This window comes from Magallana gigas, chromosome 2 (genome assembly GCF_963853765.1).
Source record: "Magallana gigas chromosome 2, xbMagGiga1.1, whole genome shotgun sequence".
Taxonomy (NCBI): domain Eukaryota; kingdom Metazoa; phylum Mollusca; class Bivalvia; order Ostreida; family Ostreidae; genus Magallana; species Magallana gigas.
In genome coordinates this window covers 17,359,612-17,431,700 of record NC_088854.1, presented here as the reverse complement: position 1 = coordinate 17,431,700, position 72,089 = coordinate 17,359,612, and the positions used below count along the sequence as shown (strand labels likewise).

At 33.4% G+C, this 72,089-nt stretch overlaps 3 protein-coding genes and 1 long non-coding RNA gene across 5 annotated transcripts in view; 3 read left to right on the top strand and 1 right to left on the bottom strand.

Moving 5' to 3' along the window:
- Window positions 1–2,214, top strand: part of LOC109617858 (uncharacterized) — a 10,897-nt gene extending 8,683 nt beyond the window's left edge. The window contains exon 2 of the long non-coding RNA XR_010710829.1: window positions 276–2,214. This is a non-coding gene — a long non-coding RNA (uncharacterized lncRNA). The remainder of the gene's footprint in view (window positions 1–275) is intronic.
- A 14,512-nt stretch (window positions 2,215–16,726) lies between these two features.
- LOC105321895 (medium-chain specific acyl-CoA dehydrogenase, mitochondrial) lies at window positions 16,727–24,592 on the top strand. The gene is made up of 12 exons (XM_011420381.4): window positions 16,727–16,886; window positions 17,447–17,534; window positions 21,182–21,279; window positions 21,616–21,786; window positions 22,055–22,135; window positions 22,392–22,631; window positions 22,940–23,011; window positions 23,131–23,199; window positions 23,307–23,402; window positions 23,656–23,832; window positions 23,991–24,062; window positions 24,254–24,592. Exons 1-12 carry the CDS (start codon window positions 16,869–16,871, stop codon window positions 24,323–24,325), a joined length of 1,254 nt encoding a protein of 417 aa, XP_011418683.3. The 5' UTR covers window positions 16,727–16,868; the 3' UTR covers window positions 24,326–24,592.
- A 321-nt stretch (window positions 24,593–24,913) lies between these two features.
- Window positions 24,914–45,072, bottom strand: LOC105321893 (contactin-5). 2 transcript variants are annotated; one of them, XM_011420378.4, is made up of 32 exons: window positions 44,755–45,072; window positions 44,506–44,608; window positions 44,107–44,382; window positions 43,141–43,455; window positions 42,732–43,022; window positions 42,101–42,415; window positions 41,701–41,857; window positions 41,324–41,442; window positions 39,037–39,150; window positions 38,527–38,679; window positions 37,934–38,049; window positions 37,232–37,382; window positions 36,389–36,595; window positions 35,819–35,887; window positions 35,380–35,509; window positions 33,729–33,898; window positions 33,455–33,592; window positions 33,203–33,367; window positions 32,713–32,783; window positions 32,084–32,315; window positions 31,667–31,737; window positions 31,336–31,463; window positions 30,951–31,063; window positions 30,338–30,835; window positions 30,066–30,200; window positions 29,518–29,751; window positions 29,282–29,336; window positions 28,943–29,063; window positions 27,922–28,021; window positions 27,365–27,480; window positions 26,875–27,041; window positions 24,914–26,782 (listed from the first exon to the last, which is right to left on the bottom strand). In XM_011420378.4, exons 2-31 carry the CDS (start codon window positions 44,588–44,590, stop codon window positions 26,886–26,888), a joined length of 5,001 nt encoding a protein of 1,666 aa, XP_011418680.3. In that variant the 5' UTR covers window positions 44,591–44,608; window positions 44,755–45,072; the 3' UTR covers window positions 24,914–26,782; window positions 26,875–26,885. The 2 variants fall into 2 exon arrangements, with proteins under 2 accessions (XP_011418680.3, XP_065931371.1); XM_066075299.1 differs by having other exon boundaries at window positions 27,922–28,006.
- A 2,230-nt stretch (window positions 45,073–47,302) lies between these two features.
- Window positions 47,303–62,513, top strand: LOC105321892 (uncharacterized). The gene is made up of 12 exons (XM_066075298.1): window positions 47,303–47,475; window positions 52,615–52,929; window positions 53,610–53,876; window positions 54,328–54,639; window positions 54,989–55,205; window positions 55,523–55,617; window positions 56,059–56,172; window positions 56,766–56,805; window positions 56,909–57,015; window positions 57,561–57,609; window positions 57,739–58,004; window positions 61,242–62,513. Exons 1-12 carry the CDS (start codon window positions 47,412–47,414, stop codon window positions 61,280–61,282), a joined length of 1,887 nt encoding a protein of 628 aa, XP_065931370.1. The 5' UTR covers window positions 47,303–47,411; the 3' UTR covers window positions 61,283–62,513.
- The last annotated feature ends 9,576 nt before the right edge of the window (window positions 62,514–72,089 follow it).

The window sequence follows — 72,089 nt, the reverse complement described above, 5'->3', positions numbered from 1 at the left end:
TTAACGTTTGCATAATTGTATTTTCACGCATAAAGTAATGTGTTTGAATCCTATTGAGTCTCTCGAAGATATATTTGCCAAGAGATTTTAAGGTATTAAAATATATAGCGGCCTGAAAGTGAATATATTAATTTTAATTCTTAAATCTTTAGTGAATGTATGTTAGAAGTATAATTTTTGACGCAGCTATGACATTTTCCGTTTGTGGTTTGATAATGTATTTTGATGTCAGTTATATACTTTTATTTCTTCATTTATCTTTTAATACTTTTCAGGAATTGGACCAAGAAAAGTCAGTCCATATCTGAGTGGTTTCAAAGATTCGGGAATGTGAAAGGAAAATGGATCGCTGCAATACAAACATTGATAATTTATCGTCTGTAATAAACATCAGAGAACTGATTTCGGAGGACATCGTAGCTCACAACGATTTCCTGTTTTTCACTTTTGGAGTAGCATTGTCCATCATAATATGCATTGGGATACCAGGAAATCTCTTTGCGTTAGTCATTCTAATGCACAGGTCTTTACGGAGTTCTCCCGTGAGTATTGTAAAAGCCTTAACCATTCACGGAATTGTAAACATGTGTTTTTCGATATATTTGGAAATCATACCGTCAATTAGGTTACATATGGATACGGAACGTTTTGACAGTGAAACATTTAAATCTTTATTACAATTAAAATGCAAAAGCAATGTTACTTCGTCATCTCCAAGTGTTTTTCAATGTTTAAGGCACATTGACGTCTATGTTAATACAACCAAGTCGCTCTTGGCCCAAATGAAACCAATGTACGACCAATTTATTAATGGGACCTCGCTTGGACATAACTCCGCAATTATCGAAAACTGCATCTTCAATAAAGTGGATGCATTTCAATTCTTTCCTGGTTCGATGCGAAATAAATCGATATCAAATTATGATTCGCAGGTGGAATCCCCATCTAATTCTTTTCTCGGTGCTGACAGATTTTCAGTGGATAAGGATATTAGCAACTTCATTGAGGAAGCCGTGGAGAGATTTGTAGGCTACACCCTTGTTAATTATGGGTTGCTTATCACATTTTGTCTCGCAGTTGAGAGATGTGTGGCAATTTACTTTCCTTTTCAAGCAGTTAGGTGGCTTACAATACGAAAAACTAGAATTGCGTTGATTCTTATACTTTTAAGTTGTGTTTGTATACATCTGCCGCAGATGGTCAAAGAAATCAGGTTTGCACTGTCCTCTCCCTCAGATCTCGACTCACACACTGATGACAGCTTGATGTTCGTGGAACCAATCAGACAAGAGTATGAACAATTCTATGCCGTTATAAGTCTCTTGATTTGCATTGCTACTTTCAGCTTAAATATTTTGGTATTGGTTAAACTCGTCATTTTACACAGACGATTAAAGTATTGTAAACATTTAGTAAACGCAGAACGGACGGAAATCAACATCACTGTAGCAATTGTTGTACTGATATTTTTTCAACTTCCTTTCCATATCATGGCCTCAACTCTTGCGTTCATTCAATCCGGCCCAACAGTAAGCAACGTAGATTTGTTTGTGAAAACAACAGTATTAATACGATTTTTCTTCATTTCTCAGTCTGCCTTAAATTTCATCATCTATTGTATTCTTGCTAGAAACTGTCGAAAAGTCTGCAGAATCTTGTTCAGGAAACTGTCTTTAAGTTTTACGAGGAAGACGACAAGCTTAACGCACCATGATGACAGACTGACTAATGAAAGAATTCGAAGAATTTACTCGAACTCTTTAACAACGGTTAAACCAACAGAGAGAGAAGACGTTCACATGCGAATGAACCCTTTGGATGATATTCAATTAGATACGTTAATAGGGCGTAATAGGCATAGCCATATAAAAGAACATGACTTGATTCATAACCCGTATTCGCTGAAGAATGGAAAGAGTTCTGTCACAAAAACGGATTGTGTTTAGGATTCCCGTATTCTAGGTCATGAACAATATCTATATTATTATGTCAGTTTTGCAATTTCTGTTGCTGTCCATTAACAAAGTGAAGCAATAATTCATTGCAAATGAGTAAGTGATGAGTTTATGTAAATGAAATGTTGTTCATTGTCTGGCAAGCTTTTGATTTTTTCCATTACGCACTGCATTTGCAAATATAAATGTATTGTTATGTCGAATTGGTAATGCACTAATGCAAATTCGAGATATTTGAATTAAATGAACATAATTCTCAGTACATTTATTTAAACAATAAGATGCTATGCTTTCTTTGGTGATTCGTGCGGGATATGAAGGTGGCGACATTGGGAAAAAAGTAAATAACCCCTCAACACGGGTTACGTAAAAAGGGATCGCGCCCTTTCCCATTATTTCCAACACCCGTATTTGGACGGAAAGTATCTATTATTAAATATAAATGCAAGTACCTGTCGCAATACCTAGGTACTGATTTTATAATGATGTATGTACCACTGATTTGTCAACTGCGTGTATAAAGACAGTTGAATTTCTAAACCGTGATAACTTCGAGCAAAATAGCATGACTTTAAGTAATAATAAGAGTACACTGTATAGTGTTATTGAAAAGATCAGTTTATGTTGTGTGTGCTCATACTCAGAATTGAACAAGAGAAGGTTTTTATTTAAAACAAAATTGATGAAATCGATCCGCTGACCGCAAAATCAAGAAGACCTTCGCGTAACCACAAGACCACGCATGTAACACTTTACTTTCATGTCATTTTAATATATGTGGCTACATATATGGTTGCATCAGAAAACTCACTAATTGAAATATTTGTCTAATTTTCAGTACAAAGAGCACGTTAAACCAAACTTTATTCATTGTAACTAACCATAACTTAAATCGGATTTTTGGGGGTTTAAATTCGTTCAAATAGTACAATGTATATATCCCTAACAAAACCCGAAGATTTTAAACAAGTTAGCGTTGTTTAAAGTAGTCAAAGAATCGCACTACGTCATAATACGGATTTTACAATATTGGTTCGACTTTTACAAAGCGTTTTTGATACCCGGTATTGATTTTGCCCTGCTGTTGTAAACAATGGCAATAATAAGCAATTAGAACGGTAATATAATTATGTATTCTAAGAGAGATAGAAATGATTAATGTTGAGAAACTCGATTCTGTTAAAGTAAAATGAAAAACGAAGTTTCTGATTAATCAGGATCTCAGGTATGCTTATATCTTCTTTGTTTTGACCCCCCCCCCGAATTTTTCTTTTTCTTTTCCTAAAACCGGTTAAAATTTAGAGACAGAAGCTATTTCGAATTTAATCAATCGTCAATTAATTAATGTTTAAATGATATCTAACATTGTTGACAGATCTATGCAAAAAACTGTAGCAAAATGTGATTATTACGGATTTTTTCGTCAGGGTCTACTTGGTTTAGAGCTTATAGCGTGAAAAGTAATCCGTCAACATATAATTTATTTTACCAAATTTTTTTTCTAAGATGTCAATCTGTAGAATAAACACCATGAATTTCAGTTTGAGTCCATAAAATAGTAAAAAAATTACCAAACGCGATACTAGCATTGCATTTTTTGTATTCTATTTTGATACATCAGGTCCATAAAGCGTACTTACTTACAAAAATGTGCGCAAAATTATTGATGAGGGGGCTTAGATAAATATTTATACTCTATTTTATATGTTCAGTTCTAATTTTCCCAAAATTGGTAATTATTTTTAGGAAAAACGGACGTCTTGCAAATTTCATAATTGTCAATAATTTTCGCAAGGGGGTACACCCGTTTGAGAGGTAATAGCAAACAAACTAGCATGTAAACATACATATTTTCGTTTGTATATGTATTGCTAGAATGTATATCTATCATTTAAAGCTAAGCTTTTAATGATTGAGCCCATTTAGTGCCGAGTATAGGACTACCTTAAGATAAATAAGACTCTCTTTACATGGTAGTTGTGTGATTTTCGATCCTTTGAATATATCTTGACTAAATATTGTAAAATATTGAAAATGTCTTATGTTTGCAAAAGCGCTATATTGTTGGCGAAATATAATGGGAAAAGGCGTCATACCTCTTGTCTGCAATTATCGCTGCCGTAGTTGTTCATATTTATATTTTTAACACATTAGTAAATTGATTGTAAAAAGTAAAATTAACTAAATTACTGTTAATGTATATAAGTACGTTAGCTAAACGAAACAGCCTAAATCGTCTCCTATGGGAATTTGAGTCTGACATCATGATCATTTCGTGCAGTCCGTGATTTTTCTGAGGTCGATAAAGGTTTCAACCAATCGATAGACTGGGCGTCTAGATTTGAGTCTTATCAGTTTTTATAGAGCTTTATTTACATCTACAAAGTATTATTCCCTCTATTTCTTACGGAAACTTATAGTTAATTCATAGCTCTATAGAAACAGCCAGATTGAAGTCTACACGCCCCGTTTATCGATTGGTCGAAATCTACAGCGGCTGAAAATGACAAGAAAGTGGCAGGACAGATATCGACACGCCCTGTCTCACAGGAGACGATTTGGCTGTTTCTTTTAGCTAACGTACTAACGTACATTAACAGTGATTTAGTGAATTTTACTTACTTTTCATAATCAATTTATCAATTAGCTAAAAGAGAGATGTTAATATAAACAATAGAATGCTTTCTTTGATGATTCATTCGGGTTATGAAGATAGCGATCATGGCAGAAAAAATTTACATAACACGCTAACGAGGGTTATTTACTTTTTTTCCCAATGTCGCTACCTTCATATCCCGAACAAATCACCAAAGAAAGCATTTTATTGTGTAAATGAATTAGATTAGATCTAAATTATCTAGATTTACGTAAGAAATAAAGGGAATTATACTTCGTTGATGTAAATAAATATATATATATACATGTATCAGTGGCGGATCCAGGAATTTGAAAACGGGGGGGGGGGGGGGGGGCGCAGTTAAAGGCAGGGGGTCTGGTGGGGGTCCAGGGGGAGAAGCCCCCGGAAGCTCCTGAAATCTAGATATTTTCAAAGGCAAAATCATGTTGTCTGGAGGGCCAATTTTTACTTATTTTCCCGTCATTTTAGTCACTAGAAATGTTACCAAAATGTTATGATACATTTAATTTTGAAGTAACAAAAGCTGCAGAAAGTTTCAATTGAGCTCTTACATATAAGAAGTATTTATTTCATTGTATCTGGGATAAGATTTTAAATAAATTTTGTTCATTTTGTAGGCTTTTGCAATTTTACTCAATAATATTGTTATTTGTCATAATTGTCCAGGAGAAAATTTGCACCAATGAGTTTGTCGGTCGTAAATAATTAAAATAAATAAAAACAAGAAATACTTCAAAATATCGTACACAATTATAGCTGTTTTATTTAAATGGATTGTTAGACACCATTCTTCTTGGGTTTTTGTTAATGAAGATGTCGACAATTTTCTTGTAGTCTAGGGGAATATCTCTGTGAATTTGGAGAAGAGTAAGGGCGTTTAACCGGTCCTGTCCCATAGTACTTCTCTGGGACAATTTAATACGTTTTATTGCTGAGTTTCCTCGTTCAACAGTAGCACTCGACACAGGAATAAGTAATAGAAAAGTAATTATTCTGTGAATATTTTGTACTACATAAACCGAGTCTTACACAAGAAGTCCACTCGTACACAAGTTGAGCCGTTCCTATTTTTTTTTTAATTACTAAACTATATCGAATGAAATAACACTTCTACATGAATATGTCTACAAATTATAAAACTTTGTAATATTAAAGTAAAGCATGACTTTATATGATCAGAAAAAAATCATCCACAAAAAAAAAAAAAAAAAAAAAAAATCAAACGGGGGGGGGGGGGGGGGGGGGGGCGCGCCCGGCGCGCCGGCGCTGGATCCGCCACTGTGTATATCTGTACCTGGCTGTTCTATTATTCTTTGTAAAAAGATATCCCCCAAACCAATCAAAACAATATATTCAATGTATATAATTGGGTAGATTAAATGCAAATAAATATATAAGCCGCGATGATCAAATAAAAAACATACTCAGAAATGTGCGCGGCCCTTTAATCTTTAGGCTTTCTGGTGTCTATTAATTTCTTCGAGAGAACAAATGAACTTTTCTTCCATGAAATCGTATATAGTCGTCTATGAAAATCGGAACCCATCGATTACTCGATAAACGGAGTCTTGAAATAGAATTTGATGTATTGTACTTTTTATGACTAGGGTTAGATGGAACGTTTTAGTAATATCTATGTATTTTCTTTTTAAATTAAAGCTGTCTTTTTAAGCAGCTACAAAAGCACTTATAGAATTTACACACAATTGGCCCCAATGATGCATTTTGCACGCAGTTGTACTTGATCGGATACATAACATCAAGATTTGCATGTATATATATATATATATATATATATATATATATATATATATATATATATATATATATATATATATATATATATATATATATATATATATATATATATATATATATATATATATATCATGATAGAATATCATTTTAATAAGGACAAATCTCTTTTCAAACGCAGTTTGAAGAATTATTTGTCACTGTTCTTAAAAATTTATTGAACGTTTAAGGTACGTTTGAATCTTTCCTATAAAGGATTGTAACTTAAATATGGTTAGATACATTGAAATAATGGATTGTCAATTGCAAATCTTGGTCAGTGTGTGTGTGTGTGTGTGTGTGTGTGTGTGTGTGTGTGTGTGTGTGTGTGTGTGTGTGTGTGTTATATGCAAAATTTACCATATTCCAACATCATTCAAAGTTTATTTTATAACAAGTTGCAATATTGTTTAACATGCACATACACACTGTAAAATCAAAATGTACAAACATGACGCTTACAATTCGTTTGTTCGACGAAGCGATAATGCTAGAATTGGTCAAAATTAACGAATCTCATCTCTCTAACTGAACGGCATTCTTCACCCTTCCCCCTCCAGATTTGTTGTTCATTAATTTGTTTTAATTTTTATTCATTATGTTTAAACGGCATCCTTAAAAAGACAGCTTCCAATTAATTTTACACTCTGTAGAATGTCTCTGCTTTTAACAGTCTGGGTTGTGTATAATTTCAAACAATTCAACAATGCACAAAGCGTGTGTTTTTTTAGACAGAAGCAATTTCGACTATTTCTGTAGATTAGAATAATGGCATGACTGATCCTATTGAACATGTCAGACCCATGGAATGGTCTTCGTGCGGCCATTGCGTGGTCTTGGCGTGTTAAGACCCCCCCCTCCCCCCCAAAAAAATAAAAATTAAAAAAAACTTGTTTATTTGCCAGTTACTTTGCACCAATAGTTTATTGATTTTTTTACCAATGCCATATTATTTGATTATTTTATCTTTAAACCTTTTATGCCTTACAACTACTATACATGTTGATACCTATTTGATTGCGTTTCATTTAAAGCATAAAAATATAGATAATAGACACTGTCATAAGTACAGTATAAAGATGGCATAGTTGAGTTACTTATAACCCTAGAAAAATTATTTGACGAAGTGCTGGTTTGGTTCCTTTTATAATTTTGGTTAATTATTTTCTCAAATAGTTTACAGAAAATGGCGAATGTTATCAACAATTGCAGCTTCTTTGACATTATGGGAGGCGGAAAGGGTACGAAAGACATTAATGCAAAACGAACAACCCTAATTTATAGATAGGTTTTCTCCAAGTTGCGTTTTCTCCAGGGTACGATTTCTCCTGCGACCTCTTTGCCCGCCATTTAGCGTTAATTCTGTGCATGACTTTTGGTTTAACATCGGCGGTCGTTTGTTTTGCATCGGTGTTTGTTGGTGTTGCAAAAGAGGCCGTTTATTTTGTTTTTAAGCTGGCCTGTCTCGTTTTTTAAATGTTTTTAAAAATAAGCTGTTCGTTTTGCATTAACGCCTTTTTTACCCTTTCCACCGCCCGTAGGACCTTTGAATAAAAAAGGGGAGTAAAAAAACCAAACGAACAAAAAAAAAAATCCCACAATGATTTTCCTAGCCCGTACATGTATATTCTAAACAACAACAACAACAACAAATCAACAACAACAACCATACGTAATTGCTAGAGCACAAATAAAGGCGGTAATATAGAGTCTGATTTATCGATTTAAAGATATCTTTGACACCTCGGGTTACTGAGTAAGGAGTGCAACATCTGTAATTCTTAATTAAACGTGTGTTCTATACTGATACAGTTGAATGTTTAATGGTATTGATTAGTGAAATCCTTAAGGTATACCATATCCAAATGTACAAGTTGCAGGCATTAAACTGGTTATTCCTTCGGAAAAGGAAAGAACCATTGAAAAGGTCCTACCTTTTTTATACCTTACACAGAATGGACAATTTCAGGTCTGTACCCTTCCAATATTAGGGCGTCTTTGATTTGGTCTTATCATTTTTTAAGTATATTGTCTCGGCAAAGAGTAAAGGACAATTATACACCTCTTGCATTGAATCATGGGTATTTTCTTTTTAATAGACACTATTGTTTGCATGAGCAAAGCGTCTTCTGTCAAGGAGAAAGTTTTCTTAATTGGAGACCCAACTGACAAAGGTACAATCGAATCGTATATGAGGTAAAAAATTCTTTTTTTTAAAGAACGTCAACAACAAATTTTTTTCATGCATTCGTTGAGTATTTACTTCAACCATGATACGAACACTTACTACCTTATAAAAATTGTCCAAATTCACCAAATGCTTATGAAATTTGAAGCTGAATAATCGGGGGTTCTACGTGCGTGTGTTCAGTAGTGTCAAAATAATCATATATTTCTGTTTTGTAACTTGATAGCCTTTGATTGTTAATGACTGTGTTAATCGCTTTCCCAGAGCGGTTCAGTAATTTAGTTGTGTCAACAAGTTTAAAACAGAGAGTCCATCACTTTTAATAATGGACAGCTTTATATAAATAGTGCCTGTTTGGGAGGGTAACAGTTGCAATGGTTTTCGAGGGGTGTCGATTTCAACTGTTATCCTCCCAAACAGGCACTATTTATTTTATTATACTGAATGTCAATTTTAAAGAAAACTTAAATGCTTTTCTATAGGAATGACTTGAATTCTACTGCGAACCGTACGCGCATCATTTACGCGCATGTAACAATTCGTTATGTTACCCGTTGCTAAGTGTGTTGCTAACGCTGAGGGTAATGGAACGGATAATCAACTGCGTCTAAACCAATCAGAGTTTAGTATTTAACATGAAAGTATTATAATATAACTTTATTGAATGGATACGGGTCACTTTTCATGCTGCTGACATTTAATATTTTTTGTAGTTTCGTGCTATTAGTAGTGTTTGGAAAACACAAGAGACGACGACATAAAGAAATGTTGGATTTTTTAATGAGATTGTTATTTTTGTGGATAATATACTATAGTACACATTCATTTATTCAAAGGTTGGTTGGCCGTGGCCATTTTTAGACTGTATTGATCTTCTTTAGAAGAAGAGCTCTGCGAAAAGATAAAAGAAAAAACTAAATGTTTAAAACCTAAAATTAATGGAATTTTCTTTACAAAAAATAATTCATTACTAGTTAAAGATATTAATAACTAAAGTTTTAATTTATCAATATTTGATTGTTAATTTACCAACCACCCTGTACCCTTTACGAGGAAAACCAGTGCTGGAATATGCATTTATTCACAAACAGGTGCTATACCAGTGATTGGGCTTTTTGGTATCATTCACATTACATGTATATGCTTAATGTTTCTTTGCACCTTCGAATAAAATTGAAGTCTTTTTTTTTCCTCTCCAAATGCCAACACGACAGAAGTGCCTGATACCTCAGGATAGTTCAGGCGGTTCTGTTTTATAACATTGATCACTGTCTTGTGGCTTAATTGACGGTGGTCATATAGTCCCTCTCCTGTAAAAGCCGCTACAGCCACCTGCGTTTAAGAACATCGTGACAGGGGGCCACTCTCCGCAATGATCATTAGCATCGGGTGCCTTTTGATTGCATACTGTATTTAAGTTCAATAAAAAGACGTGGTGTTATCTTCTACATTAACTCACTAAAGAACTCTGATTTGTTCTGTTTATAGCACAGGCGTCAATAAAAAATCCCTCTGTGACATTTTGTATTAATATGAACTGCTATACAAGCGGCATCTTCGCTAGTCAAGTGTTTCGGTCCACTCTGCTCCCCATTATGCAGTTTAAGGGGAGCAGAGTGGACCGAAACCCTTGGCTAGCGGAGATGTACAAGAGGTGCCTTTTTCGATTAAAATTATTGTATACAAGTAAGATTATTGACACACTGTCAATTTTGAATTTACCGGGTGGCAATGAATAAAAAATTTAGTCGTCATGTCGTAAATTTTGTATTTACTGCCACTCGGTATATCCAAAGTTTACACATGATATTATATTGATAACTATTGAGCTGTGAATGGTCAGATCAGCTGGAAGCACTATATTGGGATTTCATGCGCATACGGTGTCTTAATGAGAGGATGAGTGTATATATATTCAGAGGAAACCGATACCTAACTGCTAGTTTTGATAGGACCCTATAATTTACCTTTTCAATAATGAAAAGTTTGCAAGAAATCTTTGCCAATTTTCTATCAATATGTATTGCCATTTTCAATCCATTTCTAACTTGCTATGAGTATAATGACTTTCACATGTTCGGGGATTTTTTTTATCATTAAAAATTATTTCCATGAGAATTATCAATCGTCGATAAAGCTTAAGTCTTTTGATGAAAAAAAAAACCCCATACATATATATGACATTAATCCCTGCTCTTATACCACGGTATATGCGTAAATAAAACTTAGTTTTTACCCCTTATCTTACAAAAACTTGTATATGTGATATATATATCTATGATTGACTCATGACACAAATTCTAGCTTCGTTTTATGTATTCAAAGACATTTTCTTTGAATTCTAAATAACAGCTAACTGTCATTGTTGACAATTTAACACTAATACAATCCCACTCCCCTCCCCCCAAATGATTTTATGAACTTTTGATGTATGATTTTTGTCTATAGCAATTTATGATGGTTTATTTAAAGAATAAGGAAACATTCTTTGAGTATTCGGGCTTTATGATAGATTTGACCACGCCCCGACCGAAATTATCACCTCGATCAATATTTTCAAAGAATGATTCATTATTACTTATATCTATATTATTTCCAATCTTACATTTTAAAACAAACAGTATTTTAAAATGCACTATTTTTTAACGAGGCACATGCTATGTATTACTACGCAGAGCAGCCAATACCGTTTTTCAGTTATGCTATAAGACACGCTCATTGTGTGTCACTCATCTTCTATACTACTATATTAAAATAATAGACTCGAATTTTTTTGGCTTTAATACCGAGAAATCAGTAAAGTACTGTGTTTTGTTTTATATATTTCAAACATCATTGGTACCTGAAGATTACCAATTTGTTTTTATTTTTTCTCAATCAAGCTTCGCTAATTAATAATCAACGAAAATTCCTAACAAAAATCCGGAAATCATCTGAATTTTTTGGGATTTTACAATGTTGCGCATGCGCATTACATTACGGGTATATGGGAAGCATAGCTTTAACTGTGGTGAAGGCCTGTCCCGAAACACAGATTATTCTAACTAAGCAGAGTGTAGTGAAATTAATAGCATTATTTTAGGCTTAAAGCTTGGTTTTGTAAATGGCAACAGTACGGTGTGTCGATGTATCTATATAGTAAATGTCCGATATCATATTATGTAATGTCAACCCGTGTACGCACGGGTCAGTCTAGTGTTTAATGAAGTTATTGGGTTTTAGGGTTAAAAATTGATTCGTAATGTTATTACAGACAAAGACAGTTGAAAATGTAAATATAGGAACATCAGATGACCAACAGATGTTTCTAATATTAGATTTAGTCAAGACAGGTTAATAAAATAAGATTATCATAAAATTGTCCAATTAAAAGCAAATGAAAAGTTATCAACTTTTCAGTACACTGAAAATCAATTAGATAATCCCGAAGTGTTTTATGGCGTATATACGTTGTGTTATATTCAAACATCTTTGAAACATGCAGACTTAATTGGGTAAACAGGAAATTAAACGTATTGAAGCCAAACAATTTTAATCTAAGTATGGAATTATCAATAAAAATGTGTCCTTTTCCTGCATTAATATTTATCCTAATGAAGATGAAATGAAAGACTAGAAAACTACTACCAATTGATTAAGTGATTTAGTGTACGGAAAATGAGACTGAGTGAGTTATGGGACACAATGCAAATAAAACTTGCTCCCAATGGCGGGCAGATTCTTTACACAAGGTCGTTTCTGCCTATGCTGTAGATAAAATTACCACAAAGTTCTAACTGAGACATTGCTAAGTGGTCTAAGTGACCATAGTCTGACAGTAACGTTATCTATGCTTTCTTTATAAATTAACAATTATCCGGTGGTGCCATTTACTAATCCAGACACCAAAACACTGTACAGCGCAGCTATTAAACAGTCACGTGATGTACTGTGTGACATGATTCTGGGGAATCCGGAGACAAAGATTTCTTGGAATCACGCATCGTCACAAAAACACGAGGAAGGTCACGACTTGTTGAAAAACAAACCAAGGTGTATATATACATGTACGTCTAAAATATAAAATATATTTTTATTTTAAAACCATATATTGTGTAACGTACAGAATGTCTTGTAAGAAATCTGTCCCTACAGTGGAAATGTTTAAATAATATAAATACGTTTGTCTTTATTCCCAGTTCTTGAACTTCACAGTGACATATAAATTTACAACAGAACACCAAATTTATATGGATCGCTTACTTATTCGCGTATGTTTCGAGTTATATCGCAAAAAGTTTACTTTTTTCGAAAATGTATGCCCTTGGGCAGCCTTATTGCAAAAATTAAGTTGTTTCGTCAATAAATATAAAGTCTGGTTTTATACTGGATTTTCTTCATATTCCACAATGATCAAGAAAATGTAAAATATTTTGTTTGTCCACCCAATTAATTTCTTTGACAGCGCAGACGCTAATGAAAGCACTTAGTAATGGCGTCTGGCAAAGAAGCTTAAACACAATCAGCATACTTTCAATACGAATCATTATATAAGAAATTCTATCAAAAATGTGATGTTGTATAATTAGTATTTGTGCACAAAGATCAAAATTTGATACATCTTGTTGCAGAGGTACGCTTACACCAAGTTTTTTGTGTTGTGAATATCAACACCGGCTAAGCAAACTTGATCAATAGCGTTGGTAGGATAAACATTGAAATAAATAAATCACATTTTCTGTCTGCTATATTAAGAGACAACACTATACATTGTACATAAACAGCGAAAAGAATTTATCTCTTCTTTAGCATCCTTATATTTTTCTCAGGTTATATTTTTTATTAAAAACCGAGGAAAATATAAGGATGCTAATGAAAAGATAAATTCTTTTCGAAAGTGACAACATAAACAAACGTTCTCAAAGAGAATTGATCTTTTCATTGCATGACGTAATGACGTCAGGCATATCTAGATTCATCCAAACCATTGGATCGAGATCTCAGCGCTAGCTGTTGCGTGAATGGTAAAGCTGGACTTATCGCCATAATATCATGTGATACGCTAGCGTATTAGAGCGGCTGATAATAAATAACTAAAAATGAGGAATTCAAATTAAATTAAATTAAATTAGGATTTGCTTTCATGATTTTGAGAATACAGCCCCTTTCTTTAATCGCTTGTCAAGATATTTTGGATGAGGCCGCCCCACACTTTTTCAAAAACAATTTAAAGTGCTTGAAAGGTTGAATACCCTTTCCCAATTCCTATGGTTTGAAATAAAAAATGCATTTCAGTTGATTTGCATCTTAACTAACAAATACAATTTATAACATTTGACTGTTTTATCTTCCGCTTTCAAGCTTACGTGCAATTGTTTGTTATATAAGTACATTACTAAAGTATAATTTAAATCAATGAAATTTTTTTTTTTCAAGTGATAGTACAATGTACATGTACAAGCACTAGGTTGAGGAAAAGACTGAAATATCTTCTTAAATCTGCACGTTCCGTTTATTAATTTATGAGTAGTATAGGGAGTAGCATTTCGTGCTGATCCTGAATGATCCTGAGATCCTGAGTCATTTAAAGATCCTGTCAACACCGTTAATTTAAAGGCTGGCGTGGGAAGAGGATTATCTTAATCTGAAATGATCAGCATTCTGGAGCAATAGAAATCCTAAATGAACAGTTGAATTTGAAGCATGCTGATCAGGATCCTGGCTGCGACTTGTTGAAGGTCCGAACAGGTGAGTTAATCTGTCGGGATCGGGTATGTGTAAAAGTCAATTACCAATTATTATGGAGAGATAATATTTGAGTTAGGAATAGAATGAGCAAAAATTATCAAATTATTTAGTTCTTCATGTTTTTTTTTTTCATTTTAGTGTTTGTTTAAGGACAATGGAAAAGCCAAGCAAATTTAAATTTGTCGACCAATGATCCTCTAACAATGAAAAGACTAGGAAGAAAAGGTTTAATGCAAAAGTATGGTTCGGTCAACGTTCACTGTCATTGTCAAGCGGGTCAAGGTAAGACATTAGAACCGTTTTAACAAGAGCTTGGACTTTGAGCAGAGCGTGATAAACTCCGATTTGATGAAGGCGCTACTAATGGTTAACTGTCCAGTCATTGGCTATAGATATGCATACATTGAACGCAATGACACTCGTCCGACTTCATCCAGGAATGTATATTTCGCTGAAACAGCGTCAGATTCACACAGCAGAGCAGCGGTTTTGACAGTCTATGAATGTTGGTGAGGTTCTCTTAGCGAATTATAAGAAATGAGGTCAATGTTTGACAGCTTGTTTTGATGAGCAAACTAGATAAACCATCCCACTGAAAGTCCAAGCTCTTGTTAAAAAGGGTTCTAATACATAAACTATGTAAACCAAACATCTTAAATAAGACTTAGATATAGAGATGTTTTTCAAATATTCTTTTTTTTGGTTCAAGCAAAATCCGCACTTGGAAAAAGCCTTGATATAATCTTTTCTAAAAATACTGTGCTTAGGGAGTTTTGATCCCCTGCATTGCACTTCGCTTAAGCTTCGTATCGTTTGGCATTTGCCTTGTAAGAATTTTTTTTTTTACATTTGCTACAAGAAAATGACACGTTTATCCGGTCATTGAAACGAAGACAACCATACGACAGGACTCGATTGCACAGCAAACTCGTCTCTACAATTAATAGGAAATGCATAACAGATACATAATAGACTTACATGGAACATATTATAAAAAATGAAATAAAATAAAAGTTTATGAGACATCAAAATTCTTACTCTGAGTCTTGCGTCGGAACCGCGCATAACTGCGTTGATCTACACACATACAAAAAAAGATCTGCTTCAAAAATGTGAAACAATACAACAAACTAGTGTACATTTTTCAACAAGTAAGAGATTTTGAAAACGGGAACAGACTTGCCATGGAGATTGCTCTTTTCCTGTGCCGATTTTCATCCTTGTCACCTCATCATCATTATCAGGCAACACTTTAACAGAAAGAAGGGGACAAAATATGAGAGAGAGAGAGAGAGAGAGAGAGAGAGAGAGAGAGAGAGAGAGAGAGAGAGGTTAAATATAAAACACTTACCTAATTTCTACCCTTTCTGCTCTCAACTCTTCTAATTTTTCTTCAACCAGTGGGTGATTCTTCAAACCATATTTCTCGGCCCACTCTTCAACGAACTCGATAGTAGTCAAATCTTTCAGGGACATCTTGATAATTTCTCCCTCTGCGTAGAACAAAAAAGCTGTAGACAAAATTTTGATAGAGTAATCGCACCTTCAAACTGGCTCCCTTTTAATGTTTCTCCCCCCTTAATCGGCAATGACTTGTTGTTACTTAATTACGCCGTTGATATGTCTTAACTAGTTTCAACACATTTACAAATGAAGTCAATTAAAATCATATCAATATGATTACATATGTAATGCATGTGTATTTCTTACTCAAATATTGTCTCCCCATTATCTGATAATAATTGGTAACTGACTTTCACACACCTGTTCGGACCTAGAACAAGTCACAGCCAGGATCCTGATCAGCATGCTTCAAATTCAACTGTTCATTAACCAGTTAACTTCATTTAGAAATTCTATTGCTCCAGAATGCTGATCATTTCAGATTGAAATATTCTTCTTCTCACGCTATAGCCTTTAAAACAACTGTATGGTCAGGACAGAGACATAAATGACAATTGTATGTGTTTTCTTGACTCCGAAGATTCTCCATTATTGAGTCTTCGATTTTGTTGACTTGTTCTATATTTTTTATATAACTGTGTCAACCAGATTTTATTTATGTCTCTGGTCAGGATCTCAGGGTCATTCAGGATCAGCAGGAAATGCTACTCCCTATACTACTCTTATTATCAGTATCGAAAATTAAAATTCATTTCAAATAAGATAGCCTAATTGATACACGGTTGATTCCATCGAATAGCTTTGTCTACAGGCACGTAGCATCGTTTTTGAAAGGGCAGCAAGTATACCTTTAACTTCAATTCTTCAATTTTACTGCTTATTTCCTTATATTTCATTCAATTTTTTTACATGGTCCTATGAAAGTGGAAGGGGGGGGGGGCAACTCCATGTTAATTCTATTTTTTGTATGTAAATCTAAGTGGGGGGTGGGGTGGGGGCAGCCCGTCGTCAATCATTATATTTTTATCGGGCTCGAACTACGTACGCTACCATTTCGTGCACGACAACAAAACGGGGAGAGACCAAGTTGAATAACTGTCATTATAACACTGGAGAAAACCATAATTCGGAAAGTTAAGGATATATTAAAAGAAGTAAAACAATGACAACCTTAAGGCAGGTAATGCATAATGTTAACTTTTAAATTTTCACGTTGCGTCTGTATAAACAAAAATAAGTTCATAAGTTCGAATTGCCTTTACTTTTCGAACTTTGACCCTCTCAGTTTCATACGTTTTTCATATTATTTACCTATGCAACTGCAGTAAGCAAAAATATTTAAGAAATTAATCATATGTTTTTTTTAAACAAAGATTACATCAAATGAAACCATTTGGAAATGGTATAAACACTTTGTTTTATAAACAACTGAAGTTATGTCATCTGCCAGTTATGAAACGCTGTGAGCATAAACAGCAAAAGTGTTTCGCTTTTTCTACAGTCAAGGCCTTTTAATTAATTAACCAATTAATTAATTTTGTAATCGCATGTGCTAGAATTATGCATGATCAATGACAAAAAAGTTTCTAAATTGAAAAAATAAAATAATAAATCATCAATTTTAACTTAAGCATTTGTTTTGTTTTTAATAGGGGATCTAGTTCATTTTGAAAAGAGCTATTCAGTATATGTAAATTAAATTCTAAAACAGAGACTAAAATTGTTTAACTTGCTTTGTAGCTACCAAAGAAGTTTGGCTGTTTATTACGACATGGTTCAAGGAGACAGTTCTCAGTCACAACAAGGGCCTCCGCAGGAGTAAATTTTGGTATAAAATATAAATCAATGCTTTGAAAAAAAAAATCCCAAAACAGACCCTCATCAGCAGGTTAGATGTTTGTATAGTTTTTTTTAGGTTTGCTGATTGGTGTGCTGTAAAATATTTGGCAGTGTGACATCATTTGAGTTGGGATGAAACTTCAAAGTTGAATTGGAAGTAATTAAACAGCCCGTGTTAAAGAAATTCCAAGAATTTATGAAACTAGTCAGTTTGTAGGTCAAAATTCACATCATCTTGTATAGCTTGCCGACTCTCTAAGTAAGATTGAGAGGACATATATTGGCAGTGGTTTGTTATGAGGGATCATGAAATTCAGAGAGTAATCTTTGCAAAGTTACTACATGTATTTAAAAGAGCCTGCACAGTTGCTGTAGATTACTTTATTAAAATAAGTGGATTTACAGTGATACATGTGTACATTGCTACACACTTCACTGTCTCACTTGTCTTTCCACCTACAGATATCAGGTACCAACCTAGGGCAAAATTTTAGGGAGACTTCAATCCCCTCTGACAGAAAAAATAGGGAGAAGTTTGAGAAATTAGGAAGTCTTCCATAATTTGACAATGGCATAAAGCTAATGATAAGATTCAACCTTAATTCAAATTGGATTAGAAGCACTTCCAGGGTTTGTAAATGTTGACATGCTGCTATGATATATTACATATAAAACCTGTATGGTAACTTTGAACAAGCTTCATGGTCAAATGTCAAGGTTATAGCAGATATCTGGGAAATTCTACATGGGATATCATAGTGTTTCTCTCTCAGTTGTCCAGTCTTACCTTGACACTACCAGAGACATAAATAACAGAGATTGGCAACTCCGCCATTAGCGTGTTTTGTTGTTGAAAAATGGTACGAGACCAACCTTACTTCGAGAACTACATTTTAATAAACTGAGATAATGATCTTAAACTTAAAAGTATATTGTTTTAATGAAAAGTGTGCATATCTTTTAGACATTTTTGAAACAAAGAAATGAAAAATAAGATTAATATACAGAAAATATATTGGCCAGCTATAAAACATCAGCGAAATCTCTGACGACAAGTAGCCAACTGCCTCCTAAAACTCCTCTTTTATTATTGTTTATATGACATAAACTCATGAAAATATAATATTTTGAATGATTTGGTAATGGGTTTTAGCTGTTTATATTTCGACATAATTGTTTATTAGAAAGATACATGTATACTGATTTTAACTGGGAACACTTTACAATAGGGAACGCGGGATTTCGCAAGATTTTGATCTGTTGCCAATCTCTGTATTTATGTCTCTGACAATACTAAATAACTGCCTCTACCTGCAGAGTTTGTAGAGACCATGAACCAAGTTTCCTAGTCAGAGGTTATAGCAGACCTGTGTGAAATCATTGTCTGCCAAGTCTATTTCTCCCTTGGCCCTATCTGCTGATAGAGTGATTAGTGGATAAAAGATGAAGAATGGTAATTAACTCAATATTCTCCATCAAAGCAATGTCCACTAAAATGTTTTTCATTGTTACGCCCTCTAATAACGGTGGATCTTTGAGATAATCGCTATCTCAGTGATGTTTAGTTTCTAAACTATCTTTGATGAATCTTGTCCTGAAAAAAAGACACCTTGAAAGCCGTTCACACAAGACTGCTTTTTGCCTAGTTTGGTTAAAATTGGTTCTTGGATTTAGGAAAAAAGATGAATTGTGAAAATATATGAAAGATGAGCTTTAAGCTTAGATGAGCCCCCCCCCCCCCCCCCCCCCAAAAAAAAAAGAAAAAAGAAAAAAAAGATTCATTGGAACATGAATTGGTTGAAAAGAGATTTAATTAAAAACAATGAGTTCAGACAGATCGTTCATCAGTTCATTAAATGATATTATTTGAAATTTGCTGCACTCTCTTGGTACAAGATCCTTTAAGAATTATTCCATTAATAGTTTATTAGTCCCCTACCAGTTTTCACCGGAGGGGACTATAGCTTTCCTCTGCGTCCGTCAGTCCGTCTGTCCGTCCGTCTGTCTGTCCCACTTCAGTTTTCCACACTTTTTGGGAGTTGATTTTTAATCAACTCTCCTATGCAGTCACTCGGACAAACCGAAAGTGAAACAGTGTTTGGACCTCAGCACAAATCATTGCTCCTGACAAGACTTTAAATAGTTCTTGAAGATAATTGATGAATTCGATGTAATGTATGCTAAAGCATTGTTTTTCAAGGAACCTTAGTTACAAATACCTTTAAATTGTCAGATTTTAAATGGTACGAACAATTTAAATATTTTTTGTAGTCGTATGTATTCCTACGCCAGAGTTCAATATAGTCTCGTTCAACTCGACGCTCGGCTGTCTCCGTAAACCCTTGTCGGAGATTTACAGTGTCAGCCGAGCGTTTGGTTGAACGAGACTAGAGTTCAATATGGCTTGGATCCATACAATTTTCGAGAAATATTTCTACCACTAATACATAGTTTGATTGAATTAATTTTATCTTTAAATATTATTTAACATGATTCATATGGAGGTTTTTCGACATTCTAGTCGAAAAAGTTCAAAAATTCATATTATAAAAATATGCGTAATTCAAATTAGAAACTACGTATACATGTACTTGTCATGCAAAATAACATACCATTGATTTTAAAATAAATAAGCATCGACAAAATCAACTCCCGTCAGTTCTTCAGTACTTTGATTTTCTTTATGAGTTTGAGGAATGATATGAAATTTGCTGAACAGCTTCAAAATGTCAAACTACAGATCAAGTTTACACTTTTGTAGCGTCTGGTTGACATATTTTCGAGAAAATTAATTTTTTATATTCCAATTTTCTTAATGTTCGGGTTTGATATTCTGCATAACAGTACATTGTTTTCACAATTTCCACAAACCAGTAAGGGACGTGTATTGCTTATGCAATACTCTCAGAATGCTTGTTTCATGTGGTCTTTTCAAGGGCATTGATATTTTTAGGCCAAATATGAAGAACCCATGTAATGCCATGTATTGTAATCAGAAGAAAATCAAAATGTTAATTTTTCTTCGATTATTAAGTTTGAAAAAGAGGTTTTACTGAAATTTATAAGTTCTTGATGTTCAAGGATTTGTAGTGCTTTTCTTAAATTTCCAAAATAGACAAAGTATTTCAAATGCCTCATGGACTACTTTATAAGCAAAAGTCCCAATATATTAGCCACCATAAGCTAAGGCAATAAACTGGTATGGTTATGAGGTGAGTTTCTCCATTACCAAGCAGGCAGTCACATGTCAGATATTTTTCAAATGATTGACACTAATAACACTTTGTCACTGTAATTATAACAGATAATATCCTGAAAGAAAAGGAGCAGAAAAATTTGCTTAGTTAACATGCAAACCATTCCCTGCATGGGGACATTAGCCTTTTGAACAGCTAAAGATCTGTCTAAAGGATTTTCAAGGGCTATTTGTTTCAATATGGGTCCATTACTGCTTGGCATGCATTCATTGTTACAAATATGTGGAGCAAAGATGGGGATGAATTTACCATATTGTCTGTATAATAAATACCAAGCAAATATGCTCATGATATTTACATTATCTGAATTCACATATTTTAATTATATCCTGATATTTTGTTTCATCATTGATTTTTTGTTGTTGCTTTATTTAAACAGAATTATCAGATGAACAGAAAGAGTATAAAGATTTGGCCCGGAAATTTTGCAGGGAGGAAATAGTCCCCAATGCTCCACATTATGATAAAACAGGGGAGGTAAGTGCTCTCTTGAAAATAGAAGTTCAGAGGTAGTTATCTTTTATGTGTTGTGTCATATTTTTATTATTGAAGCAAAAAAAACAACAAAAGAACAATACTTAGGTTATCCTCTATCGATACCTACAAGTAACAAAAAAAAAAAGAAAACAGATTTCGTTGATTATATAATCGCAAAATGTCTTTTCATCATAACTTAAGTAAAAAAAAATCAATAATAAAAATAAAAGGAGATTTTGAAAAAAGTAGATAAGCACTGTTGAGGAAACGTCATCTTATTACCTAAACTAATCAATAACGGTATCAGATGTTTTATAATATTGTCATCTCTTTCAGTACCCTTGGGATATCATCAAGAAAGCTCACAGTCTTGGTCTGATCAACATGCACATTCCCAAGGAGCAGGGGGGTTTGGACCTGGGAATCTTTGACACTTGTCTGGTCACTGAAGAACTGGCCTATGGCTGCACAGGAATCCAGACTGCCATAGAGGCAAACTCATTAGGGGTAACTACATAAACAGGCACCTCAACAATTGTACTTATATAGAGGGCAGAATGGTTATGTTTGTTTTTAGACTTTTCAGCTTTTTAAATCATATCTGAAAATTTAAGAAAGATCTGATGGGTAACTTGTTGCCCACCAAGCCTCTTTAACTTAAGAAGAGGAAGAAATAATTACAGACCATAAACAAGAGATGTCCTTAATCTTTTCTCTGGTTTATTTATATATATATTTAATAGATATACCCATGTACAACATTTCTAATCCATAGCAAATGCCTGTGATAATTGCTGGTAACAAAGCTCAAAAGGACAAATACCTCACTCGTATGATCGAGGAGCCATTGATGTGTGTGAGTTGATAAAAATAAACATAATATTATTTAATATGTATTCAACTGTTGTATTTTATTGAAAATATTTTCTATAACCTTTCAACAAATCTTTTAATGGATAAACTAGGATCCCTCTGTATATAAGTTAAATAAATTATCATCAACACATTTTTTTAAGTGATTATTTTCATTGCTATTTACCAATATACTGTATATGATGAGATAACACATACATTTGATGAAAGGTTGAGGTGTCAATTGATTCTTTACTCAGGCATACTGTGTGACAGAACCAGGGGCAGGATCAGATGTAGCAGGGATCAAGACCAGAGCGGTCAAAAAAGGGAATGATTATGTTCTCAATGGCCAGAAAATGTGGATTACAAATGGCGGACATGCTAACTGGTACTTTGTTTTGGCCCGGACAGCAGAAGACCCAAAGACGTCTGCAGGCAAAGCCTTCACAGGGTTTATTGTGGACAGAGACACCCCCGGAATCACAGTGGGCAGAAAGGTCAGGGGTCAACTTCAAGCCCTAAATTGTTTATGTTACATATTTGTGAATTTGAATATTCTTCATTTTCCTTCAGAAATCAACAAAAAGATACATATGAATGTAGAACAACCCCTTTTGTTTTTCTTTTATTTGTTGCAAAACTTGCTTTTCAAAATAAGTTATTTGGGATGGCAATTATATGTAGAATTGACAGTTAATTAATGGTACATGTAACTTGTTCCAGTTGTTTAAACTGTTAATCTTATTAAAATTGTATCAAAACTATATCATATAAAAATTAAGATACCTTGATCTTGTGATTTCAGGAGTGGAATATGGGACAGAGAGCTTCTGATACCCGAGGAATCACTTTTGAGGATGTGGTTGTTCCAGCAGAGGTCTGTGTACAGTGAGGCATTGAGCAGAAATGTCTGGCTTAAGCAGCATGGAATATAAATTGTTATAAATATTGGTTATGGTACATGTATGGTTATTGACTAGTTAAATGTATTTTTAGAATGTACTGGGCTCAGAAGGAATGGGATTCAAGGTTGCAATGGGAGCATTTGATAAGACAAGACCACCGGTATGTAATAGTGACAGGAAACTTTATCACAGCACTACATATTCCATGGTAGTTGTGTAAGACTACCTATACACACAAAAGTTTGATTGACTTGTTTGTATTGGCAGGTGGCTGCTGGGGCTGTAGGTTTGGCCCAGAGGGCTTTGGATGAAGCCACCAAGTACTCCATGGAGAGGAAAACGATGGGAAAACTCATTTGTGAGGTAAAATTTATGTTTATACATGTATATGTGCTTGTCTGAGTACATATATTATCTCTACTCTTTTGGCTAGTATACAGCGTTTATGCATTTACCACCGTAATTCTTCATTTTCCTTGTTTTTGAAGATGTAAAAATGCTGGCTGTTTTTTCTCTGTTGTCATAATGTCATTTTTGCACTGGAATGTAAAAAAGAATTACAATGAAGTAAAATACAGTGCCTTTATTAAACTGATTTATTTCTTTGACCTGCTAGCACCAAGCTGTTGCCTTTATCCTGGCTGACATGGCCATTGGTGTAGAGGCAGCCCGTTTATCTACCATGAGGGCTGCCTGGGAGATTGACCAGGGGAGAAGGAACACTTACTATGCTTCCATCGCCAAGGCTCTGGCTGGGGATGTTGCCAACAAATGTGCCACTGATGCTGTACAGGTAAAAGTGACAAACTACATGTACTCCAATATTCACACATGCATTGATATGTGCAGGTTGTTATAACTGACAATTGAACTTTACTTTTCTCTCTAGTGCATTGATGTAAGACAAGTGTGTTGATACTTACCATGCTAAAGAAAGTATATCATTTGCAGGTGTTTGGAGGAAATGGCTTCAATTCTGATTATCCAGTTGAGAAACTGATGAGGGATGCAAAGATTTATCAGGTAAATGATCATGCATACTTTAAAAATTTCTTAATGTTATGATATAAATTACCGTCAAGTAATGAGTACTGCGCATTTTTAATGTGGTTGTTCTACATTATAAATAACACTGGTAGGTTCTCAAATTTGGCCCCTATACCCTTTAATATTTGATTTTGATTCAAGCTAATACTTTATTCATATATTTGTAGATCTATGAAGGAACAGCCCAGATTCAGAGAGTAATCATATCTAGAGAATTACTGACACAAGCCAATAGCTAGGATAATCAAACAATCTGGTACTGTCGCAGATTAAATGGCAGCTTGTGATACTATGCTACATGAATGTAATTTATGCAGATATTGACTCCATCGTATATAACTTATTTCAATGCAAATTACATGCATATTTGATTGGAGGGATAACAAAATGTTAAAATAAATTTATCTTGTTATATTCTTGAATCATTTGATACTGGTAGCTAGTAATTATTTTTTTCATTACTCATTTCTTTTTTTCTTATAGAAATAAACATGATTCATGATAAATATTGTCTGTTATTCATTTAATTCTTAGAGAAAGGGACGTTGAAATTGTGCAAAATGTGCATTTAATATACATTTATCATTTTCCTGTTATATGGCACTGAGCACTAACACATCCCATTTACTCATTCAAAGTGTGTGCAGAATTAAATACATCTAGTTCTACACATATATTTAGTTCTTAGTAGCTCTTCTCAATGTTTAAGTACCTGTAAATCTCCTCCAAAAATTATTTTCAAAAGCTGGACAAGACTGTATAATTACAAATCAAGAGTTTTGTGAATAAGTCACATATTACTGAAAATAAAAGAAAGTAAAAGCAAATGTTGTAAAGCAACTGTATTTCTTGTGAACAATGAAGGATCAAAGTTGACGTATTATAAAAACAACAAGTACACCAACTGTTGTCCTCTGTTTTCAGAAAAAATAAATGAATGAGGCAAATGTGTACAACTTGTAAAAATCTTAAAAACACTACATTCAAATAGTGGTACATATGTATTAAAACCAATAAACGTCTGAAAATCCCAGTCACAGAGCACTCAAATTCACACATCGAACCTTGAACTAAGGATTGCGTGATGTTAATACATATTTTGTATCATAACCATACTGTAAATTATATGTATCACCTTGTAATACAGCTAAAAATACATGTAAGCAATACTGAATGACAGAAATGACATGATGCATATTCTGAACTTTTACATTTACAAGTCTGAACTTTTACATTTACAAGTAAGTAGTTATGAATTAATTAAGGTAAATTGAATATTTTATTATCAATCATCAATACATGATGGTGAAACAATTTACTACATGTAATCAAAATGAGAAGATACATTAAAGTGATTGTTTGTTATTGTATTTTAATTGGTACACAACATTGTTACTATATTTCAAATTAAGCAATAATAAAATTTGGAATGTTTCGTGTAGATATACATGTACAATGTACATTTTTTTAAAAGGATAAACAAAAATTATGAAATTGTAAAATCAATCTAATACTATTGCATGTATATACATTGTATACAAGTAATGCACATAAATGGATTTTATCATGTATTCATAAAGATACAAATGAAACTAGTCTAGAACATGGCACACACATGTACTTTGAAAATATGTTAATGTAAATACATGCATGTAAGTGAACATCCACTCTATGATGAATTACAACATTAAAAATGTATAAACTTAATTCTTAAAACAAAATTAAACTACCGTAACAATACTACCTAAATGTGACTCTTATATAAACTATAAACTTTCAAGTGCAAAACACTCAGAATGAACAATATGTCAATTAAAAGACAACATTATAAACAAAAATTTCTATCAAAAAAGAGGCTCATGGCTCACATCACTCACCTGAGCAACATTGGCCATTATAAACAAGCTTTATGGATACAAATACAAAATATCTTGACAGTGTAGTAAAATAGATCCTGTATAAAAAGATTTTCAAAATTTTCTCCAGATATTCTTTTGTTAAACATTGAGACACTTTTGAAGCTGGACATTTTAATAGTCATATCACATATAAAGAATTACAGTTCTCGAGAAAATTTTATGCAACTGTTCATTTAAATATAAACCTATTTCAAACTTTGAACCCCTTTTGTGGCCCAAAATTTATCAACAGTTTAAACAGTTGAGAATCAAAATGTCAAGATGCTTGCATATAATACCATATTTAATATATTATCAATCTGTTACCATTTGAGTTTTTGAGAATAATCAAAATTTCCCAAGTAAAAATTAAACCCTCCCCCCCCCCCCCATTTTGTGGCCTTATCCTACTCTGGGGATTATGATTTAAACTATCATAAATTTACACTGCCTGAGGATACTCCCACACAATTTACAGGTTTTCTGGCCAAATGGTTTTTGAGAAGGTTTTAAAAGATTTTTCACTATATATATCTGATGTATAAATATGACCCCCCCCCCCACCTGCAGGGATCAAGATTTGAACAAACTTACATCTACACTACCTGAATTTAAACTACCAAAGGACATCTTGTCTGATCAATTGGTTTTTGAGAAGGAGATTTTTGAAAAAATACTTACAAATTTTCATTAATTATCCCCCTTTAAAGGGAGCATGGCTCTTTATTTAAACAAATTTGAATACCATTCATCCATATATGCTACGTGCCAATATTGGTGAAAATTGGCCCTCTGGTTCTGAAGAAGAAGTCAAAAAAGAAAAAAGTTTACAGACTGTCAAACAGATATTCAGGTGAGCTAAAAATTCTCTGGTATAAACTCAAAAATACCTGTAATCATTCTACAGAGCTGTTCTCTCTGCATAGACCACCACAGAGTCATTAGGAATAAGGGAGTCAGTGTCATCGATTCCCAGGGGCAGATTACTGTTACGCATTACAGCTATTGCTTCAGCATTTTCGGACTTCAGTTGAGCTCTTCTTTTTAACGTGGATGCCTTTAAAGTAGGACAAAACTTTGTTTTAGGAGGAATTTAATCACACTGAAAATTGTTCTAGAAAATACTCATTATGTAAGAGATAGAGATAATGTGCCAAGATTTATTTGCTGATAAACTGTAAGGATAAGTAAGGCTAGGCTCTATGAAGTCATATTATGGAATAAAATAATCAAAATAATATTCCTTACATTCATTTTACAAGAAGGCTTGGAATCTATTACCAAAAATAAGGCTAAAATAAAATCAAGCGCCTATGGGCTATATTATTTACATGTGCAAATGTTTTTTAACAGTTTAACAGGACTATTAGAGCTAATTACCCTGGAGTAGACTTCCTCAGCGGAGAGGTCCATGGACACACAGATGGACTCCTGATCTGGACGCCACTCCCCCCCAGGGTCGGACACACCCCCTCTGTAGGACGGGTTCTCAATACCTAAACAGAACAAGAACAAAGTATCAATCAATCGCTCATTGGTCTTTACTTAAGTAAATTAATCAAGATTAATACAACAGCAAATAAACAGGTTTTTTTGCTTAATAAGGACAAGAATGAAACAGCCTCATTGGATAAAAGGTCATATGATTGCCATCATCATTTCTATAGACAGCTAGTAGCAAATTGTAGATAGCATCATGGCGAAAGTAACATCTTTTTTGTTGTATTTCTTTCTTCAATTTATTAACATACTTTACACAACTTTTTGGTTTACGTTAAAAACAGAAGACTTGTTAGGTTTGTTACTATAAAAATATGTCATGTTAATGAAGTGTCATGCCTCGCCTTCTATTCCCTTTAATAACCCAACAAATTTCAATAGACAGTCAGTAACAAAAGTACCTCTTATGTATAATAATGCATTTGCCAGACACTCACCAGTTTCCTCGGACTTGTGGATTCTGATTCCTGGGAATGTAGAGGAGGCTGCCACAGACTGACTTTCCTTTAGATGTCCGTAGCCCTGGAAACAAGATGGCTGATTTCAACCAAACAAGATATCTGTGAGCCAATGCTCACTAGTGATACCCCCGCTCTGATGTGAATATGCAAAATAAGCAAAGTCGACATTTAACAGAAAGCTGGCATCCGATTGGTACAGAAATATATCCCACAATATGGCATGCCAAAACAAATATTGTGTTAAAATTTCAAGCATCTGCAATAAATAGCTGCTGAGAAATCTTTGACGAAAATTTGTTTGAAAATTTTGGCTAAAAATAAGCAAAGTCGTCATTTAACAGGAAGTTGACGTCCGATTAGTACAAAAATATATAACACGATATGGCATGCCTTAACAAACACTGTGTTAAAATTTCAAGCATCTGCGATAAATAGTTGCTGAGATAAATACGACAGAAATTTTTGTTACGGACGGACAGACAGACGGACGGACAGACGGACGGACCGACAGACACACAAGGGTAAAACAGTATACCCCCTCTCCTTCGGAGCGGGGGTATAAAAATAGTCATATACTTAAAGGACAGAAAGACTTGTACATGTATGTGTGTCACTGTGTCCTTTATTGGGTGTAATGTTTCAGAAATGCATTTGTGTTAAATCTAGTATTGAGATGATTAACAGTATGTGTATAAAATGGCTTACACAAATAAGCTACCGTACACACATGCAAATGAATGAAACCTTTTTTAATACTTTTGGATACATGTATTGTTGACATCTTAATGATTGAAAGGTAGACAGGTGTGATTAAAATTTTTTAAAAAAGCATGCACTGATACCTTGTGTATTATGCTGTAATATTTATCTCAATAATTGTGATTTTCAGTCCCTGATCATTGATAAGGGATTACAAGTAATATCATTCAATGTAAAAAATGTAATTTCATGTGGTGCATGCAGGCAGATCAATCTACTAACACCACCTAGTTTGTACCTGTGTTTCTGACACAGTTGAGTTGGTGCCATACTTGACTGCATCCCCCAAGAAGTGGATTCTGGAGGTGGACAGTCTGTTGTCTCTATTATTGTTATCTTCAGAGGCTTTGGTGGACATACTGAATATGAAAATGAAAGACTGGCAATCATAGCTCAACTTGTCATAGACACATTTTATGACATAGACACATTTTACGACATGGACACATTTTATGACATAGACACATTTTATGACATAGACACATTTTACGACATAGACACATTTAACGACAAGACACATTTTATGACATAGACACATTTTATGACAATACCACAGTCTATTACTTATTGTTTGTACCTTGGTGATCTCTCTCTTGGCATTTCTCCAAACTTTGCCTCTGATGAATTTGCATCTATAAAAGATTATGTGACTATGATACATGTTTTATATGTAAAATACATGTAAGAATTACAATACTGGTATTAGAGAGAGAGAGAGAGAGAGAGAGAGAGAGAGAGAGAGAGAGAGAGAGAGAGAGAGAGAGAAACTCAAAAACACACAAATAGAACAGGAAACTTAAGTACTGAAATTACCAAAGTTCCCATAGTTAGTTAGATTTTGCCGTTGCCTTTGTTTAATGCAGATACAAAGAACTAGGGCCAGTATAAAGATAACAAGAACTGCCCCAGCTGCTATTCCTCCCAGGTAGACGGGCAGCCTGTCCTCCTCCTGACCCTGGGGTTGGGGGTCAGCAAGGACGATGGTGGTGGTTTCCATGGTAACCGTCTCTGTAGTTTCTGGTGGGGGTGGTGCTGGAGGAGGAGGATCTAAAAATAGAAAGAAAACCCACTGATGCAGAGTGTATCATATATTGTACTGTTATCTTGTTTGTTTGCACAACATGAGGAATCATTGGGCCAATTTTCATTGTTGTTTTTCAGAAGTTCATAAGGATATAATTTTTTTGAGTTTTTTGTTTTTTGTTTTAAAATTCATTAAATTTTATATTCCTTGGTGTCAGGGTGACCCACTAAATCCATATAAATCCCCCAAATTCTAATGATTCTGTGGTTTTATCTTTTTAAGGAGATGGTGACCCATGAAATTACATTAACATGATAGCACAGTATCTGAAAAGTACCTGTTTGTACAGAGTGAACTGATGTAGTGCCCTCTCCAATAGAATTTACAGCTGATACTCCCACCATGTACTCTGTCGATGACTGCAGGTCCTCGAGGACAGTGCGTGTCTCTGATGTATTCTGGGATACTAGACCTTGCAAATGAAAATATTCATTGTATGCAAACAGCAAAATTTAGCTTTTTAAATATTATATGATACCCACTTCTAATGATTTTCAATGTATGATGATTCATAAGAATTAACTTATAAACCTATATATGGATACTCACTATCTCTAACCCAAAGCAATCCATAACAAAGATCCAACGTCGGAACATTCCAGTCAGACATCCATTTCAAGGAAGCTATATCTAGGTGGTTTAAAGATGTTGCAATGATATCCGCGGTCTGATTAACAACTATCTCATCTGTGTTATTACTTTGAAGAAAGTGTTGACTAGTAACATTGAAAATTAGATCCAAATGAATACTAGATAGAACAGAATCTTGGGAGATGGCACTGAGAACAGCATCCACCACTGGTGAGTATGTTGAGACATTGAGTTCACTGAGTATCTCACAGGCATTGTACACCTCTGGATATGGCACAGGGCTCATGTAGAGAGCTGCTAGATCAGAGAGACCACCCTGTCTGTCTGTCTGTGGTAAAGGGTAATGCTTCACTGTGTAGAACTGGATGACTCCATTTGGTTTGACAGGAGGGGACCAGTACACAGTAGCACTAGTTGGAGTTGCTTGGTAACCAAAAGATCGAACTTTGTCAGACTCTACAGTAAAGAGAAAGAGTCAAATCCTATTATAATAATGCATGTATACTGGAAAACAGTGCATGGATTATAAATGCTACAGAAACCAATTGAGTGTTTTTGAACAGTTCTTCACCTGCTTGGAGAGTCTGCACTAGTTGCCAGTCACTCCAGGGTCCTGTCCCATTGACCGCCAAGGATGTGTAGAGGGCAACTCGGACATTGTACAGAGTCCAGGGTTCAAGGCCACTGAAACCATTGTACATGTGTATAATTCATTAGTATTGTTTTGTCGATTAAATATCTGCTACATAGATATAATTTCTTCCACATGATCTTCAACACTTTGCACTTGTATGTTCAGAACTTTTTAATTGACCTAATTCATTAACCAAATCTATATTTCCTTATTTCTTGATTCTTTTTTTTCAGTTCTTAATGTTAATATAAGTAATATTACTTTTATTTTTTCAATTTCAAAACAATGAAAATCAGGGATACCTTAACTTTAAATAAATCACCTGATATTGTAGGGTAGGGAACCTGTGGTAGTAGGAAGAGTGACTTCCCTTGAAGTTTTCTCTCCATCTTTTTGAACCTCCACCACAATTCCTGAAGGGTCACTGTTCCAGGAGGAAGGGTCTGGTAACTGTCAAAAAGTTTCACAAGACATTAGTGAAAAGTTAAAACTGTGACCTTTCTAATTTTTAAATAAAAATATTTCTCTAATAATGTGAGGTTAATATTTTTTTTGTATAATCATCTTCATAAAAACATGTGAGCTATTGTGAAAAAAATCCAACTGTAATAAATTTGATAATGTCAATAAGAAAGCTTTACAATCAAAGAAACCTTGAATTGGATGTTGACTACACTGCTGGAAACTGCTGTTAATCTGATGTTTGTTGGAGGAGCATTTGGGGCTGAAAGAGTAAGCAGTATATACCATATAATCATGAAGATAATTTTAATCTGCCTAGTCACCACTGAATAATCCAAAATGCAATATTTTTTCTAGAGGGGGTTGGTCCGAGGGATATTTATGTTTGGCGGGGGGGGGGGGGGGGGGGGGGGGTCCAAGGCATATTTTCAGTAATTTTACTATGTAAATTTAAGAAAATTGAATTCTCCAGAGAAGGGGAACTAGCTCTTCCCCCTTGATCTGCGTAAACAAAACATCACATTTTTAAAGACATTCATTTAATTCCAAAAACTTAAAAATAAAGAAAGGTAATACATGGGTATCATATAATATACATGTACACAAACCTAAAGCATGAGTCTTCACCATAACCAGATCACTAGAAGGCCCCCTCCCTGCCACATTCTCAGGCTGTATTGTGATGCCATACTCTGTCCAGGGGGAGAGGTTATCTATCACTGCTGAGTTCTCAGTATAATTGACAGATAGTATCTCAGAACCCCCAGCTGTTGGTGAGGTTGACTTGTAGGTAATGTGGTAGAATTTCATTGGCCCATTGTGTTGACTGTCAGGAAGTGGCTAAAATTTTACAGTAAAACTCGTTTAGTATGAACATGGGTGTAGCGAATTCTCAGATATAGCGAAGCCTTTTCAAGTGCCCAATAAAATTCTTAACAAATCTTTGCAAAATTTACCGTTATAAGAATTCTGATATAACGAATTTACGGATATAGCAAACTGATTTTGAGTCCTGTAGAGGTGAATAATAACGAAATTTAACACTTTTATAACAAATTTCTTTACAATTTAAAAATTTTGCACTACCATTTAACTTAATAGTTTGAATGAATTTATTTTCATATAAATTTTTCAATTCACAATCCGATTTTCATTTTAAGCCTCAATTAGCAAAAATTATCATATGGTGAAAGAAAAAATGTATATATAATGTAATAAAACTTAAACAAAACTTTACCTTCCAGGACACCTCAACTTTTGTTGATGAAACTGCCTTTGCTGCAACTGATGCAGGTGTCCCACTTGGAGCTGTATAAAATACACATAATTTAAAAATACTGTAATTCATTCAAATGAATTAAGAGTGATTCATACACTCATCATATAATTTACTTCAGTTACTTCCACTAATTACAAATAATATTGTGGCTAGATAAAATTCACTTGCCTTCTGATGTGTATTTGATTTCACTCCTTATAATGATGTACCAGTAATTAAAATTCAATGATTCCCCTGATCATTTAAAGGCATTTTGAACAATGAATAGCTGAAGTTTAAAAGATTCTCTAATCTGAGACACAAAGGTCATTAGGCTCACCAGTGTCATTCATTATGAAATCATCAAAAACGTGTTAAATTTTTACTGACCAGCACCTTTGCAAAGTAAAAACTACATACTAGCCATTGGAATTCACATCTCCTTCGTATAACATTACAGACCAAGTACCTGCAGCTTCTGTTCTGGTGACAGCCATGTTGGAGAAGTTTCCCCAGAGATCCACATCATTTTTCACTGTAGCAGCTCTCACACTAAACTGGTACTCAGTGTAAGCTAGTAGCCCGGTCAGAGTGTAGGACACGGTTGGTGCCTGTACCAGGATCCTCTCTGGTTCTACAATTAGAGCAAGAAGATCACTTAAGCGTTTTAAGATTGGAATTAGGGGGTAAATTCATAATTATTGTAATCAGAACTACTTACGCTTGTTTGAATGGACAATCTGATACCATATTTGATACTTCTGAATAATTCCATTGGTTGTCTGCGGAATTTCCCAGCTTACAGTGAGTGAGTAAGGCTGTACATCACTTAAACGTACATTTCTGGGGCTGGAGGGGTCTAGATATTGTAAAATATATTTTCAAAAAGATTGAAAAACATATCGGGTCGTTATACATGTACATGTATATGCAAAGAGTGAAATGTAAAGTCTTTGACAATAATAAAGTATTGAATACATGTAATCATATCACACCAGCATTAAATGTCTTTGCTGAACGGCTGTTACTCATTTCACCCTCCCCTGCTTGGTTTGTGGCTGTTACAACAAATAAGTATTCAATCCCAGGCTGTAGATTATGAACATTGTGTGACACTTCACTAGAGCCTGCCATTATATCATACTTTGTGTACATCACTTCGTGTCTACAATAGATGAATAAACTTAAGCAATAAATGACCAAGAATGCACATTTTATTGTTTTTTTATTTTTTAAATAGTCAATTCTGATACATATATAAAGAGATATAATTCTGAAAAAAAACCTGTATCATTCAATAACATACACAAAACATTCACATTTCATAACATTTCTTTCAGAATTTTTTCAAAATATAACATTCTAGACATTAATCAAAAAGAAGTTTCATAATTCTAAAGTCAATATTGAAATTATTTGCAACATGGAAATATTTTTATTGCTAATTAGGACATTTTGACAATAGCAAAGTATATTTACAAATTACATGTACTACATACTGTAGTTAAACTACCATCTTTAACAAATCCTAAAAAATTTCGTTATTAAACAGACCACACAAAACTGTACGAGTATATGTAATGATGCAGAAAAAAGAGTTTAAGCACCCAAAAGGAAAGAGAAGATGTAAGGATATTTAAAGAATTAAATATTAATACAAGTATTCTAAAGAAATGCCGCAAAGGTTAGCCAGGTTACATTAGAGAGAAGGAAAAACCAAACAAAAGTCAATATAACCCATCAAATCCAATTAATTACCTGTCAGCAATCATGTTCTATGCTTAAAAAGACATCCTGAAATTCTTAGTTCAATCATCAAGAAAAATCCATGTACAATTTAATTACATACTGGGTTTAAGCTTTGTATGCAGATATATTATCTTTTTTATATATAACCATGATTCTCATTTCACAGAAGAACTCAAGCTATATACTGTACATTTGAATTTACTTTTATCATAAGACTTCAACCTATTCTTACTCCAGTTAAACCTATTTGATGACATCAGAAATTATCTTTGATAGTTTAATTAAGTTCTTTTGTGAAATATGGCTTATACATGTAGATCGACTGAACAAGATACATTGTAAACATGGGTAGATTCAATGAATATGGAGGATAATATTCAGAAACAAGTCATCTAATTACATAATATAGATTTATACTAAAGGTATCAGTGCAAATAGACTAAAAATAACTATAGAGTAGACAAAGTGAATTTTATGGCTATTCAATATGGGCTACAGTTTTACATGTGTTGTACATGTATATAGTACAAGATTTTTTATTAAAGTAAAATTTACATGATTTTTTTTTTATTTACTATATATCGGTATTTAAGGTTTAAGTTATAAGCTATCTTATCATGTTTTCATAGCGAAATAATAAAATTTGAAAAATACAGTTGATATTCAAAAGAAACATATTTCATGACATTCATATAAAATACTGAAAATTAGTCTTGCTCAAATCTATTCAATTTTATTACTTGTTGTGCATGATAATTTCATTGTCAAATAAAATTTCTAGACAATTAACTATGTAGTTAATATAGTATTGAGTAATACAAAATTATGTTTACTGATATTTCTTTTTAGAAATAGGGCTGTAATGGATGAGGGTATTGTAATATGCTGATACGCTACCTTTGTTTGTAATAGGCGATGTAGTTTGTGACCGATGTGTACCAGTTCTGTGTGACTGGTTCCCATCTCAAGGTCACAGAGGTCGAGGACGTTGCTATGGGATCCAACAAGATTGGTGGTAGTGGAGGCTCTGTAATTCAGTGTATCATATCAGATTTTATATATTGTTAAATATGAACAAAATATTCACCGTACATGTATATCATGATTTAGTGTTTGAAAACTGAGTGCAATCTCTTTGATGCTACTGTACATTAGGCCCCAGGGCCATAAAACTTAGACAAGGAATATATAGTGGAAAATTGAGAGTGAGATCAAAAGTGAGCTCATCTAAGTTTTATTGCCCCGGGGCCAGGTATGCGGTTAACATGCAAATACAAAAATCATACATGTACCGGTACAAGATTGTTTGTAAAATATATGTTAAACCTGGCCTTACCAACAATATGAAGAGATACTTCTGCCTCATCTGAGCCAGCGACATTCACAGCTGAACAGGTGTAATCACCTGAAGAACATATACCGGTAGACGTAAATAATTAATAATATGCACAGGTATAAATCAAACCTTGCATTTGTCTATTATACTATGTAGACACAGGATAAACAAAGGATTTTTATTTTTTAGGTGTATGAAGAAATTATATTTAATTATTCAAATGACTGAAATTCAATCATAATTAAGTAGCACCATTCAAAAAACTTTGCCATTACACTTTCCTTTCAAATGACTTCAACTTAAGTTTTCAGAAAATACAGCAAAAGTTCATGTACTGGTAAAATCAATACTTCACAAATTAGATAAAATACACATTAATGCTGTCAAAGAGTTTTACATCTGCTATTTGACATCACTCTTACTAGATATATGTATGTGCAAACAAATGTTGAAGAATGATTTCGAAAAAAGTTAAAAAAAAAAAACAAAACAAAAAAAACAACCATAAAAGATATTTGACGATACCTAGTAATATCCATGTTTCCATTTCAATTACCAGTACATTTGTACCTTTATCTGCTGCATTGGCAAACTTAATGAGGAGTTGCCTTTCATTGGTTACTATAATCCTCCCATCCAGGGAGGAGAAAATCTCTGACCCCCTCCTGAACCAGCTGATCTGGGGGCTGGGTATGCCGTCAGCTTTACAGGTGAGGGTAGTGGCCCTATTCCTTATAACAATCAGGTCTCCTTGTATATACCTCACTCTGGGGGGCACTGAATGAAAGGAAAATCTAGATAACTACATGCAATTCATGTAGCATATAACATTTGACCAATGCACCATACTTTTTTCCAAATTTTACATATTTTCAATGATATTTGTCTTGAAATAAATTTAGCATTGAGGCTCCAACAATTGGTCTGTGGTGGAAAATAAAAGGTATTTGAGTGTTGCTAAATTTTACACATTAAATTGTATGAAATTGGTATATTTTTCAATTAGAAAAAAATTTAAAATGATTGATTAAAAACTACATGTATAGAGTCAGTATAACACAGTGGAACAGCCTTTGAACAGGCCGGGGACTTATTGAAAACAAATTGACTATATAGAGTAAGTCATATAAAACAACGCTGCTTCACACCAACAGTCAGTTCAAAATATTAAAAATATAGAGCTAAAATTATACTTTTGTGGAGAATGACTGTACTTTGCAAAATGTGTGACCTGTTTTTTTTAAAAAGGTGAACACTTAAAATCAGGAAGGAAAGGGATAATTAAGTACTTGTGTATGTACAAGTCAATGCCTATACAATTTTATGGCATTGCAGAATTAGTTTCTAGTACAGTTTCTACTATATTTAATATTAAGGTGCTAGTACATGTATATGCAAATAAACATTCTGCACCTTGTACAGAGAGTTTTGCCGACTTGGTTTCAGAACCAACCACATTGGTGGCTACACAGGTGTATGTTCCTACATGCTGCCAGGTCACCACAGCAATCTGTAAGCTGTTGTCAAGACTGACATAGACTCCATCAGGAAGAAGGTGGGTCCCCTAGCAAACAAAAAGGAAAGAGAGATGATTAAGAGGGAAAAATTAGGTACCCCACGATAAACAAGTACAATGAATGTTGATCAATCATCATGTCACACCTTAAAGTTCATGTGTTTCATTATTCTCCATCAATTGCTTTTGAGGATGTAAAATGAATATCAAGAGCTTCTGCATACATAATTCATAAGTTGGTAAGGAAGTGAGCTCGTTATACACTTATCACTCAAAATAAATAAAGTTGTTCCTGAAACAATAAAAAACTTCCCTTTTTTATACACCAGTTGAAACTGATAATGAATTTTTATAGGAAGATTTTCTATTTACAGTAGTTCATGCTAAATGGGTCAGGGGTTTTACCAAAGAAACTGATAATGAATTTTTATAGGAAGATTTTCTATTTACAGTAGTTCATGCTAAATGGGTAAGGGGTTTTACCAAAGGAAAAAGTAACAATTTTTCACTACCATATACGTATACATGTACTAGAAAATGATATTCATAGGACTATAATGGTTACATCTTTTGACACTATTTGCCTACATATAGCTTACATTGAAATGCCATGCTATAGTTGCAACTGGGTGGCTCTCTACGCTGCAAAAAATATTAGCAGGACCACCTAGAACCACCGATATATTTTGTGGAGTCTGTGTAAAAACTGGTGGAGCTGAAAAGGATACAGGAAAATGGTTTACTAAATGATCAGTTTAACTATTTCATAAAATTTGCATTTTTTTTTCTATAGTAAACTTGCCTATTAAAACCTCTTTCACTTTCACAATTTATATTGAACATCCAAGCTAGTATACACTGAATATTGCAATATTTCAGATAAAAAAAATCCTAAAAATACATGTATTTTGGTCTGGGAAAATGAATTTTTTCTTCCATACATGTATATTTTACACAACTAAAAGTAAGTAAATGTATATACAGTGAACATAGCATAAAACATTACAAACTCAGACACACAAAAGATTATAATGTTATGTCCTTTAACCAGCAGAAAACCTCTAAGCATACACCGATACAGGTACTGATGAATATTCATGTCCTTCACCATTAACTACTATCTATTAAGCAAACTTTATATACCATAAGGTTGCTAAGCTGTATGCTTTACCAACAAAACAAGCAGTCATACCATGGACGGTGAGGGTCCCTGAGGACTGGGCTGTTCCTGCCTCATTCACAGACAGACAGCTGTACATCCCAGCGTCTGACAGTGTCACGTTATTGATGATAAGTCCATCCACTGTCTGTCGAATCCGAGGGCTCAGGGGAACTAACTCACCATCTAACAAAATATTGGGATTTTTTAAAATTAAAAACAAAATAAATTAAAATAAATAATACAATCATATAAATGGATAATTATACAATAATTAAATTTTTTGTTTAGCAATGGGTGAGTGGATTACATGCAAATGTATTCAAGCAATGAATTATTGAAATACATGTTGGTCAGTGTTCCAGTATCAAAGGCAGTCATTGGCTACATTGAACCAGTAACCTCCCTACCAGATGGTCCAGCTAGAAGTCAAAGGTTGCATGCAGTTATGAAGGAGGTAAAATGCTCTGAATGGGACATACAGCAACAATAAAACATGCGGCAATCACAGATACATGTATTTATAATTTGCTTTCTTCTTACCTTTATCCCATGTGACATTGGGAGCAGGATCTCCATAAACTTCACAAGGTAGGAATGCCTGATTTCCAACAGTGACAGTCAAATTGACCAGTGGAATGGTGATCACAACAGGCACTGATAGAAAAAGTTAACGTACATGTATAACATTTCAGCACTGCCAAACACCAGAATCCCTAAAGAAAGAACCATGACTTTCATAACGTTGATGGAGGCATCCTAGCATAATAACTACACCATTCATTTGTCTGCTTAATACCCCTCATTGCAGAGAAACAAGACTCCCATGGGCCACATCCCTCACCTGAGCAACAATAGACATAATAAAATCAGCTTTATGTACTCATAAACAAAATATCTGAATAATTTCATTTACTAGATCCTGTATTAAAAAAATTGAGTGCCTTTGTTACAGGATGATTTTACGGTCATATCACATATATATTGAACATTGCAGTTCTTGAGAAGATCTCAAACAACTGTTTATACAGGGATTATAAATGGCTTGTGAGGCCCAAGAATTTCCAGGGGCAAAAGTCCAAACAATTTTAAAGAATTAACAATATGTCAAAATGCTTGCATGCAAGTACATGTACAACCATAAATAACTAGAGGTACTGTGAGCAAGCTCACAATTGATACCCCCCGCTAAGATATAAATCATAATGCGTACGTATTTCTCCAATTATAGAAAATATTGAATGAATCAATTTCACCGTCCATTTTCTATAAAAAACAACTGCTCTATTTTTTTTAAAAACTGTTGGTCATAAGCTATATTTGTGTGAAGTAAGAACATTCAATGCTTCTCCATAAGAAAGATAATGACCGGACACAAATTTTGCACTTTTTCTGCCAGTGACCTTGACCTTGCCTAAATGACTTTGGGTCAAGGTCATGACACACCCTTTGGTCCTAAGCAATATTTGTGTGAATCAAGAACTTCCAATGTTTCTCCATAACAAAGATATGGACCGGACACGAATTTTGCACTATTTTTCCCAACGACCTTGACCTTGCCCAAATGACCTTGGGTCAAGGTCATGACACACACTTAGGTCATAAGCAATCTTTGTGTGAATTAAGAACTTCCAATGTTTCTCTATAACAAAGATATGGACCGGACACGAATTTTGCACTTTTTCTGCTAGTGACCTTGACCTTGCCCAAATGACCTTGGGTTAAGGTCATGACACACCCTTAGGTCATAAGCAATCTTCGTGTAAAGAAGTAACTTCCAATAACTCTCCATAAGAAAGATATTGTCCGGACACAAATTTTGTATTTTTTCTGCCAGTGACCTTGACCTTGCCCGAATGACCTTGGGTCAAGGTCATGACACACCCTTAGGTCATAAGCAATCTTTGTGTGAATTAAGAACTTCCAATGTTTCTCCATAACAAAGATATGGACCGGACACGAACTTTGTATTTTTTCTGCCAGTGACCTTGACCTTGCCCGAATGACCTTGGGTCAAGATCATGACACACCCTTAGGTCATAAGCAATCTTTATGTGAAGTAAGAACTTCCAATGTTTCTCCATAAGAAAGATATGGACCGGACACGATTGCACAGACAGACGGACGGACAGACGGACGGACAGACGGACGGACGGACAGACTGACGGACAGACGGACAGGGTGATTCCTATATACCCCCCCAAACTTTGTTTGCGGGGGGTATAATAACATATGAATTTTGTAAATAATTTTAATGTTCTCCTTTGTAAAATTGGAGCCCCCTCAACTGTAGCCTAAACCTACTCCTGAAAATGAAAATAACCCCACTCCTTGGATTCCAAAAAGCCCAACATTTTTTAGATTGTTATGAATTTTACAGTTTGGTATACACATACAGTCATGTTTGCCAGATGCCAGACTTATTTAAAAGATTTTCCAAAATCGCACAAAATGCAGTGTGTTCAACTTGGCCTTAAGGGCATGGGCATTCCACACCAATATTCATGCTCCCAAATGGAGGTTATGGTTGATCAGTTTAAAGGAGGAAATTAAATATTTTTAAAAGTTTCCTAAAGATGATCGAAGCATGAAAAATGATGACAGATGGGGAATGACTGCAATGTTACCTGAGTGACTCCATCAAAACATATTAATCATACAACTTATATACTGAAATGAAATAAACACAAAATGAACATACACTGTCAACCTGCAATACACATATGCATCAATTCTGATTGTACATGTACATATAAGAGAACTAATTAACTGTGTGTATAATATGTATATTCTCATTAGAGATTATGCAATTCTCCTAATTAATTGATACCTTTGACAGTCACATAAGCCATAGCTTCTGACTTTCCGTATGAGTTATTGGCTCGACACGTGAAGTAGCCCTCCCAAGCCTTATTCACATTGACAATGTGAAGCTCCTGGTTTTTCATGCTACAAAAACATAACTCCCCAGATTAAACTTTGAAAATAACTTATGCTAATTAATGAATACTTCAAACTTATCCTTATCTTAATTACTTTATCGCTTGAAATTTTCCATTTACTAATAATTAAGCGAGTTATAAAAATTTTCAAGACAAAATACATGCTATAATTATGGTTATAATAATTGAAACCTTGGTTGCAAAATCACTGGTTAAATCGCAATCAAACTTGCTTTACATTATATTTCAGTGCTTATAATCAAACCTGAATGCTGTTGTGTATGCCCCATCTGTTACTGGTTTTCCATTAAACAACCAGGTGATTTCGGGTTCTGGATCACCCTGAACCAGACAAATCAGAACCAGACCTTGACCTTTGATGACCGACTGACTTACAGGGGGCTGTACAAAGGTGGGAGCTCCTACCAAAGCAAATTAAAGTTATTTTAATGATTTAGCAGTTAGTTTTTTTGAGACTAGAATACCCATGAGATTACAAGCGACTATGAAATTTTTATATCTATGAGACATTGCATTCAAAATTTCATCTCTTTGTAACAAATATTCATGACCTTGTAAATGTCATATAATTATATTTACATGTTATCTCATATCATTTATTTTACAAACACATTTCGATGTACTAGTAAATGTTTGCTCTTTACCTCCCACTTTGAGTGATGCAACCTTTGAGGTGCGAGACGTTGGGACGGCAAAGATATTCTCAGCAACACAGAAGTACTCGCCCTCATGGATTCTCTGGACATCAGCAATATAAAGGTCCCATATTCCACTGGCAGGGTCCACAATGAAGACAGCCTTACTGGTATTACTGAACTGGTTGGTCAATGGCTGTTGGTTTTTATACCAGGTTACATTGGCTGGGGGGTAGGAATTGGGGGGAGAACAAGGGAGGGTTGTTGGTTGGCCCGCAATGGCATATTTTGTTGTTGGATCTCTAGTGAAGGCATACTCAATGTCTAAAAGTATATGAATGAATTTTTAATTAAATATATAAATTCATATAAAGTGTTAATAGTTATATTTTAAAACCTTGGAATTCATGAGGTTGATGAATATATAAATATTTTGATTTTCAATTGAATATTTTGTTGCTAGATCTCTAGTGCAGGTATACTCAATCAATGTTTGAAAATATTTTTGAAATTTTCAAAAATGACAAAGTCAATATACAATAGAGTTATTCATACAGATAGTAAATATAAATGTTGTTAAAATGTGGGATTTGTAAGGTTAAATACTAGTACTATTCATCAAAATATATTTTATCCTTACATGCTGCCTGTAGAACAATGTCAGGGGATCTGTCCATGCCCAGGATGTTTTTTCCCTCACAAATATAGTATCCTTGGTTAGTTAATTGGAAGGACGGAAAGAAGAGACTTCCATTGGACAGGAGAGTATAGTCAGTGGTGTTGGACCTCAGAGGCACTTGTCCTTTCTGCCAAGTGATTGCTGGAGTGGGGTATCCAATTATTGGACAATTAAAGACAAAAGGCTGGTCCTTTGGAATTATAATATTCCTCTGAAACTGATTCAAGTCTACCCTTGAAGCAAATTTATACGCTGTAAAGAAGAAAAATGTTAAAGCATCATTATCAAGATCATGTTAATCATAACAATTCTTTGTAATAATTTTCATATCAGTAGATCAGGAGCACATCTTTAAACAAGTTGGTATTACCTGCGACACCCACGTACACCTGTAGACTGCGGACAGTGATGCCCAGCAGTCTGTTCTTGGCAGCACAGGTATATTTTCCACTGTGCTCAGGAGTGGCTACCATCACAAGTTTCATACTGAACTGTTGAACAAATCCTAGAGAGGAAGCACTTTTAAATGTAGCATTGTACTGTGACCCCCCTGTGAACAGGACAGAGTCTTTTTCCCAGAAAATGTCTGGGGGTGGGGAACTCTCTCCAGAAACACAGTCCAATGTTATTGTATCTCCCTCTGTTACCGATTTACCAATGGGGTCTATGAGGAATCGCTTGATATCTGTTAGAATAAAAGATGCATAACATAAAATATTGTTACTTATCAAAGTTACCTGGTAATGCAGAGAGGTGTAGTATTCATTCATTTGAGAAAAAGAGTTAAATATTGTTAATGATATTGAGTCTTATTCTTTATCTATCCTTTAAGGTTGTTCACTACACCTTGAAATAGTTTCTAAACTAAGCAGAAAATTACTTGAAAATGATTGATAGATAGCATGATTCATGAGAAGTATATATATAAGTCAAATAACTGAAAAAATATGCAATTCTGGATAAAAAATAAATTTTCAAATATCAAATGAGGTAAATATGAATAAAAATCACGCGAATTCAAACTCCCAATCTGTGGTTTACAAACCTGATACTATAACCACTGAGATCTGATGACATTCAACCAAATCAATTGATACAGTTTAACAAAATATTTAAATTGTATCACCTTAAATATAAGTATTGGACCAGGTGTACATGTAGTACCTTAATACTATATCAATAATAAAATTATTCCATGTAAAATATAAATTTGTAAAACACTACCACAAGTAGATATTAAAAGCATTTCAGGTCACCATTAATAAAAGCAGTATGTTGCTTATTCATCAGCAATTTTTTGTATTACTATCTGGTATTTTTTTACTTATACACTTACAAGCATGAATGATTTGAGCAGGTGGAGAAACTGCGAGCTGTAAACCTTCCTCTGTAGATACCACACATGTGTAGTTTCCTAATTCTGCTTCTTGGATGTCCTGAACCAAGAGGGAGTTGTTGACAAATATGGAACTACCTAGGGGGCGTGGCCCGCCATTTAGATACCAGGCGTAGGAAAGTTGGTCAGATGGCGAGGACAACCGCTTTGCATCACAGTTTAGTGTTATGCTTCCACCATACAACACAGCTTGACTTTTAGGCGAGACTGCAAATTCTGTTTATCAAAAAGGTATAAATAAATACAAATAGCTAGAACTATAAAAAATTATCAATAATCATTTAACCTAATAAAAAATCATTTGATGTATTGTTGTGGGTAAACTGATCACAAGCTTACCTATTTCATCTTGAGTTTGTACGTACTCTAAGTGCAAAATGCACATGTTCAATATTGAAATTATTAGTTTCTGAAAAGTCATCATCTTTGGGAGTTAGAAAGCCTGTGAAAAAAATAGCATAGATCAGTCTTGCTCGATTTAGATTCTACATAATTATGTCTGATTAGTTTCTGTTTCAAATGACATTAAAACAAATGAATAATACAGATTAAAACAAATGAAATGCTTTAAAAATATATTAAACATACATCACCGACAAATTCCATTCATCCAAGATACAACATCGGATCGGAAATATCAGAACACTGAGAAGAACAAATCATCACTTGTGAACAGCTGTCTATTTCTCTCTTATCATTGCTTACACCATTGCTTTTGCAGAATATCCTCATGGGTAAGTAAATTATTCATGACTACATTCGTCTTCACCTGAAATCTTAGTTTCGTGTAGCATCATTGCGAGCAAGGTACATCGATCAATTACCAATCAATATTTCTTTGCTCGAAGTCAAGGTAAACACATTGACTATCTTTCGCGGTACGCCCCGCGGTAATTTATGTGCTCTTCAATAAAAAAGAGTTCCAACATTTGGCGGATCTATGATAATCTGGCTCCAGGATCATGAGGAAATCTGTATGATCTGAGACTTAAAACAAAAGTTATACAACGTCACTTGATTGAAAACACTGACAAAATTGAAATGCTATTAAAATGTCTTGAAATAAAATTGTTAATCACAAATTTCAATCGTCATATTATCATTAATAATCATTTATGACTGAGTTAGTCTGAAATTGTTTCATAATCCCGAGGCCTGTTCATAAATGTATAGGAATTAAAAAAAAACTAGATGAAGAAGTGATATTTTAACTTCAAAAAACTTGGCAAATGTTTATAAAGTGCAAATCATAATAGAACACTTGGTCAGCGTTTCTCGGAGACTGTAAGTGAACATTCAAGACTCTCAACATACATGCATATCCACATCTTTATAATTTATATTTTAAGTGATGTCAAACATGTGAAATTTATGAAACCCGAGTAGATAAAAATTAAAAGTCAGTGTATGCATTGACTAAAGGCGGTCGAGTTTTGTTTTTTTAATAGTTAAATTAAGATTGCAAAATATAATTTATAAGAAAAAGCAGCATAATTTCTGAAGAGGAAAAAATATTCATAATACTAATATTCATAATACATATAATTATATTTTCGCAACACCCAAAGCCAATAAAAGCTTGAAGTGTGGATATTGCCAGCATTTTTGAGACAAACAAATAATATCAATGTTTTAGTTGCATTGGAAAGCTCGGCTACATTTGTAGCAACAAAATTTATTTTGGATCAGTCAAAAATTTACGTAGCTTCAGATTAAGAATGCAACGAATGAGCCATTTTGTAACATAGATGTACGTTAGTATTGTCTCCAAAGAATCTTCAGTAGACTATCATTAAATTTAAAGATTTAAAATTTCACACAAAGTATCATTTACAATCTAAAACAGTTAACACTATATTTTTTTTACAGAAACATAATGTCTCAAGATCCGTCTTTTTTAAACACATAAAATAAAAAATATTCAAAATTAAACGATGTAATTTTAGTTAAGTGGAAAATGTCGAGAAAATTTTACAATCCGAAAATGTCACACACGTTCCGCAACTGAGAGCAACTATCTGTCAAACAGAATGATTATTAACATTCTTTAAAACTTTTTAATAATTGGATATATATGCGAGAAATAATACTGACAAGAATAATCAATTTAATAGTCTTCATTTCAAGGATAAAAGAATATGAAAGTAACATACATGATGTAACATACGATACTCATTAATTTTGTACATTATTTTTATTTTTCATTGAAATTTGGCTAAGTCGACCGGGAAAACTACTGCAATGTCTATTATTATACATATACAATTAGCAAAACCATCGTTTAAAAGCGTACACAAAATTTATAATAAATTATAAAATCGGACCAGCCAGCTTTAACTATATTTGATTCCTGCAGATAAGTGTCTTTTCGCACAAAATATAAAATCGCTGACTGCATTATATAATATTAACTTCGTTACACATAGAATTACTGGCAACTCAATTATTCTAAACATCCATCGTTGACCATGTAATATTTACGTGATATAAGAATTCTTAATCATAATAATCATGCGAAAATGGATCACTGAATCGGTCATAAGTTAACAACATATCGTAAATATTGTGCAAATATAAAGTAGCAAAATTATAGCGAGTCATTAATTGAAATACCTCAAACCCCACTGATTAAATGTATTTTGTGTCTACTTTATTTCGTTTTTTTAATTTACACGACATTTGAATTGTTAAAAAAATCATGATGAAAACCAACTGAAATATCATAAGAAAACGTAAAGAGAGCATGTCCTTGTATATCAGAAAAAAATACTAGTTGGTACTATAGATTGCTATATGTGTACTAAACATACCGTTATATAAAAGGAATTATGTGGGGTTATATGTAAAATGTCCAGGATGAATTCAAGTGACACTTCTTTTCTCGTGTACTATACGGAACTCATAAAACATAACATGGTGAAAATATTAAATTCTTAATTAAAGGTCGATTATTAATAACTGGTTGATTCTGGAAGGGACGGTTGGCACATTATAAGTATAAAGTGTTCGTGAGAGAGAGAGAGAGAGAGAGAGAGAGAGAGAGAGAGAGAGAGAGAGAGAGAGAGAGAGAGAGATTTGAAGAACGCGCGTAAATCTATGCCTTGATAACAGAGAAGATTATGACAGACTTTAAATCGTTGGTATTTTAAGCTGCTTCATAAACTGAAGTTTAGATTTAACTTCCTGTTTGCATGGTCGGTTAGAATCCTCATAAGAAAACACGGATAGAATTTGAATACTTCTAAATGGGAACCGGGGTTTTCACGTACTCAGTCTACCTGTTTGTGATTCTGGAAATTATATCCACAGGTAATTAAACATGTAAAATTAGAATAAGCTGACGGCTTGATACTTTTATTTACCTTGAGAAGCGAGATTTAAAAATAGCATGGTCTGTTATGCTCTCTCTCTCTCTCTCTCTCTCTCTCTCTCTCTCTCTCTCTCTCTCTCATATTAATCAATAAGAACATTAGAAAATTATTCTTTGAAAGAGAAGTAGTCTTATCAGTTTAAAGAAGTTATAATTATTTTTCATTGTTGTATCAAATCTTAAGAAAAAACTTCCAATTTCCCATTAATTAATTTCTAACCGCTTTAAAACTGGGTTGGTTTTATATTACATGTATTGTACATGCATTTGTTTTTCGTTCATTCAAGATAGAAATCTCCTTTTAATCATAGCAATGATAAGCGGAAGTAAAAAGATAACGTCTCTTGAGGTTGTTGGTGGATATCTTCTTTAATTTTATACACATTTCTTTCCATGATTTATTTTTTTTTTTTGATTGATTGTTTGAAACTGGTTATAAGAAAAAGGCGTCTTAATATTAATTTTTAAAACCGTATAATGCTTGCATATTTGCCTTTACCCCTTTTTTCTCATTCAATCTTTAAATGTCCATATCGGGTCAATCAAATTCCAAACATAATACATGTTTTCTGTTTGTTGATTGAGTCGTAATCTCTATGAAATTCTTCGGTTTTGCTGCTAACGATGGAGATGGTAATAATAATAACTGTTTTCCCCTAAACGACATTGGATAAGTTGTCAAACGTATCTATAAATCGAACAAGGAAGTTTGCCCAGGATGACCCCATTCTACTTTTTTTTAATGCATTGATAATGAAGTCACGAGGTACACCATTTTTGTTCATTCTGTCTCGGAAATATCCACTGGTATACTTTTAATTTGTTTAAACTGATTTGAAGAGGGATGTTACCACTTTTGCCTTGCGTCGCTTAAATGTCGCACGACTGTTCACTTTAAAAATACTTAAATTAGTTATACCAATGTAATTATTTTTATCCATATCGTTTTGTTTGTTTTTAAACCAACAACACTGACCATATTTCAAAGTTAAAAAGTCTAAGCTAGGTAACATGGCTTAAATTTTACTCAGAGTAGAAAACTGATGAAACACTATTGTTCTCATTTGTTAAACGATAACGATAAGCTCGCTGATTACAAGTATACAATTATATATATAGAGACAGACCAGTCGTTATCAGCGTAGCCACGACTGACCAGGGTGTGTATGTTTACACTTCACATACCACATATCATTTCTAAACATAACGTGAACCCATTTCAAACTGAACCAGGAAAAGAGCATTTGTATATACTGTATATGTTTTTGGTGGTTGTTGAATTGCAACTGCACTTCATCACAATTTCTGCGCACTGAAAGATTTCGTTCCCCTTTAAGTGTTTATTTTCATTTTTGGCGTACCGTTTTGTAGACTATTTCAAGATTCTAAGAGCCCTCAACTCGAACTGACGGTTTTTTAAAAAGATGATGACTCTGAATATGACATTAAATTGGTTATCCTATATCATATCTTATTGTACAATTTAAGTCAATGGTTATATGACAAACCGCAGGTCATGAGTTCGAGACTTATGAGGCTTATTATATGTTACTGATGTATATAATTATATGTATGAGTCGTTTCAGTATGCAATGTAAATCACAATATTTCTAATCTTTGTCATATCGAAAATTTCATTTAATCTCAAAAATGGAAAAACTGCAATTCCCCAATATTTTCATTGATACCCTTTCGTCTATCTTACTTGTACTTTTTTTACGACATAATAAACCTATCTTTTAAAAAAATGTTGGTTTTCCCCATCCAGACCAACTGACAATCTAAATGTTTCAAATTTTTTCGAACATTTTGAGCACTTTTTGTTAAGAGATACATTATTATTCCACATATATAACAAATTTATATATATATATAACAAATTTATATATATATATATAACAAATTTATATATATATATATATATATATATATATATATATATATATATATATATATATATATATATATATATATATATATATATATATATATATATATAATTTCCCAATACAACAAAAAATAAATCGGCACAGTTTTAAATAATTTAAAAATGATGAATATCCAGAATAAAATCACAAATTGATCCTATTAACCGCAAACGTTTTCGCCATTCCTGGCTCTTCAGGCAGTTATGTACAAATACATTTGTACATAACTGCCTGAAGAGCCAGGAATGGCGAAAACGTTTGCGGTTAATAGGATCAATTTGTGATTTTATTCTGGATATTCATCATTTTTAAATTTTATATATATATATATATATATATATATATATATATATATATATATATATATATATATATATATATATATATATATATATATATATATATATATATATATATATATATATACACCCACTAACTCGAGAGAAGGAACACAAACAACTTGAGTTTTTTTTTTTTAATTTAAGCCTCATGCAGTAAATTCCTTTCGCTTTTTTTTTCCTTCTAATCTTGGTAAAATTCCAGAATTCTGACATACTATGCTTCATGTATATGATTTTGTCTATGTTCACTGATTGAATTATATCTTTTTGCATGTTTTAAAACAATCTGAAGCTTATCTCACTTATGCAAGTCCGATCTAACATCTTCTCTGTTGTCGAATCTACAAACTAGACGATGATGTAATTTTGTATAATGCCCCCCCCCCCCCCCCCCCGTTCCCTGTGTACTACACTGACGATTTCTTAAAACAATTCCCTGCTAGATTCAGTTCTTCTTCTTGTTGTTGTCTCCTTCAGAATCAAGTCTTACTAGAAGAACGGGAAGTTAACTGTTGTTGCTGTACATGTACATTCGATAGCATGACTTATTCAATTTGGTTCATTTGGTTTAGGTCTGCTTTTGGCATTCAACAACTTTTCTTGAATTTTTTTTTATTTTTTGGAAGGAATGTGTTATCCACGCTATTTTTCTTCCCTTTTCTTCCCTTCTCCATGTTCAGTGTTTACACGCAGTGGGAGCTATGTTCCTGGTAATTTTCTTATCTTTTACGACCGACTTATCCGTTATGATCATACATGTAGTTACTTTGTCATCTGAATTCAAGTGAAGGATTTTTGGGTCCTACTTAATATTACATTAAAGTGTCCTCGTTTTGTGTTGATATTCATACATTGTTACACCCTCGAGAGAGGGACTTTTAAAAGTTAGTTGGGCGTCATATAGTTGGTCGGTAGTAGTTGTCCTTTAGTTGAGATTCCAGAATTTTCAGTCAATATATGAATGGTATAGTATATTTAAATGTAAATGTGGAGACTCTAATGTATTCTTAAAATTGACCATCATCGTTCATTTACATGATTATTTCTGTCAGTATACCCCAACACACGTGTGTCAGTGTTTATACTCGACAGAAATTAAACTGAATTACTAAATTATTGAAATGGGTTTGACGATTTAAACATAGAGATTAAATTTTTATCCTTGTAAATATAATCGTCTTTATTGATTGGTCAGTGATTGTATGTCACAAGATGACCTAGTTCTCGTGTTCGAATATCTTAGAGTTTTTCGATGCTATAAAATTTATGTTTATCTTAACTCCGTATCTTTAATAACAGTTGATAACGTCTTGTCCTTATTCAGATTACAAACGCCCGTGTAAAAAATTATTCCTGAGATCCTGATTCAGAGTCTATACTATAGTGAACTATTTCTAAGTTGTAAAAAAGATTTTCTTAAATGCATACTGTATATGGACATAGTGTAGAAAGGTCCCTAAAAACTAAAATGGCGATCGAATGTTGTCCCTTTGCATTTGAACTCATCTGATCCTGAGCCACAAGCTTTAAGGAGAACAGGCAACAGGCAATCTTACATTTGAAAGAATCATATAGAAGCTATTGCATGCAAATTTAATATAAATTGAAGTTAATATATACCTATCGTAATCGCCTGGACCGAAAGGGACCACGGTTTGACGGGGTTTATTTTTAGATGAAAATAGTTAATATTTTGTACATATTTGGGTAGCTAGTTTGACATCATTGCTCAAACCTTTAATTCCAGCGTCGGTGTCTATCAAGAAGGTTGTATGAGGATTTTGGTCGCGTAGATCTTCAGCTTTAAACATTTTAACCATCTGGCCTCATGATCATGACGCAATTTCAGACTTAAGTCAAAATTTTAATCAGTCATTAACATATGGTTTATCATGAAATGACGATTGGAATTTCTTAATAACAACGTTATATCAAGACAATTTTAATAGCATATGATCAATTGTCAGTGTCTCCAATCAAGAGACAGTAAGACAGTTTACAATTTCGACTTAAGTCAAAGTTTGCTTCATGATCCTGTGGCCTGCATGGGTGATGTTTTTGAATATTTTGCAATTTAAACAAAAACAAACATTACTGAAAAGTTTTGTTAGGGTATCTCTATCCAATGACGAAAAAAAAAACCCTTACCAAGAATAATACGAAAATTTTACCATAATTCACTCAGATAAAAGATAAAAAGAGCAAGAGAATGTGTAACATATGGAGTTTCCAAACAAAAAAGCCTATAAGCACTATCCTTACTGTTAATCTTCTAATCTTTATTCAAAAATGCATGCGCCGATACCCATTTTTCAATTATTGATGGTCGAACGGTTTGGTGCGATACTTTAATCACTATCTATTAATTCCATTACGTGATAAAAATGGACACCACATATTTACCTATAAATAGTCAACCTTATACTAACTGTTTTGTAACGAAAGTCCGGTTTATACACCCAAACTACAATCCATTTCCTTTGGTGAATAACATGTTGTTTTTTTTAAAATATGAATATGACAGTCACACTCTCCGTTGAAAAAATATAGCATCTAAATAACATTTGGTCCAAAAGGTATGTGGATTTCAATTACAGGATACAGATTTTATAAAATAAAAAACCGGAAGAGAACAAAAACTATGGGTACCTCCAGTGATCGAATCATTTGTACTCACATCGTTAGGTACAACATGTACCTGCCATATACATGTATGTAGGTAAACGTGATATGTTACATACAGTTTTAAGTGCACATGGTTAAAATATTAACGTGCTTTTAATGCCATTTTCTCTTTTTTTTTCTACAGATGCTTGTAGCCCACGGCAATCTGATTCATCATTCCTGACCAAAGAGGTTGGTTCTAGCCATCAGTTTTTTTGCTCGTATTCGTCATGCAGCGAAAACCAAATACTTTCCTGGAGAGTGGACGGCGTAGCCCCAAGCTCTAACCTTGTCACTACGAGTTACAGTACAGGTCTCTCCTCCAGTAATTCAACCATATACAACAGAAACAGCAGCTTTACGTACATTCCTACAAGGCCGACCAGTTCCAGTAAGAACACTGTCACGGTCACCTGTCAAGCAGGGTCAAGGACAGCGTCCGTCAACGTAACCATAAACTGTGAGTAATCTCCCTGTATGGCTTTATACACGTACTTACATATAAAATACATTACATGTATGTATAATGTGTATATTTATTTATGAGTATTTCATTGTTTACCTCTTTGCGATGTGTTAAATTTCTTTTTTGAAATTCTGGCATTTCGCAGCTTGGTTTTGCCTGTGAAGTTGAGACAACCATATTAAGTGAATATAACATTTAGAGTCGTATAAACAAATCACGTAATCAATATCAAAATATATAAACATTGAATTGATTTGAATGAGATTACAATGCCTGTATATTAACTACAAATGTACCATTTAAATGTAAGACCAAACACATTGACTAGGCCATTCAGCAATTCAACCCAACCAAAAACTACACCTTGAAAAAAAGTATTAGAAAACATTATTTTTAGTACATGTAAATTAGTATATGAAGTTTACATGTAACTAGTGAGTACTGTTGTAAACGTATTATAAGAAGAGTTCATTCTACACATACACGGCAGCTCGCCGAACATGAACTTTTGAGGTAAATAGGTAATGTATGTACATTAATGGCTTTCTCCCCCAGATTTCTAATAACACCAGCTCAAAAACAGAGTCTGGGGCTCGTAACATAAGGTGTACTTAAGTCTAATAAGACATGTCGATCTTTTGAATTGCTAAACACGATTCATTTAAAATGTTTAGATGGACCTGACAACCCTGTTTTAAACACAACTGGTACGTTAGACGTTACCGAGTACAATTCGACGCCCTACATTACATGCCAATCTAGCTGTAACCCTCAATGTGATTACAAGTTTTCCAAAGATGGATCAATCAGTTCGTCCGGAAGCTTTGGTAATTTTTACAAAAGCTCTGTTAGAAAATATGATGACGGAATTTACAGATGCATCGCAACCAATAAGGTTGGTTCCAAAACTTCGAGCGGGAGCTTCAGTCTCAACGTCCTATGTAAGTTTCCATTATATTTCTGCCAATGCTTTCTCAATCATATATCTATGTATAATTTCTATGTACATGTGATTCAGTACATTTGCATGTATTTTGAACAGTCTAATTAAAATAAGACATGTATATCCGCTTACATACGATACATATTTATAATATTAATTTAGTTTGATTGGTATCTTGGGATGAACTTTTCCTGACTTTAAGTATGATTATAAACTATTTTGGATATTTTTTTGAAGACTTATAAATAGACCCAAATTGATTTTCTGAGCTTTATCAAAAATTGCACAACTCAGAACATCGATGTCCTTTACCAAGTAGTTGATATATTTTTTGTTCCCAAAATATTCATGTTCATGGTCATCCTTACAAGAAGGCACATGGGCATTATTTTGTTTTTAAAAAATCTGAAATTTGACTGAAATAATGGATTCGGTGTTTTTTTCTTTAGATCCACCAAATTTCTTATTGATCCGCTCGCCGTCCAGTGGGCAAATAGAGGAGGGAACGTCCGTCAGTTTCTCTTTTTACGCAAGAATATCTGGTAACCCCTCCACCTATACCTTCAGAGAATGTGATCACTCTGTAGACGGAACGTTTCTTAGAAATATCCCCTACAGAAAAGAACCTTCTAGGATCAGCTTCACTATTCAAAACGTATCGATAACAGACCGAGGAAGATACACCTGTAGAGTGACCAATAACATAACAAATCGATATGGTGGTTCGATCGTCGAAGATTCGATCTCATTAGAAGTAAAAAGTAAGTATTTACAGAGCTTTGACATTTTATGTAGAGCAAGCAAATTTGAAGAAATTAAGATATGACAAATTTTTCTGAATTTTTAAAAAAAAAAATTTTTTGTAATATTTGTAATATTTTCTTGATTCAAATACTAGTATATATGTTAGTCGGAAAATGTTATGTTTACTGAAAAAAAAATTATATTCATATTGTTCAGACTATTAGCAAGAGTTACTTGTAGATCATTCGTATATACAGCAAGTTTATTAAATGTAACTTAGTAACACTTGTACCTTTTTTACGAATTGATCAATCATATCCATTTCATTATTAAATTTTTATTTCATTTTTCTTTTTCTATATACAGCTCCTCCTTTGATTTTAATGAAAACGAAAACTGTGCGTAGATCTGGCAACAATTTCAGCTTGAGTGTTGATTTCATAAGTTTAACATATGTCCCAGAGGTTCACTGGTTCAGGGTCATGGAAGGACAAACAGGGGAAACCGCTGTTAACAACGAAATAAATAGAATCTCATATGCGATTGTTAAAAATAACATTACATTCAGCATTCCAAGCTACATGTACGTAAACTCTGGATATGATGAATAATTTTATCTTCGCTAGCCAAGGGCTTTCGGTCCACTCTGTTCCCCATAAACATATGGGAAGCAGAGTGGACCGAAAACCCTTGGCCTAGCGAAGATGTGAATAATTATACAGAATCTATAATAATTTCATGAATATCAAAAAATGTATATATTTTATTACAATAAAAAAGGGTTTACGAATCTGGAAGTAAAACGAACCATTATTGGTAACCTTGCCCATTTACTGATAAAACTTATTCGGATAAGTATATGCATTTCTTTTTTTTCTTTCATTTTATATTACCTTTCAGAACCAAACTAAGTACAAGTTATCCAGGTCGATATATTTCATTTATCAAGAATAATATGGGTGCAGAGATCGTGGAATATGTTGCTGGTTCCAATGGTATCTATCTATCTATCCATCTATCCATCTATCTATCTATCTATCTATCTATCTATCTATCTATCTATCTATCTATCTATCTATCTATCTATCTACCATACAGTATATTTGTTAACATTGTGTAAAGCGCAAAGAGAATTACATAATAGTCTGCAAAATTATAACAATTTAACAAAATTATTAGTATAAGTTTTATTTCATTTTTTTTTATCAATTAAGGTGTACTGTCAGTAAATTATGTTTATTTAAATTAATTTTAATATAGAATCATAATGTACGTATGTATTATATTTTGCTTGTTACATGTAGCTGTATTAAAATTGTTCGGGTGTTGTTGCTAGCTGCATATCTAAACATAGTTCTGTATTGAATATTTTTTTTAAAAGAAAAAACAATTTTTTTTCACCATGTGATATACCTATATACCCGTTTCATGTTTAGGTTCAAGTGATGACCAATCAGAGACATCAACAGCTCTGGTAATAGTGGGCTCTTTGTTTCTGGTACTAGGTATTATTTGTCTGGGCGTGGCAGTCTTTCTGTACTATAATCTGAGTGAGTACTGTATTTATTGGATAAACTGTTACTGACATTCTAAAATATCTTCTGTATGTTTTGTAATGCCTCAATCACAAACTGGCGGATAACGCTTGTAACAGATCTCTCCCGAATGAGAAAACTGCGACAAATCTATGTTGACACGCCACTGATGAAAGACATTGCTGTTAGTCGCACGTGTCCAATGGAAGTCAACGTTAATGGAGGCAGACTGGTCAAGTACAGGACATGAACCCCGAAAATTCCAAACAAATCGCATTTTTCTACCGTCCTTTAAGCGGTCTCCTTAGTCAATTGGAGTCCGTTCCAAGTTCTGAACAGTTCAGTATTTTCTACAGGGTAACACCGTCTTTACTGGAACTCACTCTGTCCCTCAAGATAGGAGCGGGGGCCTATGTGTTGATTTTTATTTTATTTAGGGAAGCGTTATTCAGTTAGATGTGACTGAGCATTGTAAATTGAGAATAAAATGTAATATTAAACTAATTAAACATGTCACGACGAGATTTAAATATACATACTTGCAATATAGTTGTAAAGTTTGCATGAAGATTAATATTATATACATTTGCTTGTTTTTTTTTTCAAAGAGAAGACCAGGGAAAAGGTATATAAGGAAAGACACGCCTCGTAAGTTCTTCTAGATAAATTTAAGGACTTTTACTATGTATGGATAACTTTGTAAAAACTCATTACAGATTGACAAATTGAAAATTAACAAATTTAAATGTAGGTTGTTTATTCTACCACCTGCGAGTGCGTTGAATCCATATGGAAACGAATACGTCGAAGGGGAGGTAAATCCTATGGATGTGGAACTCACCATACAGAGAGATGAAGGTACGAACGATGTTCAAGGCGTTCACTGACTTCTTAGGACAATAAACACATACTCTATTTTCAGTTTTTGATTATTTAAAAATGGCATTTGCTCATTAAATTGTCTCCGTTTGGCGTTACGAATAATTTAAAAAGAACAACAACTTCTGACTTCAAATTAATTCTATTACATGTACTTTGGTGAACCAAAAAATATCAAAAGGTAATTTCTGTGAAGTTATGAGCCGTTACTTGATATCCATATATTATATAGTCGCCTATCATACCAAACAAATTGTAATATTAAGGCAAATAAATTCAAAACTTTTTTACTGTATTGTTAATCCTTAATTGTAATATACGTGTACAAATATGACTTCTGTTATACATGTATTGAGATACGTGTTAATTACTTTCTTTCTCCCTGTATGGCTGTATTACATCTAACAATTTATATCTATGCTTATTATGTATATTTGTTCCTTCTGTAACAATATATTTTGTAGAGTTAATAAACTAAACTTGAACATGATGTTGTATTAATACTCCGTTTTATTTTCTCTTAGATTCATCGCCAGGTATTGTTGCTCCTAGTCTCCCTACCCCATCGGTCGAGTAAGTATCCAAATCACACACAAAGTTAAAGATTCAGCACGCAAGAGTTTATTATTGTATTTTGAATGTACACGTATATATGCTATTGCTATTGCAGTTATCAATGGTGTTCTTTTTTACCCTTTTTAGTAAAAAATGCAAAGAAAGGAAACAAAATGACGAGGGAGCGTTGTATGAAAACACTGAAATGAAGACGTCGTCGGACAACAAATACGTCACCCTTACGACCGATCAGCCCCCAGTGCCGCTCTACGAGACACCCCACACTCTAACAGACGAAATCAAACTCAAATTTAACAAAAAGGATAAACATCCATATGCAAACGAAAAACCAAAAAAGCAAAAGAAACCGGACACGAAGGTCAAAAGCTATGCAAATATTAATTTTAGGAAAGGTAAGAACAGTGATTGTTTTATACGTGTAGTAGATATCTTATCCTTGTTTCAGATTTTTTATTACCGGTACTTGAATTTTATTACCGGTGCTTCATTCATGAGAAGTTCACTTTTAGTTTGTATTGGTTTCTTAACATACAGTGTACTTGACGTCAATATCATAATCTTTTCCTCAATCTTAAATCTGAAAGCTATCCTTTTGGTTAGGAGTTCTATTCCAATACATACAACTATTCAAACTGATATGTTCCAATCTCAAGTTTGCACAATCGGGCAAACTAAGTACATGGAAATAATGAACAAGAGAAGGGGAGGGGGTTCTACCAACGTTAAATTCACGAACCTTGGATCAGCTTTTGATGCTTGTGCAGCTTTACTGATCATGAATTGTAAATGATAGAATTGATTACTTTGAAATTTACTCCTTTTCTCTTGTACATATCGGATAAACTAATCTATTGGTAGGTTAAGAAAGAAAACTTCTACCATAGTTATGATATTTACGACTTCTCAGCTGGGGCTGTTCTAATTGGCAGGGCTTTATTGTTTATTGGGTGCCAATACCTAGGAATCTTCTTCTCAACTCCTTGTCATGTAGCTGAGTGCATTACAACGAGGATGAGGAAGGAGGAGTGTTATACCAAAAGAGTGAAATTCATGACCCCTTTGGTGTGGGGCTCAGCTGATTGGTTGGGGTTCCTTATAGACCTTATCACTTTTGTGACAATGTAACTTGATTGTAATGCTAAGTATTGGAGGCATCTTTAATACCCCCTTTTCTAAATAGACCAAAACTTCTCTTTAGAAATGAGAATCGCATGCCTTAGACTGAAGTCATTCACACCCGTATATACATGTAACTAAAGCCTCGCCCTTTTCTAAGTAAAACTGTTCGTCCGTTAACTTTACCCATTAATTTAACTGATAAAAAATTGAATGAAATCCCATCCATGATTATTTATTTTATATATATCATTAATTGATGAGTGGGGTAGTACCTTCCCATTCATCCCGAAAATAACATACTAGTACATTTTTTATGCCCCGCCATGAAATACTAGTAGTCGGAACATATAGTGTTACGTACGTTCTTCTGTCATTCCGTTTTCATTCACTTTCCGATCATTATCTCTACAACCGTTGCACACATTCAACTCAATTTGATAGATGGATGTGTCATGTGAATATACAGGTTGAGTTTGAATTTATTTCCCTCCGATGGTTTTTGACAATTATGCCTCTTGAAGTTAAGATAAAAGAAAAAAATAAGAAATTCTCTCCAACATTTGAAGTGATGCATATATAAAGCTGATATTTCATATATAGATTATTTACTAGAAAATACAGGTCGAGTTTGAATTTTGTTCTGGTCCGATGGTTTTTTTGAGTTAAGCCTCTAGAACTGAAGAAAATTAAGAGACTTTTCAAGGATACATAAATGTAACTTCTTTTGAAGTCAAACACGTTAACATTTTAAATTTTGTCTGTCTGCGGTGGAATTCGTGGCGTTACTACATATTTAGTTTCTTCAATAATTGTCAAATTACTTGTAAAATACTAGACTTTGACCCTGCGTGCACGGGTTTATACCAGAAATGTAGCAAAAAATTGCAGAATCGTCCCAAAACGATTATTGTAGAAAATTAATGAAGCTGCATTGAAAATAAAAGTCAAATTATTCATAACTAACCATTTTTGAGGCTGTAAATACCTTTCATCTAAAAAAATAATTCATACTAATGAAGAATTCAACACATTTTACCAACGTTTTTACTCGCTTCAAATTTGCACACCATGTTCACATTCGGAACTCTCGGAATGTTTATATTTAACGGACTGAGTTAGAGTTATCTCCCGTATTTTCTTTCATGAACAGACATGCGCGGATCTAGAGGGGGGGTCGGGGGGGTCCCGACCCCCCCTGGAAAATGAAAATTTATTAAATTTACATAGTAAAATTATCGCGAAAATATGCCTCGGACCCCCCCTGGCAAACACAATTATCCTTCGGACCCCCCCTGGAAAAATTTTCTGGATCCGCGCATGACAGAATACATGTATATAGCAAACTTTTCCTGAAAATTGACACCTATTTGCATTATCGTTTCTGAGTTTAAACATGCAAATGTGATTTTGTGGAAACATAAACTAAAGTGCATCCTGTGATTTAGCGTGAATGTAATGCGCATGCGCAAGATTGTAAAAACCGAAAAATTCAGACGATTTCTGGATTTTTCAAAGGAATTTTCGTTGATTATTAATTAGCGAAGCCTGTTTGAGAAAAAAAGAAAAACATATTGGTAATATTCAAGTACCAATGATGTTAAAATATATAAAACAAAAGACAGCACTCACCCGATATTAAAGCCCCAAAATTCGAGTCTATTATTTTAATATAGTAGTACAGATAATTGTATTTTCCCGCGTTTCGGTAGTAATAGCGGGAAAATGTTGTATTTACGGAACGGTGCATTATTATGGAAGGGTCCATTAGTAGCCAATAGAATTGGAGAGTAGAACAGGTTTTAGACATGTGTTATTCAGGTATTCACTTCTAGCCGCCGCGCGTCAGGAGTTAGACAAAGTTTAATAAAAATTTTTTTACTAAGTATCTTTATGTAAAATATATACCATATATGTTGTGAGGTCTGTTCACAACCTCCCTGCATCCAGCGGCACCTGGCAACAGACACAGGTTTTCTAGAGTTTTTATACTGCGATTTTTATCGTTTTATCTCTAGTTTTTTCCTGGCCGGCCCTGATGCATTGTGTAAAGGGAGATATTTTTTATGACTCTTATATTTATTTTGGATGTATATCGGTATACTAGTAGTTTACATATATTTATATATGCTAGTTCATCATGATGTTTTTCTGCAAGTTTGTCTATATAGACAGCAATATTTAATAAATCAAAGGCGTCCAGCAACCACGGCTGGCTGTCAGGCATTTTGATGTTTGTGTTTGTTTTTTAATGTAAGTAGTAAAGTTAATACTGCTCAGACCTCATACCATGATTCCATACTTTTTCTATTCCAGTGTCAAAAACATCTGGTAATAGTTACCGTAGTAGCCTTATGGTCACCCAACCCATCTTGCATAAACTTATTAACTAATCTTGACATTCGATGAATACTCAATGGAATTAATATTGAATCGTACTTGGATGACTAATAAAACCCACACTTTTTTAGTTTTTTCTTTCATCTAAGGCTAATTTTTTTTATCACTTTCAGGAAAAGCAAAGACGTATGAAAACCACGAGCCAGGATCCTAGCAACATGCATATGATTTAAATGATATTTAAGTCAGTGGACTTTAGCCAGTAATATCGCGTACGACCTACAAATGAAACAGGATGGTAACAATACTGGTACATACCTTATAAGAACATTCTCAAAAGTCGTATGCAACATAGTTAAGTTCTGATATTGGTTGCCATAGTGAATTTTTAGAAGGAGATACATTTTATCAATTACCACTGCCAATAAAATGCTTTCTTTTCATGCAGGATATAAAGGTGGCGACATTGCAGAAAAAATACATAACCCGCGTTTTGTTTGCAATGATTGCTACTTTCATAATACGCATGAATAATCAAAGAAAGTATTTTATTGTTTATATTTACATCTTTCTTTTTAACAAATTAATGAATTGATTGAAAAAAAGTAAGAAAATTCACTAAATTATTGTTAATAAACATCAGTACGTTAGCTAAAAGAAGCAGCCAAATCGTCGTCTCCTATGGGAATTGGAGTCGGACATCATCATGATTATTTCGTGCAGTCTTAAGTTTTTCTTAAGTTGATTAAAGTTTTGATCAATCTATATACGGGGCGTATAGATTCCAGTCCTGTCAGTTTCTACAAAGCTATGAATTGCAAATAATTTTCGAAAGAAATAGAGAAAATCATACATGGTAGATGTAAATATATGACATTATTTTACTTCAAACTGTCAAGGAAAATGAATGAATTTCTTTGAATATTTTTGTGAGCATTGTACACGTTCCTGTATTTGTTATACATGTATGTATACATGTATAAACATACATGTTATTTACACTTCCTTTAGTTACTTGTATATTAACTGAAAACTATTTATACAAATATAATCGATGAAAAACTTATCATATTTATCTATAAAAATTGAACACCTTCTATATAACCTAAATCTTTGTGAGACGCACAGATTTATCTTTCACTCAATTTAGTTTTATCACACATGGATTTTGTAACCATTGATTCATCTGATAGTAGACTTTTGTTTCGGACATTCCATAATGTTTTCGCCCTCGCTTAAACGTATGTTCATCTGTTTAGAGCTATTGGTGAACTTTGCTGTCTATTGTTACATGTTATATATTACATAGTAGTATATCGTCATCGATGCCTTTCTCATGTCTTCCCATACGCCAAAGAATTCAAATTATTTATTTTATTTGTATTTTATAAACTGTGTCTTGAATTGATTATACATGTACAACGATTTTAAATTTGTTGCATTTCTGTTCAGATTTTCCTGTTTATACGACGTTTCACTTCGTTTTAAAGCAATTCGAATAACCACTTTTTATACTTAATCCATTAGCGTTTGTTTGATTGTCTGTAAACATACAACATTTTACAGTTTTGAAATCTCTTCAGCAACTACATGTTAATTGGGGCTACCCAGATATTGAAAGAAAATTAATTCGCAGAATTCGAGGCGACACAATGTTTTGGTTGGGAAAAAAGAAGAGAAATGTTGGCTCTAGTATTTCCCTTATTACTTTTGGCTGACCACGCATACCGAGTGTGTGGATTGGTCAATTAATGAAATGGGCGTTGTTTCAGTTCTGATTTTTGAACATGTTGAAGTCAAATAGTTCAACCACATAAAACAGACTCTAACTATAACTATAACTATATATATAACTATATATATATATTAACGATACACGATGTTTACAAAATATAGTATGTGATGCATAGCAATATTCACTTAATTTGGCATAATCAAAAATAACCCTGGAATTACATGTAGGAGCTTTAAAATGAAATTCAATGTAAAATGAAGCTTGAAAAGTACACAACTCAGAGAGTGGCTACACAATTTATATTTACAGGCGAGCCATTTTACACATGCTGTATTTGATACAGGAAAGCTATTAACAAAATACTTGTGTCAGAAGTCTCTGTTGTGGTCCATCAGCTTTTGTGTTTAACTTTGATATCGTTTGACAAGTCTTACGAATGCCTAAATGATTAACGTCTGTACAGTTAAACAGAAACAGAAAGTTATGCATAGCTAACTCTATATGCACCGCCTAAACACTGGAGATAATGATTAGTTAAACAATTTGTAATTACTGAAAAGAAAATCACCTCTTCATATACGTTAAATTGATCTAGCGCTTAAAAATATGGGTTTTTTTTTAAACTTTAAATAAATATATATACGTATACATTTTGTAAAATAAAGAACTCGTCCGATGTTTTGCAGATTTGCAACAAACTAATTTTGAGAAATTTTATATATTTTATTTTCATTCGGTAAAGGTGATTACATTCAGTGCTACACCAAGGTTCTTTTGAGAAGGTATTAGACAACACGTACATGTAGATGCTACATTATCCTTTAAGAATTCTTCCATAATTTTCTTCGTCATCAATGCATTCATGAGCTTGATAAGTTGGTTTTCATAATCCCGATGCTCAAGACATATTAATTAGTCTTTAGCAAATATTTGCAAAAAGAATATCGAGTTCTTTCCCTTTGCAAGATGAACCAAAAGTCATATATACATAGTAAATTCTTTTTTCATTTAGGCGTACGCGTCCTCTTTGATTTTTGAATTTTATCTTCAATGTATAATTTGTTCCATCCCTGGGAATGAAATACAAGATGGAGACTACGTTAAATGTCAAAAAGTAACCAACCCCTAAACCTCAAAGGATCTAAGATGTTCTTTCCCCAATAATGGCAGCCAAGGGACATTGCTTTTAGAGAGCGAGGATTCTACCATGCATCGAATTCAGTATTTATTTGTGAACAATCTGGTATCTAGAACGTTGCCTAACATGAGCGTCTTAAACTGCAATAAATCCAATCATACAATACTAGGGAAAAATAAAAAGGAGAAATAGCTGTCAAGTCTATTACCTCAACACGAGTAACTGATTGTGACCAGGTAGTACTTTATTAAACGTAAAACCATTCAGTTAGAATTGATCATTTAAAATAATACACCTAAAAACCTAGACAGCATTTCCATAAATAAATTCCCCGAAAGAGCTTAGTTGTAAAAAAAATATCGCGTATTATACGTCCACACATGAGTCAAATTTTAACATTCCAGATTATTCACAAGGGTTTCCCACCAACGCAATGTCGTACACCGACAAATAACCATTTTATCAGACATGCCCTTCAAAATTATGTAATAGAAGACATGTTTTATGTAAAGCGGAATTCGAAACTTACTTGCAATTGGCCAGGATTTCGGGTAACTACTTGTATACTTTGCCTGCAAATAAGGAATCCCCAGCCAAAACGTACTGATTTTTCTTTTCAGTTTATTGTTGATCTTATGAATTAGAATACAATTTAACGGTAATTATTTTTGTATGAATTGTGAATCGAAGTAAAACATATTTGATTTTCTATAATCCGTGAGCGCTTAAGACACATTAAAAAAAGCCCAGGACGGATATCGTTTCCTAAGAATTAAATATTTTCCCTAATATATTGTGCGTATATAAAAAGTCTGCATGATTCTTAGAATTAGGACACGTGGTTTGCAAGTAATTATGAGATTTTTAGATATGAAAATTAAACTTGTAGAAGCAATATTAAACCGTGGTTAATATATCTTTAAAACAGCGGGACACAGAAAGAATGTGACATTCTCAGTAAATTAGAAGATCTAGATCTCTTGATACATAGTGATCTAATATCACGATCTAATTAATATAACATTGGAAAACCTTACTACTTTATACTTTCCCGAAACGCTTAACGCTAATTCAAAGTTTGCCCTCGTTTTGTATAATGGGAACCTTCTGGTAGAGGTGAAGCAGATGAATTCTCCTCAGGAACAATTCTAATACAGATCTTCTTGGCAGCCAGGATGGGTTAAGTCATAAAATTATCACACGAAACAAATAAAATATCGTCAAGGATAAAAAAGATGCTTTAAGACCATCTTTGATGGAAAGGACATTTTGAATCTATGGCAATTTTATAATACTTGAGACAGTACATGTATGTTACTTTATAAGCGTGCTTTGTTTTAAGAATTGATATAAATATTACATAATTTGTATATTATAAAGTTAGATTAAAATCGAAACTACTTTGGATAAAACATTTTCATTGTTTTTAGATTACACAACTCTGAATGTTACATTTAGAATGAGATCACTCTGCTGTCTTGAGCCTTATCTTTGACACGTGGCTTCGATAAGACCCATTTGTCTTTCTATAGAAAGACAAAGCGGCCATCTTGATGATCTTAGGAAAATACACTTTCTTTACAATGTCATTCACTAAATAATGACAAAACGCCATGGACCTTTAAGACTTAAGAGTGGTGTATTTTTTTTATTATTATAGAAGTGATTATACGAAACAAGTTTTATATGATCTTGTTTATTAGCAATGTCTTTATCTTTCATACATGACAGTTTACTGACTCATGAACGAGGAACAAAGAAAAACAATTTGTGGAAAGAAATCAAAGAACCAGTGTCTTTTGCTTGATTTCAAAATACTTAGTTTAATTTCATTCATTAATACAATGATTATTATTATTATCATCGTATCATTAGTGGATGTGAATTTTGACCATATTGATTTTGAAATTGTACCACTAATGGACGGTCATATAGTTTGTCAATGACAAAATTATATCATTAATGATCAGAATTCTGACCACTAATGCAACTTTATATCAGTAGTGGATACGTATTATTAGAAATTACAAAGTTACTCCTTCAATTTAACTGCTCTTTTTTAATTCCACACTAAAACCGCACAAGACAAGATCTTATATGTCTGAAAATTTACATCAAGAAACAGGGGGAAAACAGCAAGCAGCAAATGCATGCGTCGGTATTTTTTTTTATACGACGTTTCTAAATTAGTGTTTATCACAGCAGATCTTGGCTTTGATGTTAAAATGCTAGTTTTTAAGATAAGAAACTATGAATATGTAGCATATTTTTGAGAAAATTACTCTAAGCAGCGCATAATTGAACATTTTAAGTACTTTTTGAAATTTTGTTAAAAATTGATTTTGAAATGAAACATTCAGTATGAAGAACACGCTGTAAACACTTCCAATCTTTTAAAAACCCTTTTGATAACAATTTTTTTTTATCATTTTCATCAATCAAAATTTACTGAAGGATCGAGATTAAGTATTTCAAGATACTGATCCAATTTAGGCCAAACTATGTATCTAAATTGCTTGCTTCCTTTAAATGTCAAAAGAAAATAACCTAAAGCTTCACTCTTGCTTTCGGATAGACTAAGTACAGTGTCCATGCTGATGAATGGGTTTAAGTACAAGAGTTAAAAAGAGTGTTTTGGATTCTTTTAATGGTTAATAAAATGAATATTAAGCATTAAAGAATTTATAATAAACTAAATTATATAGTCAAATTGTTTTTAATTTTATAAATGCATGGACAATGCTGTGGATTAACGGGAGGAGAAGTAGATTTGAGGATCTATTCGGTTAGAGATAAGAAGTTAAGTCTTCCGACTCGACGGCCATCTGGGGAGTGTCATGAAACCGAAATCTGTTAAAATCTTTAACGGTTGCAAAGGCACAGCAACATTTTTGCTAATAAATCCACGTAATTCTGAAATAAATGCCCACAACATTGTCGTAACAACCCATCACACACAAATGTAGAAAAAATACACAATTTTTGTATAAACAAACTCATTTTTGTTTTTTCTTTGGATGAAATTATTTGCGTTGAAGTCTTCGGGAAATAAAGCTCACATATTTATGTCTTCGTTCTTTCTAGACGCCGTAAAGTTTGTTTTTTTCACTGAAAGTTTGTCAGACTCAAAAAGAAAAAAATGTGAAAAACACATCTGCTCGATAAAATGATCCTGGCGCATAAGTTCGTGTAACATAAACTTGAGATAGATTCTTCTTTCTTTCTTAATCCTTTTTAGCTCGTGATTTCCAGCTGAGCGTTTAGATTGCAATGTTCCAAAACACAATACCATAGAGTTTTGTCATTTAAGACAAACAAGTTTTGTTCGACAAAAACACGTGGAGATCAAAGTAAGTATACATAAAACTATGTAAATCTCCCTCGAATATTAGTAAAGGATGCCGATCAGAGAATAACGGGACAGCCTGATGAGTCGGTGTGTACTTCACAAGAAATATCGTTATCTGCAGCAGTTTGTGTATGTGCTAGTACCCATCTTTGGTAAATTTAAGGTGTCCATTGCCGACAAAATGAATATTTTCTTTGGAAACTGTTAATATATCCCCATAAATAAGATTTTAAAAACATACAATTCTTTTTATTGTGTACGTTAAAGCGGTATTGCTGCTTTGGATTTGGAGGGGTTTTTTTGTGGTTGTTGGTGTTGCATAATCACAGACGTAAAGATATTCAAATATTCAAGAATGACGAAAAATATTTTGAAGAAAAAATGTTGATTTTTTTAACACGTCATTTGTCTGATATATCGGATAAGTTACGGTAATGTTCAAGTCGTTCAGTCATTGCATTAATCATAAGATGTTGCAGCGATGGTATCACGTGTTCTTCTAACGGGAAGCTGCCTCGAAGTGACTACAACTCCAAAACGTCGCTGATCAAACAGACAGATATACATATCAGGCATAACGGTTCAAGACACGGGCAATTAGTGCATGGAACCACCACCAACCGGGGTATCTCAATAAATGTTCTCATGACAGTTCTTATTACCAGTAATGTATAATTTATGCGATTTCTTAAAAAAAATACAGGGTATGTTCGCTGATTTATGAATTGTGCAATGTCAAACAACAATATGAAACCCCATTATTCTGCAGTTTCAAAGTTAACTATGAATATTTTTACAATATATTTATAATGATTAACATCTTGCTTCACAGTTAGGCTGAGATATAATGAGAACCATGGTAAAGATTTAGACATGTAAAATGATGCTAAACTGAAAGACAGAACCTCGAGACAAAAACTGAGGCAAAAACTCCATCACAGTGGAAAAATTGCCCCTTCTCAGTTTCTTCACGTAAAATATGGTTAGGAATATTCGCTTCACGGGGTATTATCTCTATACATCACAAGTTATAGGACTTTTAATTTTACATTATACTATGTGAAAAGATCTCTAGATGTTGAAGCACCGTGCGGTTCGTATTACGTATACACTCACCACGAGTTGCGTTGAAACATCCTGTGTTTCTGGCCAGACTGCCAGAGAGAACAGACGTTTGGTTTAAGAGCTGGGAGGTTTAGCAAATATTACGCGCATAATTATTAATTTTGGATCTTGATTATTACCCTCCCAACTTGACATTTGATATTCAGTTGGATGGAGTTTAATGAAGCATTGTTGACTCCCATCACATCATAAAAAGTACTTAGCGTCTGAAGAGTAAATAATCCATTGTGAGGTAGGATAACTTTGAATCATTTCTTATTTTCAAAAGATGCAAACTATTTGTTTCCGTGGCTAATTAAATGAAGATAAGTGCTTTAAATGTTTCATTTCGAATTTTAGATGTCCTGTTTTGAGTTTTGCAGTATCACCCCCCAAAATTAAAACCTTGTCATTTGTATATATTGTAAATGCTTGTTTACAGCCATATTAGTTGTATTGAACAGACCAACCGATCGAGATATCTTAGGTAAACTCAATAAATATCTTGTCCAGATTTGTGCAGCTATTTAATTTTCGCGTCTTATATATGTTGAATTAAAGTTAAAGCAACCACACCTGGTACAACTTTATGGCACAAGTATTGTCGATGTGTTGCCTGATAACAAGGATAACTTATGCTATAAATACCGGAATATTCCTACCGAAATGTATTAATGTCACATCAATGTTACGGATTTGTTCTCGAATTGTGTTTGTCATCTCGCCATGCAAATTTTGAGCTTTTTGGTGCATTTTTGAGCATCATCCAGACATTGCTGTGGTGCTTCATTAACCAAGAAAAACCACTAATGTAATTACGTCATGTATCTTAACATTTTAATTAATTTTCTTATATCTGATGGGATAATGTGTATTATCTCCCCGTGGTTCTAATGCTTAAAAGCCACAACTATGAGATTTGAATTCTTTGCATGCATCGTTTTGAAATAATAACAAAAAGAGTCATGTGAAGGTTTGTACCAACACAGCTCGTGCATTTAAGACAGGAGAAAACAATTTGCTACGGGGAACTCACAAACAAATCTATATATCAATCTATATTTGCGTTTCAGGAATAAAAATTTCAATATTTTCTTCAAACTTTTTGTCTGTTTAGAATATGCTTTTCGAAGACAGATTTGGTGTGCAAGTAAAAAATTGGATTATTTAGGAAGCATAAGATATACTGAGGTAATAACTATGTATAGAAATTTGACATTGAACTTCGCCCATGAACACTCAAATTGTTTCAAGCAAAAGCAGGAACTAATAAGTTAAATCACTACAAAGTTGTACGTTAACGCTAAGTGACGGAGATTTTAAACATAACTACTCTATGCAGGCGTTATCAAAGAAAGCACTTGTAAGAAGTGGAGTTATTTTTCAGTAGGTTAATGGTAAAGACTAAAAAGAATATGAATATTGTTCCTCTTTTCGAAAAAATGATTAAGAACTCACTTTATATAACTATAGTAAATAGATTTCATATCAAGTGTGCATTATACATTGAAATGACTGAAATAGCAGCAAACATTAATTTGGTAATAATTACATACATGTATTATCCGAAACTTACATCAAATCACTAAAGTTTGACTATTCAGATATTGTAAATACTGAAAAAATAACCATTTCATTAAATATTCAAGGATAAACCTAAATGAAATGATGCATAAACAAGGTTATGATAAAACTATCTTTGATTTTTAAATTCTGGAAGTTCAAGATAAAGACGAAGCTGTTTTCCGATAAAAAGATAAACAATAGTTTTACTTTGAAAGCCACTTCTATTGCATTTGATTGCGTGAAGGTCTGTGTGCTCAACACAGAATTATGGATTGCTTCCCGCTCCGACAGAAATATATATAATGTTCTGGTGTTTCAAGTGCAGAGGATTTAAACACCTTATCAATTGGAGCCGACTACAATTTGATAACAGTTTTGAAAAAAGGAACTGTAGCCTTGAGAGATTTTTTTCAATAAGAAATAAAAAATGTTTATCGTTAAAAAATCCCATAACTTTATTTTGAAGCCTTCCAGCATAGCTACTATTCAATTATTTTGGGCATTAGAATTCCATTTGTGTTTTGAAATAATGACACTCTCGGGCTACATGTATGTTTTTTTCAAAGTTAAGAGGAAAAGTTCTATTTTCTTATATCATATGAGCATTCGTCATTAATAAAGCATGACCTTGATTGAATAAAAGGAGAAGTCCTTGAAAATATGTTGCATTTTCTTTTTCTAGTGTTCAGAATCAATTAAAAAGCCTTTTTCGTGATAATAACATTTTTAATACTGCGTAGCCTCTTAAAAAGTTTGGCGTCATAAATACATTGGTTCACTCTATTTTATAGCGCAGGATTTATACAGTAGTAATGAATTTCATGAAGTGTATCATAGGATAATATACCTTATCTTTTGGCATCAAAACTGATTGCTTTTTTAGCAGAAAACTTCTATTGATAATCTGAAAGGACACATTAATATTTTTTCCTCAAATCTTGAATTGATTAAACAATTAAAAAATAAACAGAGAGTCGTACAATTAAACAATTCATTTGTTGGATTCTTTAAAATTCTTTTAAAAAAATCATTTGAATGAGACGCCTTTTGACAAAAATACATCTTAAATGGAGACGTCTAGACTAAACTATACAAAAGGCTAAGCTATAAAGCAAGATGAGAATGAATATATTTGTGTAATGCAGATAAAAATATCAAACTTAATTTATTCATTCACTTATAGAACGTGTCAGACAGGCAGTAATTTTAATGTGAATTGACATCGGACTGTTTGAATATAACCATTTAGCATTGAATAAAGTAGTTTAATATAAAAGTAGACAAATATTTACACATGTATGAACAATTACATTAATTACAAAAAATTAAAAAAATGATAAATTGATATTATTCTTTTGATTGTTTTAATTTTTTGTAAGTTGTTATTAATCTTCCACCAGCTTACACCTGCTGTTATGTTTTTTTTGTTGAAGTTTTTAGCGAATTTTGTCTGGTTGATAAAACAGCAAGTACGCATGTGCACGGTTCACAGGCCTCCCCCGCAAGGGAGTATCCTCTGTGTTGGCAATAATCTGAACGTTTTGCCTTCAAGCGTTATACTCCCAATCCCTTCAGTTTTATGACGGGTCTTTTTTGTATTTTTTAGTGGAAAAAGATTTAGCATTGCGGTCACCTACTTTTTTTGTTTATGAATCATTATATAAGTTTGTGTACGAATTCGAATCAGGCTAGCTTTCTACAAAAAATAGTATGTGGTTTTACGTAATATTGAACGGCAAACGTCACAACAAATGGACATATACTGTGAATTAAATAAAATGAAGTCTATTGATTATGCTGACAAATGATTTCTGAAATAAAAATAGAGTATTGTTATTATTGAAAACCCAACGTGCATCATACCGTAATGTTAACATAATTATTATGATAGTTTTAAATTAGTATTGGGTTTGAACCGATCAGATGACCCTGTCTGATCACGTGACTCCTTGACACACTTACAACCTGCTCAACTTCTGGAGTTTATGCATAACCAAGTTTCTATATACGAAAGCCGAGAAGGATCATTCGAGATTCGAGATTCGAAATACGAGATTCGAAATACGAGATTCGAGATTCGAAATTCGAGATTCAATATCTAAATTAACCAATCAAATCATGGATTTGAA

What these genes read in the sequence shown, in the direction of transcription:
- LOC105321895 (XM_011420381.4), top strand. An exon ending in ATGTGGTTGTTCCAGCAGAG is followed by an intron (nt 23,012 to 23,130) that starts GTCTGTGTACAG and finishes ATGTATTTTTAG; the next exon opens with AATGTACTGGGCTCAGAAGG. An exon ending in GGGATGCAAAGATTTATCAG is followed by an intron (nt 24,063 to 24,253) that starts GTAAATGATCAT and finishes ATATATTTGTAG; the next exon opens with ATCTATGAAGGAACAGCCCA.
- LOC105321893 (XM_011420378.4), bottom strand. Translation starts at nt 44,590, where the DNA reads ATGATGACTTTTCAGAAACTAATAATTTCAATATTGAACATGTGCATT. An exon ending in CAATGTCACATGGGATAAAG is followed by an intron (nt 38,680 to 39,036) that starts GTAAGAAGAAAG and finishes ATATTTTGTTAG; the next exon opens with ATGGTGAGTTAGTTCCCCTG. An exon ending in AGTATCTCTTCATATTGTTG is followed by an intron (nt 35,510 to 35,818) that starts GTAAGGCCAGGT and finishes ACTGAATTACAG; the next exon opens with AGCCTCCACTACCACCAATC.
- LOC105321892 (XM_066075298.1), top strand. Translation starts at nt 47,412, where the DNA reads ATGGGAACCGGGGTTTTCACGTACTCAGTCTACCTGTTTGTGATTCTG. An exon ending in TCTGGAAATTATATCCACAG is followed by an intron (nt 47,476 to 52,614) that starts GTAATTAAACAT and finishes TTTTTTCTACAG; the next exon opens with ATGCTTGTAGCCCACGGCAA. An exon ending in AAATATTAATTTTAGGAAAG is followed by an intron (nt 58,005 to 61,241) that starts GTAAGAACAGTG and finishes TATCACTTTCAG; the next exon opens with GAAAAGCAAAGACGTATGAA.